The 72,089-nt window shown below is 32.9% G+C and overlaps 1 protein-coding gene across 1 annotated transcript; it reads right to left on the reverse strand.

The window, feature by feature from the left end:
* Positions 1-25,677: 25,677 nt before the first annotated feature.
* On the reverse strand, positions 25,678-51,426 carry LOC149548288 (proteasome subunit alpha type-1-B-like). Its single transcript, XM_089792350.1, has 2 exons — positions 50,785-51,426; positions 25,678-26,419 (listed from the first exon to the last, which is right to left on the reverse strand). The coding sequence occupies exons 1-2, from the start codon at positions 51,133-51,135 to the stop codon at positions 25,961-25,963; spliced, it is 810 nt and encodes a 269-aa protein (XP_089648476.1). The 5' UTR covers positions 51,136-51,426; the 3' UTR covers positions 25,678-25,960.
* Between the last annotated feature and the right edge of the window lie 20,663 nt (positions 51,427-72,089).

Raw genomic sequence — 72,089 nt, forward strand, 5'->3', positions numbered from 1 at the left:
TATTTGATTAATCTTCCACAGGTGGTGCTAAAGAAAATATCATGCTAATTGTTGATAATGTGACTGTCTATTTTTTATAGGAAACTACATAAATACACACACACACAACTACAGTTGCATTTATGTTGTTTGATGTGAACATGGGAACACCTGAATGGTGTAACAAAATTTGTCCTTTGATCTTCAATCTTCCTAATCAATACCTCTTGTAATGGTTATAATTGATGGGTGATTACGATGATAGTTTGAGCAATACATAAGGAGATAATCTTGACATGCTTGCTAACTAATATTTCATGTAGATACAAAAGAATTCCCTATCATAGGACTAGTAAGTATAACATTTAAACCAATTGCCTCCAATTATTATTGACTCCAATATCCAATCTACTGTTTTATAAAAAAAAAAATTGGGGTAAGTCTATTACTTTCATTTTTTTATTAATTGCTAAGAATTATTTATCTTTTTCATAGGGCGACATGCATACACCACAAGACATAGGCAGGGATGTACCTCACACACCTTCTGTATCAAAGGTAAACCTTAATTAGTGTAATTGTACAGATTATATAGAAACAAATGTCATGTTATTATGTTCTTTTCTTTATGGATTTGGACTTATTTTTATGGAATTTTATTGATATTGATGTCACAACCTGATAGTTATTGATAGGGAAAAGTGAAAATGAGAGCAAATCAAATGTGATCTAAAATTTAGGATTTTTAGATGACATCGCATGTAGCGTTGACCCCATATTCATGGCTCATAAGCTCATAAAAAAATATAGTGATGAAATTCTTAACCTTGTCCTCGACTAAAAAAAAAAATTGAGGAGACAGAGGCACTAAAATATGAATTGATACTTAGAGTCAATTATTTGCAAGTAAGCAGTAATTAATCTTAAGCAATAATAAAAGTTCAATACATGTTTATATTTTATAGTATCTTATGGATCATGATCTAAAATATTATGTATTCTTCTTATAGGATTTTATGACACCTGTGAGACCGCGTGGTCAATATGGTGAGGGTTGTAGCACACAACCTTCATGTAAATAATCCTTAAACCTTTAACCTTTTGGATGCTTCTAGCTACTATCCCATTTGATCTTTATCCATTGCAAATTTCTTTGCGAACAATGTATTCTTTAGCTCATGATGAAGTGTGGATGCTTCCTTCGGTCACCACTCTGATATTGCTAATTGTATTTTTGGAAACAAGGAACTTGCATACATCTTTGACTATACCAAGTACAACTAGTAAAACCTTGTTTTGCTATATTTTGTTATGTGCTAATCATTCATTTTTTTTTAAAGGTGGATTTTATACTCGTGGACCTATTTTGTGCACCAATAGATACACCTACAGTTGATAGAATAGCAAAGATCAGTACTAGTGAAGTTGAACCATTTCCTGGAGGAGCCTATGTGACTAGTACTAGTTCATTTGGAGGGACATGGTTGCTACACATGAAAACTATGTTTCCATTAAAATTACCAAAGCTTCTAGGTGCTTTAAAATTGTTATTAGTTATAGTGTAATTGAAGTTTACTTATACATGACTCATTTTGGATTGATAATCCCATGATGTTTTTGTAGGAAATGATGTTTTCTATGATACTCTTTTTGAAATTTCATTGAAGCTATTTGGACCCACCTTACGTAAAAGGTATGTAGTTTCATATCGTTGCTACAATATTTTTCTTTACTTCCATTTACTATACTATATTAAAGTTATTGATCTAACAATTTTATTTTTTCAAAAAAGGTGGAATGAATAGGGTCTGAAATTAAAAAATCAAGTCATTACATCTTTTGAGGACCTTTTTGGAAAAAATATTTTTGACAATGCCCTACTTCTTAAAAGAGCATCCAAACATATCAAGACTATGAGGGACCAATATAGAAGGGGTCTAAAGGATAACCCAAAGTGCGAGCATCCTCCTATGATTCCATCAATGGAGTGGAATGAAATAATAGAAGATGCAAAGAGAAAGCTACATGGGAAAGGAAATGAACTACAAGAGGGCAAAAGAAGGTATGTCATGATAGTATTAAGTAGAATGTAATCATGCACTAACTAGTGACCATTTTATTTATATAATCTAACATGTTTCAAACTTTTCATAGATTACCAGAAAAATCAAAAGCTATAGAAGTGAGACTACAAAAGGTTCACCAACAAAAACTTCATTCTAGTGGCTATATGAATCTTCACTCTCGACTTGTAAGTAGCAACAATAGAATCTCATATAATAAAAAATTTATATAATGTTGTAAACAATTTGGTTTAATCAAATCATACATGCAAAATTGATGATATTAAGCAAAATATACAAGGCACGAGATTTAATGTAGAGCCCACAAATGAATATAAAAAATTGCCTCGAAGGAAGGCTACAATGTCATGGTTCCACGCCTACGCCAAGAATCTGAAAGCAAAAGCCAAGAATCTAGTGCACCAGATGAGACAGAGGTAAATTGGTCAAATGAAAAGTAAATCAAATTGAATAGTTGACAAAAAAAAATTTTGGTGTTAGTTTCCAACATAAATTGATTGCATAACAATGCACATAACATTTCATTGCAACCTTAAAATCCTGTCACAGAACCTATGCATGATGAAGGCCATGATGTGCATCATAGTGGTGGAGGTATTAATTTTCTATTGGAGATTAATTGTGCAATTATGAATAGAATTTAACATCTTCAATTGCAATTTGATGTGTAACCTTTTTTTGAATATTTTAGAGCATGTTGAACATCATGGTGAACGAGTGGAGCATGTTCTAAGTGTTTAGCATGTTCAGGTGATGGCGGATCAAAATGTTATTATACATGATGTGGCATTGTCAGGTAAGAAAAATTCATGTTATATTCTACTCATTAATGAAATACTTGTCGCAGTTTTTTTTAAAAAAAGAATATGCCAATTTAACCCATTTACTTGTTATTCCAACAGAGCCCCCTTTCATGCAGCAATCTCATGCTCCTCAAAATAGGAGGAGGCATCATAATTTGATATTACATGTGCAACAACAGGAGGAGAACGAGGAAGATATTGACGCTCCTATCAACCTTTACTTTAAGAAAGCTAAGAAATTTTTTTTTTAAAAATAATTTTTAAAAAATGTTCTTTGATAAACTTTGTTGGATAATGAAAGAACGTTGTTTTAAACAATTATATATGAATGTTGCATATTAATATTGATTTTTATGTCATGTTAATAAATATTGTTATGTGTTAATGATGTCTTGATTAGTATTGCGTATTAATGAATTTTATATCATATTAATGAATGTTATGTGATTGTATTGATTGAATGTTATAGTTCATAAATGGATGAATGAATGAATGAATGAAGTATGAGAGAGGATTGATTCATCTTGCCATCCCTCAAGGAATTATCTTGATTTGTCTCTAAACTTCAATTCCATTCTTCAAATATTTTTCATCTTCCTCGTTGTTCTATGTGAAATATGAGATCATTGATTATCTCTTTCCCTTTCCTCGCAACTTTGAGTGTCAAAACATTTTCTACATTTTCTTAGAACTTTTGGATGATAGCTTTTGCATGTGAGCTTTGGTTTTATTTCATATGGATGCTCTATCGCAACATGGCATGGAAGTTTGTTGGGTATAATACATACCAAAAGAGGCTTGTAGAGAGGTAGAATTAAATGTTTTTCATTTACACATTTGTTTTATTATCATAAAAAGTGAAGGACTTGTATGTTTATTTCTCTATGAGTAAAGGTCTTATATGTTTATTCTTCTTTGAAACAATACAAAAACTTGGGTGTTGTATTATGTTTTTATCTTGTAGATATAGTGGAGAATTTGCTTACAAGCTTCCTATTGTCAATGTTATCATCACTACAATAGACCCATTCAAGGAGCCCACATTGAAGTAAGAAATAATTTTTCATCTTTACTAAACTGATTATTCAAGAGCTCTATAGCATTTTTGGTTGGGTTATTACATGATTATAGATGTAACAATGTAGATGTCGGGTGTATGAAAACTATTGGGAAGGGATCAAATGCACTCCAAGGCTCTCTTTATGGAGGAACCGGTTGCTTTCATAGAAGAAAAGGCCTGTATGGGTTGCCACTTGAGATTGATCAACAACACAGGAAATGAAGTGAAAGGCAAAGACAAGTAATATAAAATTTTTGGCATTAAATTGGTTTAGAGATTGAAGTTTAATATATGGCATGTTGTTTTACCAAATTTAAATATTTCACATGAAATAATGATATGTATTACTAAATTTCTTCTAGTATCTTAATGTTCATAATAGTATTGTATATTAACAGTAAATGTTTAATTATTTTTATATTTAAGTATAATCTTGATATCTTGGCTGATTTATTTTTTGTTATTGACTATTTGTTGTGTACTAACAACATTGTAAAACTGTGGGAGTCATTTGGAAAACTCCTTGGACCTAATTAAAAAAATAATAAATTATAATTTCAATCCTATTTGAAGCAAGCTTTCTAGAAGTTATTTTTATAGTTGTACACCGCTTTGTTTTCAGGTGCATGACAAATATAGTGTCCAGTATATGTTTGAGGCAATTATGATAAGGACTCCTCTTTTTTACTTTCTTTTATTTACTAAGACTTTATTGCACTCAATCCTATTTTAATTTATTATTTTTAAGAAGCATTAGCTGATAATGCATTATTATCTTTTATTAAATAGAATCTATTTATAGAAAATGAAACATGAGGAACAATCATGTTGACATGTGGTTGTAATAGTGATTCATAAAAGGCTTATAAAAGTTGTTTTATAAACCCTTTAAATATTCAATCAATAACATGCATGATGTTGCCTAAGCAGAGACTCCAGACTTTACATCATCTTGTTCATCTAAGGCATTGAGGAAAGCATTTGGAGATTCCCATGCCCTAGTTGAAGTAGGTCAAGCTATACTAATTGACATTCCATGCAATAGCCATACCCTTCCTTCCCTGGTTACAGAGGAAGCTTTGAAGGTTGTTAGTGCCAACTATGAAACCAAAATTACTTAGGGCAAAGTGGTAGAAGATGCATAACCTTGTCTTTTTTTCTTCAAAATAATTCCTACTAAAAGATCACCCATCATCTTATATTAACCTTATCAAATGTCCACTATCCATTTGAAATGTAAATTTTGTTTTTGAATTTGATTGTGTATGTTTTTTTAGCATCAATTTTTGGATCACACTTTGCAATCTATCATCAAGATAAGAGAAAGCAAGAATAAAAAAGTGAAATATGCAGACCGATCCTCTTTTTCTTTTTATTTCCCTTTGGTTGGGCTTGGTTTGTATATTTCACCTTTCAATGCATTCTCTCATCTTGATGATGGATCATGAAGTGTGATTTGAAACATTGATGCTAAAAAAACATACACAGTCAAATCCAAACACAAAAATTTACATATTACCTTATATATTAGATATTTGATGCAACCTGCAAAAATCTTCCATAGCATAGATGCTAACTCACTTTTGACTGGTTGTAGGTGATTTGACAATTTTTTTTCTTATTATCAGGCAGTTCGGTCAGGGTTAGTATCTTGATGAGTGGTTTTGGTCATTATGAGTATTATCAAAACTGCATTACAATTCCATCCATATTTTGATATTGTTAATGAGCCATAATATCAAAAATGCATAATAGTTTCATCCATATTTTCATTATATAATCAGATACATTTATATGCATAACAGTTTCAGCCAAACCTTGTCTTGATTTCTTTGTATATTTCTTCGACGCCCCACCTCACTCGAACCATCAAATAAGCACTAGAATTTGTCATTCGACATTTCATTTAATCATTAATGAGATTCATTTCGTACAAGCACATTGGTTACCTCAATCAATAGAAATGGTGTTTCTTCATTTAATGTTTCATATATTGCTATAGTTACAATGATTAGGCTTCATGACTCAAGATACACTATAGTGATCGCAGTATGGTTAAAAGAGATTTTGGGTACTATATCACTATAGAATATAGAAAAACCTTCTATTGCTATATAGAGAAGGTCTAATCTTGACATAGAAATGAGCAATGAGGAAAGTATATCTCTATGAGATATAGTGATCCCTTTTATCGCTATGCAAAGAAACTACAAAAACAATATAGTGATGAGCGACAAAGAAGGCTTATTGCTATAACATATAGAGATCATTAGCAAATGGAAAACAAATATAATCATTATAGTGATGACTGATAGAGATATCGTATTGTTATAAGTCATGGCGATGAGTGTTTTTGGTGATCGAAAAGGAGGAGATATCATTATAGAAAATAGTGAACTCTTCTATTGCTATACGAAGAAGGCCTAATATTGACATAGTGATGAGTGATAAGGAAAGTATATCGCTATAACATAAAGCAATCCCTTTTATCGCTATGCAAAGAAACTGTAAACACAAATTACAATGAGCGATAAAAGAGGCTTTTCACTATAACATATAGCGATCATTGGCAAATGGAAAACAAATATAATCACTACAACAATGAGCAATAGAGATATTGTGTCGCTATAAGTCATAACGATGAGTGTTTTTGGTGATTGAAAAGGAGGAGATATCACTATAGAATATAGCAAACTCTTCTATCGCTATACGAAGAAGGCCTAATCTTGATATAGTGATGAGCCATGAGAAAAGTATATTGCTATAATATATAGTGATCCCTTTTATCATTATGCAAAGAAACTACAAAAATAATATAGCGATGAGTGATAAAGGAGGCTTATTGCCATAACATATAATGATCATCGGCTAACATAAAATAAATATAATCATTACAACAATGAGTGATAGAGATGTTGTGTCACTATAATTCATGGTGATGAGTGTTTTTGGTGATTGAAAAGGAGGAGATATCACTATAGAATATAGTGAACTCTTCTATCACTATATAGAGAAGGCCTAATCTTAACATAGTGATGAGTAATGAGGAAAGTATATCGCTATGACCTATAGTGATCCCTTTTATCGCTATGCGAAGAAACTGCAAAAACAATATAGCAATGAGTGATAAAGGAGGCTTATCGCTATAACATATAATGACCGTCGGTAAATGGAAAAAATATATAATTAGTACAACGAGTGATAGAGATGTTGTATTGCTATAAGTCATGGTGATGAGTGTTTTTGGTGATCAAAAAGGAGGAGATATTGCTATAGAATATAGCAAACTCTTCTATTGAAAATAAGGAGATATTGCTATAAGTCATGGCGATGAGTGTTTTCGGTGATCGAAAAGGAGGAGATATCACTATACAATATAGAAAATTCTTCTATCAAAAAGGATGAGATATCGAAGTTTGTTAACAATTGGCTACCAAAGATATGTAATTGTTTTTATTTATGGTAACACATGATGTACATGCTTACAGGAAACCTCAGAAATAAAGATACTTAGTGTTTGGTAATCAAAAAATTGTCTAAGTATAGAATTTGGTTTACAAGAGTGTATTGTTTTGTTTATAACTTGTTGATGTCATATTATGACTAGCGAAGTTAGATGGAGATAGTATACATGTTGGTGATGACGTGTATAACCTCATAAGTTAGTACGGACTGTACAGAACAGAGATAATCATGTTTTACCAAAACAAAAGAGTAGAATTGAAGGAAAGGATTATTTTGTTTACAAAAAATTTCTTATCCAATTAGAGCTAACATCCTAGATGTTTACTCTAAGTTGGAAAAGTGGATTGTGGTCTTAGCCAACCCAGTAGAAATTTGTGTAAAGGCATGGTATTTATGTAAAGGACATTTTGCAATGAAGAAAGGGAAGTTGTGCTAATATTGTGATGTGCGAACTTACTGTGAAAGTGATATATGTGAAGTTTTGTATAAGCTAATTTTTGATCCGAGATCGAGTTGAAGATTAGAGATAAGTTAAGGAAGAAGATACAGTACTTATATTATAGAAGTATGATTACTTGTTTGGGAAGTGAGCCTTCTTGTAATTAGAAGTGCATGTTTGGGCAGTGAGCTCATCTTGCATTTACTGTACCACAACTCCTAACAAGGTTGGAATCTCCTAACAGGGATTCAAAGTCTCTTAACAGGGACTCCTTATACTAAATTTTCTCATTGACTCCTAACAGGGTCCATCCTCTAACAAGGAACTTATATATTAGCATATTATCTAGTGGGTATCATCCCCGCCAAATTTTTCCCTTGGCCAAGGTTGACCTAGTTAACAAAATATGGTGTTATGAGTTATCTTTATGCATTGTTACTGTTATTATTCAACATTATTTTATTACTTTGTTATGCATCATTTAAAGTAATAAATAATATCTAGTTGGCGACTAGAGTTTGTAGATTACTGATTCACACCCGCCCTCCGCTCCCCTCCCCCCCCCCTCTCAATAATCCCTATTTCTAACAATTGGTATTAGAATACAGTTACTTTGAAGAGGATTAATAGCTTCAGTAAGATCCCTATGGATATGGAACAATTGATGAAGAACCTTGAAGAAGATCTTGAAAAAAATGATCTCCTTACTGAAGAAAGAGATACACTAAAGGACAGATATGAAGACTCCAAAGTATGCATTGGTCAATTGAAGGAAAAGATTGAATATCTCAAATCCAAGCTTGAATCTACTGAATCTAGAACTAGTGATGATGATTATTCAAAGTTGAAGACAAAGTACAAAATTTTGAAGCATGAATTGAAGATTACGAATCTGAAGTTGACTTTGAGACATGCTCCTAGCAAAGTTGAATCTGATTTGAAGACTGAGAATGCATATCTTAGAGCACGTCTGGCAAAGAAAACATTTGAATTTGAAACATTGAAAGAAGATCATGAGGAACTTCATAAGTACAATACTATTGTGAAAGGTGAATTAACTTAGTGCAAGCAATAGCTTGAGAAGCTTTATTCTAGCAAAAAAACACTTGATGATTTAATGTCAATACAAAGACCTACTTATAATAAGACTAGTCTTGGTTATCTAATTAAAATTTTTGCAAAGAAACTTGAGATAAGATCATATTAGAAAGAAAAAGAAAAATCTGATGATAAGATTGAATACAATCAATCTTTTGATAAATCTAAAGAAGTTGAGCAAGACAAAGAAGTTGAAATTTTGAATGAACCAAAGAAAGTGGAATCTCCTAAGAAAACTAGGTACAAATTTAGAGGTAAGTGTTTTTTATGTAATGAAATATGTCATATGAAAAAAGATTGTACAAATAAGTCATTTAATCATGTTAAGGACTTTTATTGTCATAATTGTCATGGTATGGGTCATAAAGCAATTGGTTGTAGAAAACCTAAGTATGATAATGATAGAAAGAATAGTAGAATATCTAGAAATACCAACCTTACAAATAGAAGAAGATCTAATGAAAGGACATCGAGAGAAGGAAGATCTTATGAAAACAGAAAATAGATTGTGTGTTATAATTGTAACAACTTAGGACACATTGCTCGAAATTGTCATGCATCTAATGATCAATAGAATCATAGAAGCAAAGCATTAGTATGTCAGTTATGCAACAACTTCACACATAGAGTGAAGTACTATAAAATGGACAAAAACTTTGATAGAAGGAATAATGGAAGAAACTTCAAGAACAGAAGGAATGATGGAAAGAATGTCAAAAATAAAAAGAAAGGAACCATGAAAGGAACTATGGAACTAATAGAGACAATGCGGAACAAAGAAACATTATCAGTGAACTTCAAGAAGAACTTAATGAGGTATTTGTAAAAGGAGTAGACATCTTAAAAGAAAAACTAGATTATGATGAGATAGCAAAATCGAAGTTAGTTGTTGAGTTTGATTCGACTAAGTTGAATTAAGCTTGTTCACAACATCATAATTTGAGAACTTCATCCAAAAATCGAATTAGAGGTAGTGAAGTTGAGAAAAGGTGTATTCAGTTAAGTTTAGATGGTACTTAAGGTTACTTGTAATTTGGAGCTTATCTAAACAAGTTATGAAGGAATTCAGAGTTACTGGCATCACAAAAAAGGTTAGTTATGTAGCAGAAGATGAAAAGTATGTTTTTGCAAAGAATTTTGTATAGCGAAGTTTAGTAGAGTTTTTCCATGATGGAAAATAGCTATGGAAAATCTCTGGTGGCATTTGAAGATCAGATAAATGATCTTGAAGTAGTTATTTGATTACATAATGTAATTGATAGCTTTTTTGTGTTTACAGAGTATGTAATTAATGCAAATTCAAGTTGATGGAATAAATGGAGTACAAAATTGATTTTCACTTCATTGTAAATACATCCAAAGTGAAGTGCACTCAAAATCGACTTGTCAAGGAGATTTCAAAGCAAACACTATTTTTGGAAAGAGGTATTTTATCATTTTTGCCGCAAATTTGTTTGATAGAAGTTCATATTTGATAAAATCATGGATATGTCAGTAGAGCATAATGTTGAGAACGAGGATAGACCTAAGTTGAAGGTTGTTTTTGTAAAACTTATTGAAGGAAACTATAATGCCCTACCTGGAGATCCTTGGAAACAAGGATAAATACAAGCCTAGATTAAAAAAATTTAAAACAAGTATGAATGCACATGACAACAACATAGGAGGATCACAAAGATCATAACGGAAGACTAACCAAACATCCCAGCACCAACGGATCTCCAAATGCCACTACTGACCAAAATGACTTAATAATGGAAGATGCAAAACTGAGTTTGAAGAAAAAAATTTGAATTCAAAATGTGACACCAAAGATTGAAGAGCATCTACGAGGGTAGCCAAAACACTTCCTGAAAAGTTTGGGTTTTACCAAAAAGTGCCCATTGTCTGCCTAGACAATTTTTTGCAATTACTAGGCAATACTTTAAATCAGCACTGGGCGATACTTTCTAGTATTGTGTGACCTTTCACAAGAAGGGGTGTGACACTTTCAGGGTTTTGATGACACTCCTCAAGAGGGCATGTGATAATTTACCAGTATCATATGACTCTTTTTCAATGTGGGTGCAATACTTTCTAGTATCACACTACATAACTCTATTGGGCATGCAAGACAATATTGTATCACCCCATGCTAATGCATGGTCGCCCAGGAAGGCAAGAAATAAACTCTAAGGGAAAACTAAGGAGATAGATAGAGTTTAGAACCTCCACACTGGGGAGTACCAGATCCACAATTTGAGGCATAAACACTCAAACACAATATTGAAAGACAAAAATAGCATCTAACCACCTAACAAGCAAAAAAGGGAAAGTACAGAAGGAAATATTGCAGTGTACTGAAACAACATCGCAATAACAAAAATAACATCACAATGAACAGTACAACCAAACTAAGTATGTGGTTCCTCCCAGCCATCCCCACACGTAACATCCCAAGCTACTGACCAAATCATCGGTACTATCATAAAAGGACGTCACTACTAAAACATGCTACAACATAAGCATAAGAAAATCTACATGCTAAAAGTTAAGCATAAGATAATCCTATGAATATAGATAAAATCATCTATCATATGCTAATCATCAAAATAAGGAAATATGTCAATAAATAAAATCATCTAAACATGATATACAAGCATTCCAATGAAAGCATAAATCACAAGAAAGCATACTTTGGAACCTGAAGCACCAAGTGAAAACATCCAACAACGGTCGCACTAGGACAAAAAACCATCTCTGTACACTGGTCCCTAGCAATGGTATAGGTAGCTATGCCTCCTAGCCACGTGGAACCCCCAAGCCCACGCCCGTCGTGTTGATGGAGATAATGATCCAACCACAAACACACAAGAAAACATCCATGGCTAACACACAGGCTAGGCAGTATGATGATTGAAACCAAGACATAGACAATGCATATACCACAGGTCCTAGACAGACAATCAATGGGATAACAAGTAGGGGTTGACATAATGGAGAGTCGCTTGGCATCAGAAAGCCCAAGCTCGGATCGTGTGTCCTCAAACTTAACCAAGTGCTCACATATTGTGTCCTCAAACTTAATTAGGTGCTCACATATTTTATTATCTTAAGTTTTGTTACCACTTGGTATTTTATTTGGTTATCACTTAATTAAAGCTCCCTCTGCCAACCTATGGTGCCATGATCACCAGGCTGTGAGATAGAAGTCCCCTCCATATGCTATCCTACCCTACCCATGCTCATCCAACGATGAGTGCCCGTAGGCATGCAAATTCTCAACCCAACCCCAATGATCAAACTTTCGAAAGTACTACAAAAAATCAGGCCTCACAAGTCACCCGATAAATGTATGCACACATCTTTGTGTGTGGCGCACCACCATCAGAAAGATCATAACATAAGGACTAGATGAGAACACAAAGCAGAAAGTCACTCAATCGAAAATAAACTAGGGAGAACAGACGCGACATGTATCCCAATGAAACATAAAAGTGCAATAAAGGTTTGACCAACATCCAAACTGATAATCCAGATCCATGAACAAACTCATGCCAAGAAAACTCGAGAAAATAGGGCGACACGTAAAACGAGGTAAAAACTCTAAAAATTGAAAAACTTCAAAATTAAAACCCATTTGGCCTTTGGGTACAAAAACCCCAAAATCCAATAATATTTGAGTTTGGACACCATATGCAAAAATGACTAACATAACGGTGCGAAACCCCAAACCCTAATCCAAAAAACTAGGAAAATGTTCACATCTGACCAATCAGGAAAAACTAGAAAACAAAAATGGAGGGGAACACTAGTTCTTAGCCTCCTAACAAACTACTACCAGAAACAAAACCTTAAACGGAACTAAAATAGGAAAACAGGAAAGCTCTACCTAACAGCAAAAGGGGCAGAAACTGAAATCCACACAATAAACTAAAATGCTCGTTGAAGCTGGTAGAAATCATGGCAAACTAAGGCCTACCCAAGCCAGATCCAACAAGACCGACCTCACAAAGATCCCACACTCATAGCTTTAGAACGAACAAAAACGTGATCCCTTAGAAGAGGATTCTTAGAAAAGCTCTCAAATTTGTATTTTCGAAAAGTGAGAAGTGAATAATAAAATCCCTTTTTCAATACTTATTGACTTTTCGAGTGAATAGTCAATAAGGGAAAATAGCCAGTTAGACTAGCTAGACTTCGAATCAACCCAAACGAAAATAGGTTATTCCTCGTAATGGAAATTCACCTAAGGCAAAGTTGCCAGAAATTAAATCCAATAAGATTTAAAGCCTGAAAACCCAAAATCACATAAAATTACTTAACATGCTCACTGGTCTAATCACATAATGCAGATGAATTTGGATTTAATAATTACTGAAAGGTTTAATTTAAACAGTTAAATAAGGATATGTCAACCATACAAGGACAACATTGGTAAAATATGAATAGCTAAATCACTAACTCCATAGGCCACTACCAGGGATATAATTCCTGGACACTAAAACACACGATCAAGTGCAATTGCATATAATATCATAGCTAAAGCAATAATGCATTAAATACCTAATTAATCCATTTACACCACTCACATTCGCATCAAGCATAAAGAGACAAGAATGAAGTAAATAACCATTGCATATAAATCCATCACATAACCAAAAAATGTGACCAAATACTAGATAATCATATATCATCATAGATCTACTGTAATCTCAAAATGGCATCAACATGCAAATATGAAAAACTGAACAACATAGCAGTAAAGCATCTATGGTACTGAATCATTCGACCCTCAGGCCATCTCAAAGTATATAAAATAAAAGTATCAAGTATCTCTTGAATCACTACAGAAATCCTAATTTAGCCTTATCAATCAGTCTAAACAACATAGTATATCTTGAAGATGTAGGAAGTTGTCTTAACAATAATTTTGAGTTTATTGGTAGTGAATACATGAAAAAGGACATGGAATTAGTTTTTAACCATGACATGATAGTGAAGTTTGGATTTGAGCATATAAGGAAACTAGACCTATTCAAATATCATTTCTACCATGAATTGGACACAGATGAGTGGACATAGATCATATTAAGTAGAATAAATGATGGGAAACTATGGATGCAAGATAATGTAATTGATATTTCTGCCGACTTTATTCATGAGGTAACTGGTCGTAGTAAACAAAGTAGTGTACCTATAGGTGAAAAAACGGTCAAGAAGAAAGTTGAGAATTATATCAAAGTAGTGTATAATGGAAAGGCTATGGTGATCAACACCATCAAGCAAGATGATGTAAGATTTCTAAGTAGAATCATTGCCTACTCTGCATGTGCAAGCTCGAAGATTAATGAACTATCAGCCAAATTCATCTATGCAACATATAAGATATGTGTAGAGAAGGTACAAATAAATCATAGTGAAATTCTGAGAATGTAACTCTTAGAGAACCTAGAGAAGATCAAGAGGACTAAGAATAGTGTGCTTAGATTTCAATCATTGATCAATCACATATTCTTTCATGTACTTAAAAGATTTCCATATATATCAGTCATAGAGATAATGAGTAGTGACAGATGTACAATGGAGAAGATTACATAAATATGCAGAAGGCATCCTGCAGATAAGATATTGGACAATGGAAACTTGATAATGAAAACATTTTAGAATGAAATGAGACAGAGATTCAGAATTGCACCTGCAGTTGTACATAGATTCAAAGAAGACATTTGCATCATGGTTGATATAGATTATACTTATATTCAAGTAGTAGAACCTCAGGAAACATGTCTTGATCCCTTAGGTTATGAACTGAATGATGATACAATAGTTAGTTATATTAATTTATTATTGAAATCGGAGAAAGATAAAGCATAATACAAATTTGGAACTTATGATGAGATTACTCAGTCAACTCATTGAGAAACCTTGGAAAAGGCATCACACAAAAAGATAGAGTCTATTATAAAGAAAGCCTTATTAAAGCCTGGTATGACTGAGAGTGAGTCTAAGGCAATTAGGCAAACTATGAAACAAGGCATACTGAATGTGCAACCTTTGTCAGTATCTATTGCAAAGACATCTTCGAAGTAGAGCATTCCATATGTAGTAGTATTAGATGTGTAGCCTAGTGAGCTAAAGAGAAAATTTGAGAGATTGGTGGAAGTTGTGACCACTAAGACAAAAAAGGTAAAGCAACAAGCCACCGAACCAAGCAAAAGGCAAAAGATATTGTTGACAATTGTTGAGCCAGTAATGAAGAGGAAGAACAAGAGGTTAAGCAAGCAGAGAAGGTAATGTCATCAAAGAAATCAATAGGAAAAGCTCGACAACCCTAGAAGCCGGAGATAGAAAAGATTAACACAACTATTACTAATGAAGGTAACTTTGTTCAAATGAACAAATTTTATGATTTAAATAATAGTTTTGAGAAGGATCAAATTGATATCTCTACTGTGAGATACATCATAGAAAATAATCTGAAATTGAAGGATATTGAGGACTTAGTAAACCAGAAAGTCTATGGTAGACTTATTCAGAAGAAGGCTCCAGCAAGAGAAGAAGATCTAGAACTTCGAAAGTCCATGCTTAGAACTATTTGCAAGATTGATGACGAAGAAGAGATTAAGAGATTGTTGAATAATCTCGCACCTTATTTAAGAAATAAAGTAAGACCATTTCTATTTATGGTGGGTGAAAAAGATATATTAAGAAGTGAGACTGTGGCAACTATTAGTCAGATGTTGACAGAACCAAAGGCATCATCTCCTCCAGCACCTAGAACCTTAGAAGTGTCAATGACCAGTGACACTAAGCAAATAGATCAGACCAATGTTACCATTAACATTGATGATACTAATCCATTTGAAGGTTCTGAACTTAATGAACCAAATACTAAGGATATTGAAGACAAATTAAGGCAAATTGAAGAAGAAAAGAGGTTACTTGAAAAAGAGAATAAGAAAATAGAAGAGACCAAGAAAAAATTGCTTGAGGATGAGAAAAAAAGAAAGGAAGAGGAGAAAAAGATAAGAATAGCAGAAGAAGAAATAAGGAAGAAAACATAGGAAGAGAAGAAAGAAAATGAAAGAAAGAAAGCATAAAAAAAGGAAGAAGAAGACAGAAGAATGAAAGAAGCAGCCAAGAAGCAAAGAGAGGATGACACTAAACCTTCTAGTTCATCTACCCCACTTTCACTTGCCAGCTTAGCATCTAATGATGACGATCAAACTAATTTGATCTCATCCCTATCAAATTATTCAAAAGAATAGAATAGTAAAGAGCCTGCAGAAGACCCTGTTGGAGGTTATTGACAAATTGCACAGTACTTTGGTAGTACAACACATAGAATTAGATCCTGAATAGAGGGCACAAGCGGTGTTGAAATCATTTGATGAAGAATTTACTAACTAAATGTTGCAGAAGCAAAGGTACAGATTTCAGATGATGCTAACTTGTTTAGCACCATCTATCAGAACATTAAGAATGATTTGGTTAATCTTGATACTTGTATCAAGGAACTTCAAAAATGTTAACAGGATGGAAAAATATTGTACATTAAGTGTACTTTATCATACAAAATGACTAAGGACATTAACAATTAGATAGAAGAAAGGATGAGTGAGCTAAAGGCTCTATCCAGCCAGATCTAGCATCCATCATGCAAAGTTGATGATTTTGAATTACAAAAGGCTAGTATCCACAATGATATCAGGAAACCAGAACTTCGGAAGGAACAAATTTTGAAGAGAATATTGGATTTCAGATATTCTATTGCTCTGAAAGTATATTTTGTTGAGAAACAATTGGAGGAATGTGTCAAGGCCAAGGACACATATTCTAACATTTTGTATTCAGATTTGAATGCAGTTGAGATTGCATCATATGCTTTATGTGCAATTCTCACCTCTACTGAATCCACCAAGGGGACATGGACTAAGGATATGGATAATCTTAAGGAAAACTTTGATGATTACATGAAGATCCTATCAACTTAAGGAAGGACAACACTCTTGATAGTTTTGGATAGTTTTGAAAATTTGGACCTTTGTCATTGATGTCAAAGGGGGAGAGAAGTACACATGAAAATTGTTAAAATTGTTAAAGGTAGAAGTACATTTAAGGAAGATAAATATTGTAAAGTATATTGTACAGGGGAGCATATGTAAAGATGGACAAATGTACTAGATGCAATGTTATAATACTATTTATGTAGTTTTTGTTACTTAGCCAATTTTCCCTATTTTGTTGCCATCAATATCAAAGGAGGAGATTGTTGACAATTGGCTAATAGAAATATGTAATTGTTGTCGTTTATGGCAACACATGATGTACATGCTTACAAGAAACCTTAGAAATAGAGATACTAATGTTTGGTAATCTAGAAAATTGTGTAAGCATGGAATTTGGTTTATGGCAGTATATTGTTTTGTTTACAACTTCTTGTTGATATCATATTATGACTAGCGAAGTCAAATGGAGACAGTATACATGTTGGTGATGAAGTGTATAACCTCAGAAGTCGGTACAGACTGTACAAAATAGAGATAATCATGTTTTAGCAAAACAGAACAACAGAATTGAAGGAAAGGATTATTTTGTTTATAAAATAATTTCTTATTCAATTAGGGCTGACATCCTAGATGTTTAATCTAAGTTGGAAAAGTGGATTGTGGTCTTAGCCAACCCAACAACAATTTGTGTAAAGGCATGGTATTTATGCACAGGACATTTTGCGATGAAGAATGGTAAGTTGTGTGAATATTGTTATGTGCAAACTTAATGTGAAAGCAATATATGCGAAATTCTGTATAAGCTATTTTGTGATCTGAGATCAAGCTAAAGATCAGAGATCAGTTGAGGAAGAAGATACAGTACTTATATCATAGAAGTATGATTACTTGTTTGGGCAGTGAGCCTTCTTGTAATTAGAAGTGCATGTTTGGGTAGTGAACTCATCTTGCATTTACTGTACCACAACTCCTCATCGGGTTGGAATCTCCTAACAGGGATTCAAAGTCTCCTAACAGGGACTCCTTATACTGAATTTGATCATTGACTCCTAACAAAGTTCATCCTCTAACAAGGAACTTATATATCAGTATATTATCTAGTAGGTATCATCTCCACTAGGGTTTTCTCTTGGCCAAGGTTTCCCTAGTTAACAAAATATGGTGTTATGAGTTATCTTTGTACATTGTTACTATTACTATCCAGCATTACTTTATTGCATTGTTATGCATGGTTTAAAGTAAGAAATAATATCCAGTTGGCAACTAAAGTTTGTAGATTACTGATTCACCCCCAACTCCCCCCTCTTAGTAATCCCTATTTCTAACAAAGTCATGGCAATGAGTGTTTTCGATGATCGAAAAGGAGGAGATAGATATCGCTATAGAATATAAAGAACTATTCTATCAAAAAGGAGGAGATATCGCTATAAGTCATAGCGATGAGTGTTTTCAGTGATCGAAAAGGAGGAGATATCGCTATAGAATATAGCAAACTCTTCTATTGAATTGGAGGAGATATTGTTATAAGTCATGGCAATCAGTGTTTTCAATGATAAAAAAGGAGGAGATATCGTTATAGAATATAGTGTACTCTTCTATCAAAAAGGAGGAGATATTGCTATAGAATATAGTGAACTATTCTATCAAAAAGGAGGAGATATTGCTATAAGCCATAGCGATGAGTGTTTTCGATGATCGAAAAGGAGGAGATATTGCAATAGAATATAATAAACTTTGCTATCGAAAAGGAGGAGATATCGCTATAAGTCATGGCGATGAGTGTTTGCATTGGTTGAAATTTTGACCAATGGTCTCATTAACAAGGGAAGCCATTTTTGACCAAATGCATTGTCGAAATTCTGACACTAACAAGAATTGGTCAAAATATAGATGACAAAAATAGCGACAAAAAGGTTTGTTGAAAAATTGACCAATTTTCGTTGAAAAATGAGTCAAGATGTACTAATGTGAACATCAATAGGAATTCCCTATGAGGATCACAATGAATGTAGGCCGGTGATTTCCTTTAGCACTGACTCTTAGAGAATATGAATCGGTTCTTATCTTGCAAAGAGTTTCCAATAGTTAGTCTCATCGTGACTCGATGGCTTTTGAAGATACAATAAATTCTCCATGCCACCCACACAATTGAGGAAAGTCTGGCTATATTTGGCATTCCTGACTCCCAAGTATTTGAAAACAAATATCACCATGCAATCTTATGACATGGCAATCAGCTGACGCCATGCTTGACTCCATAGCTTGATGAATCTCAGTTCTACACAAAAGAGAAAATAGCTTGATATTGATTCCTCTATGTTCAAAATAGTATATCGTGTGAAAACGAACATTCCTCTACGTCCAAATGGAATTTTGTGAAAATGAACCCTCAAAGTCGCTCAAGAATGGGGTCCAGATGATGGTTGTAGCCCATACTATTACTTTGGTATTTTTCTTAGTGGTAGTCTACAAACATTTATAGTAATATGAACATTTGTAATTTTTTTAATATTTAAAAAATTACTATTTGATATAAGTACTACGTAAGATTGTTTTTAAGCATTTTTTAAAAATGTCTTCACATATTTGATTTTACGAGTACATTTGTTATTAATAAGATGTAACAATGTTACCGATCATTTGTTCATTGAATTATATAATATACTTATGATGATTTCTATTTAATATATTTATGAAATTTTTATTTTTAAAATAGAACTAAATAAAGTAAAACAAAAACATAGGATAAATTTGTTACATGCACATAACAAGAAAATTCTCATAGGAGGGAAATGACAAACATTTACCCATAATAACTATGGAATAGGTGTTTGCAAGGTTTAATTATAGGACGAAAGAAGTCGAAGGCATGGGAGATAGAAGAATGCCACAAGATGTTAAGTATTTCTAGTGACATGTCTGCAAGTACAAATACATTGCAAGCAGTTGGTGAAGAGAATGAGGCACCTTAAGCTGATAGCACATCCACAATTGGTCAAGGACAAAATGCAATAGTGTTTTTGAAATAAAAAGCGACCAAAACAAGGGAGTCGGCCCTTACAACCAAAAAGTTATCAACCAGCGCATTATCAACAAAACAAGCAGATAGCAGTCACAAACAATAGTGGACTACAACTATTAACCAAAACACAGCTAACTGAAACAGAAACTCTAGTACTAAGCAGACTAAGATCGTTCAAAACATGAACTGTTGGCCCAAACAAAACCAACCCAGTCCACAAACCTCACACTATCATTTACATCTATCAACATAATATTTGTACTAAAACCAAAAACTATAGTACCAAACCTACTATTAAAGTTCAATTTTTTAAAACTGTTGGCAAAAACAAGCCAACCCAAGTCCATGCATAAGCTGTAAACCAGCAAACCAGGTAGCATCATAAACCAATAAACTAGGGCTAAAAAAAACCCTATGAACCAGCACATTATATTTCATCTTTATCTTTTCCCTTCCTATCCAGAAGCACTCTAGCCCAATCCTTAGCAAGTAACTTATGCAGGAGCTTATTGTCCTCCATGTCCAACCTCGACTCATCCTTCTCCTGTGCCAGTAATTGGAGGGTGGTAGTAGTAGCATGGGTAACCTTCAAGGCAAATTTAGAGGAGTAAAACACATCCTCTAAAGATTTGACCCTTCTCTCGATTTGTGCATTCCTCTCATTCTGCTCCTCTTTCTCCTTGTTTCCTTTTTCAACATTCTTATGCGCCTCCTTAGTCTTTACAAATGGTTGGTTTTCATCTTGCAAAACCTGGGGGTTAGTAAAAACATTGATTGAGGAGATGGCAATGGGGGAGTTATCCACTTTATTGTTGTCTTCATAGAAGTAATAGGTTGCAAGGTAAAGCTAGCCAACACATGTCATCTTAGTGGTATTGACATTACCAGCAAACATCTAGGTGTTATCAACAAAATTTTCACATTTTTCTTTCTCCTCATTCCCCTTTTCTGTCTTGGAGTTAGAAAGTTTCTCCTCCTCCAGTTCTCTTTCATTATTTTCAGAGTTCTCCTCTTCCACCTCCTCAACCCTAAATCTATTAGCCTTTTGTTTGTATCTCACTTGTGTTTTGGCTAACCTTCCTGACCTTCTCCTACCATTTCCTCCCTCCTCTTCTAACTCCCTAATGTCCACCTCAACTAGCTTTTCAATTTGATTTTTTTACTACCCTTTTGTTCAACTACCGAATTTGGGTTTTTCTTTTTCTTATTATCCCTACTAAGGGAAGGGTGTGGTGTGTGAATTCTAGTTCCAGTGCTAGTACTCAGAGGGGAATTCTAATGGTGGCGTTGATTGTCAACGAGAACAACCTAGGGGGACAGAGGGCAAGATGACACTAGTAAAGTCGAAAGATCAAACCCTGGTGAATGATAGTGAAATTATTACCCTTACTTCTTTTCTCCCTCACATCACTTATCATGTCCTCAAGATAGTGTAACAGAAAGAATAGGATAGAAATAAAATCTCTAATTCTAAAATGGTTCAATATGGGGAAGTGATAATAATAGTAAACTCCAAACCTGCCTTTGAGCATGAGGTAGTTCATGATCACCAGGCAAACATCATCCCAAGAAGCCGATAGCTTATCCCTCCGGAAGCTTCCCCTGTAGCGAACAAATTCTTCATCTTCAGCAAAAAACCTATTCATACCGGCTTCATCCATCGTTTTTGTAACCTTCTTCCATTTTTTCCCCTTTCAGGGACAACACAGTGGCCATCGCAATAACATCTTCATTCACTTGAAATGTTATACCATTTACAGTAACTTTGTGGTCATTCCATCCATTCACAAACTGAAGAGAACAATTTTCATCATAACTCGCCATAGCCTACATATACAGAAGAAATCCCCCTTCTTTCGGCAGGAACCAGGTCGCCATTCTATCCTTAAAGTTTTCTATCTTTGTTGGCTCTAGTCAGTTCAAGTCTCCACCCATTTCTTCTTCGCTAACTTGTGTCCCCCCAACCTCAGTAATTTGCATCTGAACCTTCTTACCCTCAAGCTTGCTAACAGCAGAGACATTTTTCATCAATGGTAGCACTGCGATGTTGAAAAAAGCATCTCTAGGGCTTTTAATCATCCTATAAGCAATTTTTCGAGGTGCTTCGATATCCCATCCCTTTTCATTATGAGATTTGTGCGTACTTTGCATCATAACTCTAGCGTCCATGAAATCTCTAATAGTATTTGTAATGATATTATTTGTACTTTCAAAAAGAAAATATTTGAACTTTTGCATTATGTTACCATAATTGCGAAGTAACTCTTGCCTCAAATTGTGTCTATTTATTATCTGACCTATACTATAGTGTTTCGTCATCTTTCTTTTACACTTGTTATTAAAATTGGCAAGCTTCGCCTTCCGAAATATGATGTTAATCAAAATTTGTCTAGCCATGCTCAATTTTTGTTCCCCCCTCTCTTTGCATATCAGGGTCTTAATTTCCTCCTTTAGAATATCCATGCTTCCCCAGCACGTCATTTCCTTTAAATTAAACCCCATGACAGTGGCAGCATCTGCCACCATATTACCTTCCCTGTATATGTGTTGTAACTAGATTTTTTCCATCCCATTTAGGATATGTCTAACATCTGTGATGATATTTTGGATATTCCAACCTGGCTGAGAGATTCCTTTTGCCATATCAATTATTAATTTAGAATCACCTTCTATAGTTATTTTCTTAATTTGCATATCCCTAACCAATTGTAGGCCCCAAAGTAGAGCCATTGCTTCCGCCACGTTATTACTTCCTCCACCAACATTCCTAGAATAGACTAACAGTGCTTCACCATTTCAATTTCTCAACACTTCACCTGCAGCCCCAACACCCTTTCTTGCAACACCATTGAAATTTAACCTAAGTTGTGTTATTGGTTGCATTTTATATCTTGTTTGTTGCCTCCTTATTACCTTAGAGTTATCAAAATGATTAAAGTTCTAGTGGATACCCCGTCTTTCTGCTATTTGGCATTCTTTCCTTCCTGGTTCTTCCTTCAGTACCTTACATTTGATAATCTTTATATTTTCTTTTAGCAGATTCTCCATAGTTCTCATAACTACCTCCACAGGCCTTTCCTCTTCTAGGAAAATTCTATTATTTCTTTCCTTCCATATGTGCTAGCAAATGTATGATGGGACAATTCTCCATAGGAATACCAGCCTAGGGTGATAAAAGGGACAATCCCGATTATCCACAAATTGACTCATATTTTCCTTCATCAACCAACATAGTTCAAATTTCTTCCACACCAGTGACCAAATCTTTAGGGCATATGGACATTCTAGGAAGAGGTGAGAGATACTCTCCTCCTTTTCCTTACAGAGATAGCATCTATTTGTGATAATAATAATAATAAACCCCTTTTTTTAGGTTGTCCAACGATAGAATCTTACCATGTTGAATAGTCCACCAAAAGACATTGATTTTAGGCAAAAGATTACTAATTCAAACTTTATGCCATGTTGTGGGACATGGGTCCTTACAAAAGAGAAGTTTGTAAGCAGATTTGACAGTATAATGGCCACTAGATGTTATCTCCCATACCACTTTATCCTCTTGTATTAACATTGGGACTCTTTGAGTTTCTATCAACTCCTCTAGTTCTTTAAATAGTTGAATATCCTCCTAGGAGTAAGTATCTTTTCGCAATTTCTTCCACTTCCTTCTAGGGTCAATATAATCCAATTATCCTCCCAAACTCTGATGTTTTGCCTACTACCCATAACCCACCTCACTCCTCCCCTCAGTAAAGTTCTACTTTTAACAATATTCATCCATATTTTGGATCCTCCAAGGAGGTCATTATTGAAGAAATTATGAGTGAATGAAGAGTTGGAGTATTTAGCTATCATTATATTGCTCCAATCTTTTTTGTTTTCTCCCAGCATCCATCCAATTTTAGCAAGAAGGGCTTTATTCAAATCTCTAAGTCTTCTCACTCCCAATCCCCCCCTCCTTTGGTTTGCAAACATCCTCCCAATTGACTAGATTCAATTTGTTATTTTCCTTCGTTCCTGACCAAAGAAAATTCCTCGGTATTCTCTCATTTCTATCTGCCATGTTTTGGTTTATTTTTAAAAAGTATAGAAAGTAAATTGGGATGCCCTGCAGAGCTGCTGAGAGTAGCTACAACTTTCCAACATTACTAAGAACTTTCCCTTTCCATCTTGCCATTTTTTTTTGTATTCTTTCAACAGTGGTATTCCAAAAGTCATTTGTTACCTCCTTCGTGGTTAAAAGTAAACCCAGATAAGTATACAGGAGATTAGTCGATTGACAATGCACTCATGTTGAATGCCTTGTGAAAATCAATTAAAATGTTAAAGAGATAATAAGAGAGGTGAGTAGGATAAATTGTTTTATCCAAAGCACACAAGAGAGTGAGAAACAAGTGTTCAATCAAACTATGCTAAGACACCATGTGGCATGTGAGGTGCTGGAACATTGCGACAATCTAGAGCGAGAAATAATATATGAAGAGTCAAGTCACTAGCCAACCTTTGCATTCAACCGATGTGTTTGTTTGAGAGGTATAGTAAAATGCATGAGGTACAAATAAATTGCGAAGTAACAAATATACACTGCTACGGAAAAAAGAAGCTCACCTACGAGAACTTAACACTGTGAATCAAGTAGAGACTACAACACCAAAGGAGTCATTTCTTTCATTGTTTTCGTTTTAGAGGTATAGTAAAATGCATTAGAGGTACAAATAAATTGCAAAGTAACAAATATACACTACTACAGAAAAAAGAAGCTCACCTACAGGAACTTACACTGTGAATCAAGTAGAGACTACAACACCAAAGGAGTCATTCCTTTCATGTACCTCTTAATATGCATTAACACTAAAAATAACTCTACATCTAATGTCAATACCTATTAAAATGGTTTTGAAATATATATATATATATATATCGACGTAACTATTGCACCCCCTTTAGGTGCAAATGCTAAGTATAAGGATTAGAATTCATGTGTTTGTGTATGTATGTACTATATCAAAAGAAATTGTGTGTCTGTGCATGTAGAATATTAAATAAAATAACTCTTTGAGTATATAATATAAGGCAAGACTGATGTTTTTCAATCTGTATCTTATGCTAGTTTAAACGTAGATTGAATGAAACAATGTATTACTTGATTGTGCATCTAAAATGTAGAAAAACGTCAAATCTTTAAAACGCAGATTGCCGTCACTAAGAGACAAATTGTTGTGATCACAATGAAAATCAATGGCGAACAGCAAATGCTTGTCAATGCACTGATTATATGATTGACCATCGAGCAACTTTAACAAGTCAAAAACAAAAGAATCAAATGGTCGACAGTTATTTCTAAATCTCATTGCGTAAACAACTACAAACTTAAATGTCATAAACATCAATTGGTAAAAAAATTGAAGCTCTTAGTTTCTTCTAGCATTTTGCATGGTTGCAAACAGTATCCATTTTGTGTTCCAGGCTATTTTGATTGACCTAGCAGTATATGATACTCCTTTTGAAATCAAACATTTATATTATGTTTTTTAACATATTAAAGTGAACTATATACGATGAATCTATGAAAAGATGGCACCGCAGCTCTGTGGCTAAGATATCATACTAAACAATTGCTAGCACTAAAATTGAGCTCTCTAGTGCATTGACTCTGTTATTCCATCATGATTCAGTGCATTGAAGGTTATGAACCCCCCAAACCAATCTCAACATTGATAAACTTCATCATAGATCTATCAGAAAGAGTTTCTTATCACGCATAGCATAAATAAATAAATATCTCTTTGGTAGGTCACATCTTCAGAATATGCAGTAAAAAACAGAAATCTGAAAATTCAAGAGAATAACCCCATAATATAGGAGGAAAAACAATATTAGATGTAAAAAGACGGCTGTATCAACAACAGAAACCAGTCACAAAATCATGTAGCTGAGCCTTCAAGAACTTTGATTGTTTTGGAGACACCTGCCTCACGTTCTCAAAAGCAGAACATCAACCAAAATACTCATCCTAAGACTAGGTCTCCATAGGAGTTACACCGTGCTCTGTATCATCTTGTGTAGGACCTGGTTCGCCTTCAACTGGAGCTGCATCAGTTGAAGTTTCATCAGTCTTATCCTCTAAAGAATTAATAATGTCCTGGACCGTTTTCTGATCAAGAACAGAGAATGCCTCCCCAATTCCCACAATAGCAACATTACAGTTAGCACCATTAAGTTTGCCTTCTTGCAAACATTCCTTGACTGACATTATACCATGCCGAATAAGTTCATCACGCGAGCAGTCTGGGAACGTCTCAAATTTTCTTTCCAAGTAAGTTTTGCCTGCTTGGGAGCGAGCACCAATGGCAAATGCTTGATATTCAAAATAATTTCCAGAAGGGCAGTTCTGGTAAAGATGAGGTCCTGTTTCATCTAATCCAGCAACAAGCAGACCCACACCATACGGCCGCTTCCAAGATCGCTGAGTGCATACCTGCCAAGAAATGTAACATAATCAAAACTTGGTTTTGCTAAATTTGTAAGTTACCAGGATGGGATTGTAGTTCAGTGCATTAGGAATACCAATGATGCCCAATGCCCGATAAAGAGCCCATATTGAATGGCCATAAAAAATAAGTAGACTACTAAATGTTCTGAGTAATAACCTTGTTAAAGTTGCCAATAATTCCAATATAAAAGAAAATATAAGTTGTAAACAATCCTTTGCACTTGGTAGCACTTTAAATATCACCACGCATGAACATGGGGGAACCAAAATTGGGAGCCAAGAATGTAAAAGTGAAGAATAAACTTGGCAAAGAGAGCTAAAATATTCCCCTTTAAATACTAGTTGATTGCTCATTTTACATTTCATTAGATTTGGACTTATTTTGCCTTATACTGATCTTGGTCTTCTTCCTCCACAAGTAAACCCATAGACCACTAAAACAATTATAAATCCCTAGGCATTAAGATATAAATCTCAGCACGTGTGTAGAATTCCATTAAAGGCAATAGTTTACTTTTTTTCAAGGGTTGAAGACAAGTTTTGGGAGGAAACCATTAGGGATAATGCCCAAAGAAAATGGGGAAAATGCCATTGCTAGTTCTCCTGGTTAAGTGACAACAAATGGATGTTCCCTGGGCCTATCCTCTCCACTCTCCCCATTTTCTTTGGACATTATCCTTTTCTGTTTATTAAAATGATCCTCTAGTGCTTATCCAGATATATGTCTTAAAAAGACAGAAACTTGGAGAGCAAGTGTTGGTTTTGCAACAACACCAGAGAAAGTTCATGCAGCCTCCCTTAATGTCATTTGCTTTGGTGCCTTGCACAGCTAGTCCAGCCTTAACATGTTTTTTTTTTTTTCTTGGATCTACTATTTTCTACATTTAATTTTATCCTATTGTACAGGTAGCACCGTTACTGTTTCTTGCATTGTACTATCCTTTATTACCTTGTCAAAATTGACTGTCACCTTATCAAAGGATACCATATATCATAGTAATTCAGGATTATGTTTATTGTATATAACTGCATGGCTGAGGAAGCTCACAGGGAGCGTTCAGCTCCCTGTGGATGTGCATCTTGCATTATACTAACCTGTATTACCTTATCAAAATTGAATGTCACCTTATCAAAGGAAACCATATATCATATAACTCAGGATTATGTTTATATTATATAACTTTGTGGCTGAGGGAAGCTCACAGGAAGTGTTACAGCTCCCTCTGGATGCGCATCCACAGGGAGCTGTAAGACTTCCTGTGAGCTTCCCCCTGCCTCTGCCTCCAAATGCATCTGCTTCCGCATCCAGGTAGTAGGCAAGAGAATCTGGTAACTTGAATACATAATGACAATAAAAATTCTCAGCCATCAGAGCTAAGGGTCCCTTCCCCAGCTTCAGCAGTGCCCAACTCACAAGCAGAGCATCCTAAGATTCTACAATCCAACCAGTTTGCACCCCGGAGCTACACCCTCTCTTCCTGGGCTCTTTATGAAAAATCTCCAGCCACAAGAGATTTCGTGAAGAGGGCCCAGTAGTTGAGCATCCTAACTTCGCACTTCTCAAAATCCTACATGAAAATTCCAAATTACTCTCAATATTTTAAAGTAGCTTACTTGGCAGGTCCACTGCTCATAACTAAGGTTTCACTGACACATCATCAATAATGATGCCACATCACCGTGCTTTTTGCCAAGGTGCCCAAAACAATGCAAAAAAAAAAGTGAGTTACTATCGTGCAAAAGGGACACCCATACTTGTGCAGCTGATGTGGCATCACATGATTGGTTGTTTTATTACAAGGGAACATTTCATTCAAATATCTGTAGTCATCGTAGAAATAACTACTGACCGTGGATGCATTGTTGTGGAAAAATTGGACATTAAATCAACGAGTGTAGGCATTAAATCAGTATGGATATTAAATCAACAACTCATCACAACCATTGGAATGCGTTCAGGTTCTGGGATCTTTCCCCTACAAGACCCAGAAAACTTAGAAGTGAGAATCAAAGAGCCTATACTTGAAGAGACCAAGCCTGTGCATGACGAGGGATCCTCCACAAAAAATCAGGGAGGAGCCCAAAAAGGGTACCCAAAAAACACCTAATTGTGCAACACCTGTATTTGCTTTAAATGTGACTAGAACAAAAATTTATACAATGATCATAGGTTCTTGTTTTGTGCAGACATGTAGGGTACATTAAAAACTTAGCTCTGGAAAATCACTCATTTCAAACAACTCATAACATTTTTGCAGAGGCAAAAATTCTATTCATAAAAAGAAAATTGAGGGAATCAATCAATATTGGTAAACATGATAACATAATTAATAGAAATAAAAACATAGATTGAAATGATGCTCAGAGACCCGGTATCCTTGGGCTTAGAAAATGTATGTAAGCTTGAAAAACTTAACCATTGATGGTTAACATTCAATGTATTAAATTATTACTAATACCTGAAAAAGATGGTGATCAAATTATTATATCAACCACTTGCTTGTAGATTCTGATCTATTGTTGTGTGTAATCATATACAGACGTGCAACCTGTAATTTCATCCTTCTCTAATGATGGGCCAGATTTTGTAGCCCAAATGGCATTGAAGTTCCCTTTCTATGTCATTTTCTCCTTTAAAATGCTATTATGGATTGTAGAAAACGAGAAACATATAACTCGTTATTAATTAAACAGTTGCTAAGAGGAACTGAAAATTTGAAAAATACGATGCAGAAAGTTAGATTCCTCGAGTCAATCTTATTTATTAATAATAGGTTTCAATAAATGACTGGAAACTAGTTATTACCATCTTCTCCACTGACACTGTTAGGTTTACATTTAATATCTAACAGGCATACTATCATAAGTAGGAATCTGATAATACACTTAGGTTAGCTAACCTAGATATAATATTACTGCCATGTTTTGACATCAATAATGTTCTCCTTTAACTTTGCATTATGCTCATGAATTTTTACAAGAGCCAAGGAGGGTGCCAAGGCTCTCTTGGCAGGCTTGACCAGATTTCAATACAGGTGCTAACCACAAATATTTGTAAGCACACAGTGAAGCTGTGGCTTGAACTGCATCTGCAACACAGTCCATGGTTCATTATTTGGGTTATTGACACTTAAGGAATATCAGGGTTATTGACACTTAAGGAATATCAGGAATGAATTCTGCACCATCAGATGAAGCCCCAGAACATTCTTCTAGACAAGAAATTTCAAGCCAAAGTAGACAAAGCATGCACTCGCCTACTCAACAATTTGGGGGATTTGGCACTTGAGTGGACAATGACCATTTGATTGGAATTAATGAGAGGGAAACACGCTGCAAATTCAATGTGGTCAGGCCAGATTAATTTTGAGCAATCAGTATTAAGAATGCAAAATGCAGGAACATGGATGTACAATTTGGTGAATGCCAAGCTGAAAGATGAGTGAAAAACTAAGGCAGAGATGAAGTGGACAGCATTGAGGACAGTGTTATTGTGCATTGGCCAAGACAAAATTGTGATATTGCTATCAGGATTTAACTGTGTGATTTTGAGTCAAACTCATTGACCAATGTTTCATGAGTAGTGATTCAACTTGAATCCATCTCTCATGAGAATAAATGTAACACTTAGCACTCATTGGATCTACATGATGCTCACAGGAGTGAACCACTGGGACTTCCCAGGAGGTCACCCATCCCAGTACTACTCCAGCCTGAGCGCGCTTAACTACGGAGTTTCCTTCATGGTTAAACCCAAAGCTTGCAAACCCATCTTCAAAACCTTCACCAAGTGTTGTGCCTTATGAACCATTCATTAGAAAGCCCCTTAAGCTCATCAATTGATAAGTAGGAGATAATTTCCACAGGAAGTCAAATTGTGATATTGCTATCAGGATTTAACTGTGTGATTTTGAGTCAAACTCATTGACCCATGTTTCATGAGTAGTGATTCAACATGAATCCATCTCTCATGAGAATAAATGGAACACTTAGCACTCATTGAATCTAGGTGATGCTCACAGGGATGAAGCATCGGGACTTCCCAGGAGGTCACCCATCCCAGTACTACTCCAGCTTGAGCCCGCTTAACTACGGAGTTTACTCCATGGTTAAACCCAAAGCTTGCAAACCCATTTGCAAAACCTTCACCAAGTGTTGTGCCTTATGAACCATTCATTAGAAAGCCCCTTATGCTCATCAATTGATAAGTAGGAGATAATTTCCACAACAAGTCAAATTGTGATATTGCTATCAGGATTTAACTGTGTGATTTTGAGTCAAACTCATTGACCCATGTTTCATGAGTAGTGATTCAACATGAATCCATCTATCATGAGAATAAATGGAACACTTAGCACTCATTGGATCTAGGCGATGCTCACAGGGGTGAAGCACCAGGACTTCCCAAAATTACCAAATTTAAGTGATTTTTGCGGAATTGATGAAATTCTTTTAATTTGCTTCGAGCAGGTTAATATTTTCTACAGAATCTAAGAATCTTCTAATTTTATGAGCTATGCCAAAGTTTTTGCCAGGCCAACCAATCCAAGTCAAAAATGAGTATGCCAAGTTTTGCCAAATCAAAGTTTTTGAACCATGATTTGTCCTAAATGATAACAATGACAATGATGGCTTTTAAGTAAGTTTTTCTTTTTCCTTTTTTCTTTTTTTTTTTTGTGGAGGGGGACATATTTTAGGTGCAAGCATATATATATATATATATATATATATATATATATATATATATATATATATATATATATATATATATAGCCTAAAATTAAAAGAAATTGCATTTCAATAACCACGTAATATTCATGTTATACATAGTACAGGCAAAGCAATTCTCTAAGATTATAGACATCAAAATTAAAATCTTTAATTCCCTTTGTGTGGACACTTAAGGCGCTTAAAAGTAAACCATGTTTTTTTTTTTAAGCATGATGCCAATACTACTGCTTTTCACAAAGAAATACAGCAGGTAATAGAAAAAGACAAAACCACCCAACAGTCGTACAAGTCCCCAAAACTTTTACTTTTTAACTAAAAGCGAATAACAGCATACAAACTTAAAAGAGCAGCAGCACTAAATAATAACCATTGTACTAGTGTCTCCTGAAGAGAAGGTGGGGGAGACAGGTTTCAAGGACAAGGGAAACAAGGGCCTAAGTTTGAGGAGGTGTGGAATGTTGGAAAATACATATAATACTTGGAAAATTGGTTTTAAGATGTAAAGTTTAGACTAACAAACATTAAATACATGACAATGATTGCACTGAAACAAACATTAACAATGCTGGGTAGAATTTCATAACTTTGGGAGAAAACAAAGAATGACTATAAGAATTGCAAATTAAACTTTCGGATAATAAGTAAAATTTAAACTTAAAATTAATAAAAACAAGACAGTTATCATGTTAACAATTGTGCGAATTTGCGGCAAAGAGAGCCGCCAATTTGTTCAAGGGCAATGCCCCTTGCAAGGGTCTAGAGGTAGAGCCCCCAACAGGGCCAAAGGGCAATGCCCCTCCTAGGGTCCAAGGGAAAGCACAAATAAGGCCACAGAAATCTTCTTTATAAATGTCATTTCCACAATTTTATCACCTCTTTTTGTTTTCAATAGGAGTTTCTAACTAGAGACCACGAGAGAGACCTAGCCAAAGCACGATCAGAGAACTCTTGGGAATCTCAAGAACATTATTGGGATCTCCTACCATCTGCGACATCTTGTTGGCATCCCAATAGTGATGGCAGTGTAGTGGGGTGTAATGTGCCCTTTTTGAAATAAGATTTATTAATAAAGAATGATAACAAAATCAAAATATAGAAGAATAAAAATATTTAAAAAATCATAATTGAAATTTAGTTAAATTTAATGAATGGTCAGAAGGCATGAACTAAAAAGTTGGGACTCCCTCAAATGTGAGATGGAGAAGAGAACTCCATTTGAAGGGAGATATGGAGGAAGTAAGAGAAAAGGGAGCATAAGAGAAAAGGGAACATAGGAGTCAAGGAAGAATGAATGGAAGAGGAAAGGAATGGAATTAGGTTGACTCTCTCAAAGGAAGGCAATAATGAAGGGTTGTGACTCCCTCAAAGGGTAGCAGTTATATAAGGTTGTAACTCTCTCAAAGGATAGCAACGATGAAGGGTTATGACTATTTCAAAGGGTAGTAATTATAAAAGGTTGTGACTCTCTCAAAGGAAGGCAATGATGAAAGGTTGCCACTCTCTCAAAGGACAGCAACGATGAAGGATTGACTGTTTCAAAGGGTGGTAATAATGAAAGGTCACGATTCTCTCAAAGGATAGCAATTATGAAAGGTTGCAGAAGTAATCAATGGGGTTTCTTATCAGCTTTGGTTGTGTTGTGTTTTTCTATTGTGGAATGTGTGAGTTCCTATTTGCTATGGTTTTTAAACTAAAATTTTCATGTAGGGGGGAATATGTATAATGACCCGACCAAAATTGATGTAATATATTTCTACTCCTATGCTTCATGAAGCAGCATTATAACAAACCAATGGCATTAAGGTATGTTCAAAGTTCAAACAATCTTCGATTTCATAAAATGTTAATTGCAATATCTGTGATCTATATCCAACTTCTTAAGATTCCAGCTCGAACACGATAAGCTAGAGACCAGAAATCCATTTCATTTGTCAGAATTGATGTGCAATCAATTCAACAGTAAGACTTGGACTTTCCACCAACAGTGTATCCACATTAGAAGGCAAAAATATACAGACAATCGGTGATCTGAGAAATGAACAGTGCTTCTGTAAATGAATTGTATGTCAGGTCTGTGACCAATCAAGGGAATTATCTCCATGTATGTGGACAGATATATGTCATGTGTTATAATATTCTAATGATTAAAAAGTCATCTCTGTTTATGACCACTGGCTCTGATCGATTGCAACCAATGAATTTACGTGTTGTCAAAGCTAAGTCCCAAGTCTATGTGACCAAGTCATGTATGGGAAGTACTCACAAATGTGATTAGGTGGATATTGGACCCACTTTGTATGAAATTCTCATAATATTTTGTTTGGTTCAATAGTGACTCTATTCGCCACAATCACACAAGGCTGGTGACTGTTGCCAAAGCTAGTTGTCTTGCTCAAGGATACTGATCATTAGTGGCAACCATGCTTGATAATATTCCCTTGTAGGTGCTAGAGCGTAAACAAATATGCGATTATTCCCAAGCTTCTACCTCCCCTCTTTAGAAGCATCAAATAGTGCAGCAAATGGATGCAGCAATAGTATTGATCAATGGTTGTTGTTGTTAGGAATAAGGTGTCTCAACCTTGTATAATTCCTATTCTTATTATTTGTTTTGTAAAATGTATTTCTTGCAAATAATGTTGATGTGTCGACATCTTGAATTGTGTGTAAGGAGATTATGACTAAAACGGTTATGACGGATTCCTATGACACGTAAGAGCTATGTTAGGAAGATTCAATGACAGGTGAAGACATGTGGCAACTAAGATATTTGAGTACTGTACACTCTACCCCAATAGTGGGTTCCTATTTTCTCAGAGAATGGTAAAACCCTAATACGGTTTACCTTTTGGGAGTAGCCCTAAAGTGAAGCGCATGTTATAAGCATGAGATGCGGAAAAGGTGTATTGTTGGTACTGCGAGTAGCTACTGGAGTCTTCTGTTGTTGATGTTGAACTTGCATTGCAAGTGTATTGTAACCTTGTGTTGAAGATAATACATTGTGCAGGTTCTGAAGGGGTGGGGTTGTTTTGCCGAAAGGTTTTTCCCCACCGGCAAATCCTTCTATTATGTGTTCATTTCTCTGTCTATTTTCTGTATGCATGGTCGGCTGCAATATTGTTGCTTACATGATATTGAATCTATAAGTGTAGAAGATTTTAATAGGATTTGCATCATACTTTCCTTATGAGATTAGTGTAGGAAGCTGTTTCCGCACCTAAGTTTCCTTACAGTTGTATGTAATCTGATACAGATCCGTGATTGTCCAAAATTGTTGGTTAATGTTAATCGCCATTGTATATTTGCCGAGTCAAATGCTTGAAATGCTCAGTTAATCCCTTCACACACTGAATTGGATTTGACATCAAATACCTTGGATTTGAAGTCTAATTCATTCGTTATTCTTTTCCCCTTCCTTGAATGCTGAGTCCTATTTCCTTTATACACTAGGAAGAGATGTGCCCATTTGTGTGGCCTTCATTTATGTTTGATTAATATTTTAATATAATATTTTTTTATTTAAGATTAGTATCATATTCATTATCAACATATATGTGTGTGTGTGTAAAATTTAATAGTGACATATTTATTAATTATCATTTATATATTTATTTATTATTAACCATCACCAACTAATATACTAATGCTCATTCAAGTATTATTTATAGTCATATTATATGTTTAATATTATTCCATTTAATAATAAAAATGTTATATATAATATTATTAATAGCATCTTTTAATTATGTATTATAATGTGTTATTATTTATTTAATAATTACTATTATATTATATAGTTACAATATTATTAGTCAATGTAATTGTAGTTATAATTATTATCACTAAATATATTTTTACTTATTAGTCCCTGCCTATTTATAGGCAGGGAACTAATGTTCCTGGTTGTTGCTACAATTAGTTTAATTAGTTTTTATATGACCGAAATAAGCAAATTTCTAAAGATCAAAACTTAGTTTATTTTTTAATTAATTTTCAAGCAATAATTTTTAATTGATGATTGGCTAATAGCCATTTTGCAAGGAGAAAATTAAATGTTTGGTACAGAAAATTACAAAAATTTAAACTGTCGAATTCTCCAGAAGGTCCCAAAAGCATAACGTCTGAAACTGGCCCCCATCTGCTCTTGCCAACTCTTACACGAGCATAATTAATTTGAGCTTATCTTACCCAGCTGTCGCATTTGCCATGCATCTTGAAATCTAGTTTTTCGTGTAGAAAGAAACAACATTTACCATTTCACAGATGCGGAAGTATTTTGAACAGGTAAAATTTTGCATACCCTCTTCATGTAAGCTTTCCTCTTTTCTTCATCTGGAAGCTCTGATTGTTCTATTTTTTTTACAGGCCAGCAGCCATATGAAAATATCTTTACATCATTCATTTGTTAATAGTCGCTCTTGGCTGTGTATTTATGCAGATGTAGCTCATTTCATAGCTGTGTGGGTGATATCCATGTGACCTTGATGATGGTTTTTGGCTTAAAACAGGCTTCCCTTCACCAGAAGCCATAACTTTCCTCTTGCATTTCATTTAGTTTCTGTCTTTTACAAATGCTATGGCCTCTGAACTTTATATATGTTACTTGAAATTTTATTTTTAGATTTTTAAAGTTACTCGAAATTTTATTTTTAGATTTTGCATGTTCCATGACCCATACGCCACGTACCTCCTTAGAGGTTTCTATTGCATGAAGTTTTGTTAATCTTTCTGGATTTGGATATATTTGTTCTGTGACTTGGTTAGTTTGCATTTCCTTTTACGTTTTCATCATCTGCAGATGCTTTCCAACTGTTTCTTTGACAAAACCCTCCAATGTCCAACTGTTAACATGTATGCATTTCCTATCACAGAAACAAAAGTTGGGGAAAAATCGTAAATAGCCAAAAGTTGCAGTAATCCACCCAACATTGGAGTGGCCTACTTAGCACATAAACCCATATCTGCTCTCCCTGTCGTCTGTTCTCACTAACCCATAAATGATTGCCTCTTTCATTTTATTTCAAATCTGCAACTTCATCATAATTCTACTTATAGCATGATCCTTTTAATTCAATGCTATTGCTGTAATTTTCTCCATCCAAAATCTCATATATGGCTTTTATTCCATACTCACATGTTCTTTATATATTTCTGCTCAAAATCTGCTTTTGTTCATCTGATATTACGTTGAAAACTTACCAAGTAACCCATCTCAAAATCCTTTAACTTTAATCATCGTCTTTACAGTGCAAGTGTTGTCCTTTAAACCTTATCGCATCCCCTTACTGATAAAGATTTCTGTCCTCGAGTATTTTAATTTCTACCTATTAAAAGTGCTCCTTTCTCTATTGCTGCTTTTAGTATATGTACAGACTAGACAATATTGTTCCTAAACATTAATCTTTTGATCTCCATACTCGATGACTTTAAATTTGGCGAATTGTAAATATAATTGATGTTTCTCTATCTTTAATTGTTGCAGAATATTATTTAACTTGAATGCTTAAATATAAATATTTCTTCAGACATAGTCAAAGACCTTTGTCTTCCATTACAATTTTTCGAGTGCAAATTTGAACAGGGCATCACTATAATTTGCAGCTTCAATTAAAGGAAAATTCTGGACATTTTCAACTACTTCTGAAATTGAAAAACTTGATGTACAGCACATCAATTGGAGTACTTCCTTATTATTATTTCAGCTCTAGTCATTGCATTATTTCAGCTGACATACTCCTTAGTACCTTACAATATGCACTCTGCCTTAAAAAAAATTGATCCTTCAGTAATAGCAAGACTATATTTAACCTTTTATTATCATTTCAATGTTCGTAACTCATTTGACAAATTGACTGATTCACTTGGGAGGAATCTCGTATCAACAGCAGATAAGTTCAGAATTTTAATAAATATTTGTGTAAACTATACCATGAATAGCCTCAAATCTGCTACAGCTCCATGTGATAACAGGGCAGTTACAATAGCAGTTCTGATTAATTTAGCGCCCAATAGCTTGATAATTGTCTCATAATGTCAGAGGCATAGTAAACAGATAAACAAAGGCAGTGCTCTGTTTTCATTATTTGCATATAATGCAGGTATAATAGGCATCTACAAAGACATGATCACAAAGAACTGTTATAAAAAAAATTTGCACTTCCAGTTAAATTGTACACAACACACTATAATTAATAATAGCTTAATATTTCTACGCATAATAAGAAACATTTCTCCAAATTTAAATTGAAATCACAAAATGAAATCACATATATTTTGCAATTAAGTAAATATAATAATTTATCTTTTCCTTCTTCTCATCACAATAGGCAGGGACTTTAGCTCCCACAGAGCTCTTGTTTAATCTTATATTTTAAATCTTATTATCATTAAATTCCATTCTAGAAAGGGGGCATTACAATATGACCCCAGCATTTCATTCCCATCATGTGCTGAAATCAGCTAAAATTCAAGGGTAACTTTCAACGGTGGTGATAGTTTCCTATGATGTTAGAGATCGAATGGAAATGATCAACAAAAGTGACTATGATTGGGAAAATAGCTAGCATTCCCTACCAAGTTTGAAAAGAGAAGAATGTAGATATCATTGCTTGTGTAAATAATTGTTAGGAGAGCAGCCAGCTATAAAGATCTCTAGTAAATAGTTGTTAGGAGAGTAGCTAGCTATAGAGATTCTCTAATTGCTAAAGTGTAGTCAGCCGGTGATGAGTTCGCTAGAAGTGAAAGTGGGATAAGATATTGTATGTAGGTGATCATCTACAACAAAATCTAGATAGCAATAAGTAGACTTAAAAGTATGCATAGGCATAAGATTATAATTCCAATTAATGTAATGTCTCTATGTTTATACTAAAGGGGGTGTTAGGAATTAGTGTTCACATGGATACTAGTGTGTGTTAGGGTGAATAAGGTAAAGTTGTAGTAACAACTTATGTAACTATTATAGGTAAAGAAGATAATTATTTCTTAATTGATTGTGATTTATTTGTTTCAATTTGTATCATGAATCGTTAAAACTTAAAACAACTCATCTGTACAAAAGGAGTTATTATCAAAGCTCTCCTATAATATAGGAGATTCAATTCTTGTACATTTGCATATGTATTATTTTAAAATGATGAGTTAAAACCAAATTTGCATTTTCTTTGCATAATTTCTCAATAGGCTACTACAACTACCCACCCTAACCCATACTCAATTAGCCTTTTTCAAAATATCTCTCTTGTTCGATCCCCTCTACTCTACGCAAGGGGCCTAACAAATGTTTCCCTTCTTAGTACACAAAGAAGATATCCTCCAACTAGAGACAATTCAGTTGTTTGGTCAATACATATATGGGAGCTCTATCTAATGCCCATTGTGGCTATATAGTATATTACTATATGGCTATCAAGTTAGTCAAAGACCAGTAAATATGAAAGCATTGAAAAGTGCAATGGCATACTTTCATCTCTTGTGGTGCCTACAATGCCAGATTTTGAACTTTCAATGAGCAAATTCAACGAAACCCAATAGAAGCACATCAAAAACTCATCAATTATCCTTATCAAATCAACACTACCATTGCACCATGTTGTCTTAACTAAGGCCACTCCTTTACTAGTGGCATGTTATTATCAGTGCTTATAAGGATCCTTCTATGACCTAGAGCCAATCCACTTACAGACATTCACACTGATCACAACTCAATTTCACTACTTTTAGTTCTTTGCAATGTGCTATTCCAAGTTCACAAGTTTTGTTAGCGAAGTAAGGTTATTAGGCCCCCTACTCTAGTTGGAAGGCTTAACAACCCCTTTCTTCTTGTTGCACAGAGTAGTACCTTCCAACCAGAGTTAATTTCGTTGTTTGGTCAATACTTATATGGAAGATCTAATCTGCTCCCACTGTGGATATATGGTATATGTCTATTGCATTAGTCAAAGACCACTCAATATGAAAAGTGCAATGGCCTATCTTTGTCAACTACAACAACCATTTTGAATTTTCACCAAACAGATTGAAGGAAACCCTATATTAGCACCATAGTTGGAAGACTCACCAAGCCCCAAAAAATGGGAAAAATTCAGCCAATTTTATATTTAAAAAAAACCAAGAAACCTTAAAAATAGCTTAAATTCAATTAACAATACTTGTTTTTTACAAAACTCAATGAGAACATGCATCCAATGAGTTAATTAATGAGAACACAAAAGAAACAACCAAAATTTAGATATATATAAATGCAAAGTGGGTGCAAAATCAGATTCTCATGCGGATTGTTGATGGCGGGAAGCAAACTAGTAAATAGTTTCTATAGAACTAAAAGTTAATGACTGTAGTTAGTTTCTATAAAACTAGAAGTAAATACATCACTATAGTTAATTTCTTTAAAACTAGAAGTAAATACATTATGGTAAAATGGTCCGAGCGTGAGTTTGAGCAATTTTGGCTTGCTACAAAGTAATGCTTGTCTTGGGTGTGAGCAAGTGGTTGGGCTAAGTCTGTCAGGACTCAGAAATATAGAATTGAAACCAAGTGACTTGTGAGATAATGAGATTGAATCATTTAGAAAATCATTGTTCCAGCTTCAATTTGAACAGCTAGGACAGGTTGTGGGAGACAATACTATTGAAGGCATGTTGAATCGTGAAATTTGGCTAAGAGAAGATTTGTTTGAAAACCACCAAAATGTACAATTTGCATTTCAACTCATATGAAGCTGAAACCTATCTCAAACATCCTGACAATATTTATACAAATATGACTTAAAGTATAAGTCTTATACTTAAATGTTATATTTGTATAAATCCTCCTGCCCCTGAAATGCAAAAATGACTAAACAAAGCTGCAAATGCAAACTGGTTTCAAAAAATGACATTTTTGGGTGTTTGACCTCTGATTTCACTTCACGGGTGAGTGTTATCCCAAACTCTACGAGTTTTGCCCTTACTAAGTTAGAACAACTCATCGAGTACTATGATTAGCACATCAAACACCCATCGACCTTCCTCATCAAACCATCATTACTCACTTAAACATTGCAATCAGCAAAAGGAATGATAAATCCTTACCACCTAAATATCAGGGTGTGCACAAGAACATTCTTATTCAATTTATAATTGCATAAATGAAATTCAGCAAACCCTATGATTTAACCTTTCATTGGTAGTGATGACAAGAATAGATATTAGAGTGTAAAGTAAAAACAAAATACACAAAGCCCCTGCCAAAATCATCTAACTGGGCCACAAACTTGGACCAAGAAAGAACCAATCCCAGACCTAAAGGTAATACCAAGTGAATGTTAACGTACCTTTTGAGGCCCTTGACACCAAATGAGTCTCATTCCAAAATATACATTTTATTATCTCTAATATCACTATGGATATATAATTGAGGTTAATATTAATGGTGCAACGATCCTTGGCATTAGTCTTTGCTTGGTTGATTTATCCTTTGATAACAACAAAATTGAGAGTATTTCATAGTAATATAATACGGCCAGAATAGTCATATGATTAAAGATGTACAAATGTTTAACCATGAAAACTACTAGTTCCTAGTGTAAATGTAGCATGCACAAATAAAGAAGTCCAAGCACAAGTCCTATTAAAATTTCAGTAAAAAGATAACAAAAGGAGATTTCTAATGAATGGTTCATAAGGCACAACACTTGGTGAAGGTTTTGCAAATGGGGTTGCAAGCTTTGGGTTTAACTGTGGAGGAAACTCCGTAGTTAAGCGCGCTCAGGCTGGAGTAGTACTGGGATGGGTGACCTCCCGGGAAGTCCCGGTGCTTCACCCCTGTGAGCATCACCTAGATCCAATGAGTGCTAAGTGTTCCATTTATTCTCATGAGAGATGGATTCATGTTGAATCACTACTCATGAAACATGGGTCATCGAGTTTGACTCAAAAATCACACAGTTAAATCCTGATATTCACATCACAATTTGACTAGCTGTGGAAATCATCTCCTACTTATCAATTGATGAGCTTAAGGGGCTTTCTAATGAATGGTTCATAAGGCACAACACTTGGTGAAGGTTTTGCAAATGGGGTTGCAAGCTTTGGGTTTAACTGTGGAGGAAACTCCGTAGTTAAGCGCGCTCAGGCTGGAGTAGTACTGGGATGGGTGACCTCCCGGGAAGTCCCAGTGCTTCACCCCTGTGAGCATCACCTAGATCCAATGAGTGCTAAGTGTTCCATTTATTCTCATGAGAGATGGATTCATGTTGAATCACTACTCATGAAACATGGGTCATCGAGTTTGACTCAAAAATCACACAGTTAAATCCTGATATTCACATCACAATTTGACTAGCTGTGGAAATCATCTCCTACTTATCAAAAGGAGATTTACCAACTAAAAATAATAATGAGACTTAGCTTTGAGGAGTAGCATAAGGTTCGAAGATAGCTAGCATCTAGTAACCTTATGATTTATGTAGATTCACTTAATATCATTTGGAGTATTAGAAAAGGCCTGGTTGCAAACTAGAAACTGGCAGCATACTAATTAAATCCAGATAATCATCCAGAAGTTCAAGTTTATATCATTTTGTCACTTGTAAACATGAAGCCACAAGGAAAGTGGCACAAACTTGAATATGCAGAACAAAATCAGAAATGTGGTTAGAGATGATAAAGCCTCCTTCAACAATTCCTTAGACACTTACTAGAAGCTCTATGAAAATTTAGATAAAATTTTGCGATACAAGTGAGGACATAAAAATTTAACTGTTTTCCAAAATACACAAGACATTCCCCTACTCCTTGAATAAGTATCCTATTTATCAAAGAAATTAAGTGATCCTTCGTCTAGTGGATGGTTTGAATTATGTCCTGATCTACTCTCGTTTGTGCACATTAGAGTTTTGGCATGATGCGAGTACTCTTAGAATTTTGATATGTTCATTGAAGCTGATTTCCTATTCAAGTATCTTGATCAGAATTTTTGTGGTACTTCTAGTTCTAGGCATTTTCTTTTCAATTTCCAAGATTTCCCATCCCTCCCTATAGAAAACTCAATCAAACATAAATGATGCAATTCATTGCATACTGTTACAAACACTCAAGAACATGCCCTTTGTTGGTTCCCAAAACCACAGATTGGAAATCCAAGAGCTTGACAATTCTCCAACAAGATTCCAAAATCAGTTCTGGCCAATGAACGAAAATCACCTTGATTCCCCTAAAATTTAGGTTACACTACACCTGTTAAAAAGTAAAGTCCACCAAGATAACTAAGAGAGGGGGGGTGAATCAGTTATCAGATCAATATAACTCTTGTCAACCTTGTTTACCATGAACATGTGAACAATATAATCAGCAACCATAAGAAGAAACACACACAATAACACCAAATATGTTAGCTAGGGAAACCCTTGATCAAAGAGAAAACCCCAGTGGGGATGGTACCCACAAAATGATGTACTAATATAAAAGTTCCTTGTAAGAGGATGGACTCTCTTAGGAGCCAATGAAATACATTCAGTACATATCAGCCCCTGTTAGGAGATTCCAACCCTGTTAGGAATTGTAGAAGACAAATGGACCCACTGTCCAAATAGCTTTAGGGGCAAGACCACCGAAAGTCACTATCCAACTGGTCTTTGTATTATTCCTTTCAAAATAATAGAAATGAAATTGATTCTCGCAACTCGAACTCTTTCTCTAGCCTCTTGTGTCAATACCGCACCAAATACCTTCTTAGATCTCAATACTAGATCTTCAAATTCGCATCACACTGATCCTTTTGATTGCTTACATGCATTTACCAACTTCACATATCACTTGCACAATTCGCACGTGCACACACTTATTCATACTCTTTCACACTTACTCTTTATCAGAAGGAAAATAACCTTCCTATTTACCATATCCTAAAAATAATTATTTGACTCGGCCTCGAGGCTTTCTCAATTAATTATAATAGGACCTCATTAAGATATTACAATTCATTACATCTTTTCACAATTACAAAACACTGTCGACTCACAGTAATTACAACTTCTCACACATGCAACCTCAGACCTCATGCACTCGCTAACATCATCATCAGGCTATCTACTGTCACTATCTAACTTTGCTCATCACGATGCTATCCTTGTTAAGAGGTACAATCCAAACACCAGAAACCGCTTCTCAAATACTCTATCTGCACATTGTCCTCTATCAATCATGAATAACTCTCATATGTCTTCGACTTTCTGCACGGGCACTTGTCCAGACCATCTGGGCACAATGTAGAACATATCCTCAACTGCGTTTGACCTCATCATCAATACATAGTCCATACAACCTTGTTCTTTGTCTGCTACTCTGTCAGTCTTTACAGAAACAATACTATGTTGACATCAATGACAAACACAATCATAAATGCAACATGTCAATCATGCTAACAATCTCCCCAACTGTTCTAGCAATGCTTAGGCTACTCCCCCAAAGGAATACCATCAGCATTCAGCTAACAACACCTAGGCAAGTAACCCTCACCTTAAACGTTGACTACTTGGTTCAAGACTTTTCTATAGTGAATTTAAGCTTTGTGAGTTCTATGGTTGGCAAAATCCTTGAACTCGATCAACAAAAAGTTGAATGTTGAATGATTGAATTGAATGAATGTTTTGTATAATATTATCAATAATTGATTTGATGTTTGCAAAAAGGAAGAATATAGATTTCTGACTTCAAATATAGATCCAATAACTACAACTCAATGACTTTAAAAGACTAGTGCCTTTGCTTATTTGGGCAACAGTGTACAGTTCTGCAAATTCATGAGCCCTGAATCAAACTTAGATTTGCTGAGAATGATCCTTTTAACAATATGTATATTCAGATTTCTTGAGTAAGATTTCTTTTATGATTACTGCAGGTCCAGTCCTCTATGCTCGAACTTGTGTGATTGTATAATCTCTGCTATGTATTTGTGGGAAGGAGAATGTTTGGAGATCACTCTGCTGTGAATTTTGTGTCCTCCAATCTACATTCACAACCCGTAGATATATCCTTCTAGAGGATATGTCACTCAAGGGACATGACCCTTAGTTAGCATTAAAACATTATTATCCCTAAATCGGTGACTTCAGAAATTCTATTTAGTATTAACAAAACTTAATATTAGTTCAGTTAAATATAAAACAACAATGTCTATTTGGAATTGCCGGCTCATATAGGAAATGTATAAAATGTATTACTTGCCATTCATAGGATATATCAACCATGCTAAGAAGGTACGATCTGTACTTATCAGACCTGTAGAATTATTCAGGTTATATTCTTAACAAACAAAGTCAACTATAATGAAGATTTTCATGTACAACTTTCTAAAGTTCTATGCACTTATACTGTGAACAATATAATAATCAAGATGCAACAAATCAAATATATATGCAATCTTAAATTACTCCATATTGAACTTTAACTCCTACGGTAGGGAGACAAATTGGACACTGCTACCAAAACAATTCAATATTTCACTATATCTATGATGGTCACATTTAAGATGCTAAATGACCATATCCACTTATCTGACATTTAAATTGTTTACGGATTTTAAAGATGATCATAAAAGACAAATGACCTACAGTTTAAATCTCTTTGCCTTTTAAATAAACAAAATAGGGCCTTTTATTTTTTATTAAAATAAAATATATCAATTCATATTACAAAGCCAAGCTTTAAGCTTCTTATTCCCCCTTACAAATATTCTTCTTCTAATAGCTTATTTGAATGTGTCTTGTTATTTATTTTTCACTTCTTATATCTTTTCATTTTAGTAGAAAAGGTATGTCCCTGCTAATGTTTGCAAACTTCAAAAAGTTCACACCATTTCATTAAAGCTCATTTCTTTTATTGTAATGGCAACCTTAAGAGAAACTTCTAATAACCTTAATTGATGATATGAAAACTTAATTATTTTATTTTAATATTTTATCGATGCCATTATGTCTGCTGCTATTATTTATTTCCTTGATAAAAACCTTCAAAACTGAAAACTCCTGAAGGCATCAAACATTAATATTTCCTCTAAGCATCTTCTCGTTCATCCGATGCTGGATGTGATTTAGCTCTGATCATCTGCAATTCCCAACTGTATCTAATGCTACTATTTATCACTGATGCTTGACTCATCTCATAACGTGACTCTCCTATTGGGTTACCGCCGTTGATAATAATATTTGCTAATGTGGATATTTCTATTTTCCAAGGCACCCGACTTTTGAAGCAATCCTTTCAATATCTTTGACATTTGATGTCCCACATATTTAATTTGCATATGACTGCATATTTCAATATCCTTTCAATATCTTTGACATTTGATGTCCCACATATTTAATTTGCATATGACTGCATATATTATCTGGAGTGCCTTGTTATATTCGCTGCCTTCACAAAGACTGATTGCTTGATCATGATGGCATCATTCCATGTTCATCAGAGATCGCTGGGTGCGTAGATTCACCTATGATGTGGAGTCTCATGACTTTTGTCTTTCTTTGTTCTATGTATTATTCGGGTGTCTATGTTTTTGGCAATTCTTTTGCGGTTTGTAATTCTGATACAATATCATCCCTGAGTTTGGCACTTCATGGTGAGGACACGACTGCAGCTTTGGATTTCAACATCGTCAAAATTTCTTTACTCAACGTATGCACTGTTATTTGTCTTTTCCTTTATCAAGCTTCCTTTACATAATTTTGGGGTATTGAATAGTCATACTTGGAGCAAAGCCTTGTGTCATATGGAACAGGTTTCATTGAATTTGATGCATATTACCGCTGACCTGTGCTTTTATACTCCAGCGTTTAATGATGGTTGCCAAGTCCTGTTTGTGTGATGGTTTCTGAGGAGACTCAACGATGATGTGTGTTAGACGGCAATGGCCTTCATATGCTGGATACGATGTCCACCTTCTCAAACATGCTGTATAAATATCCATTCAGTTATTCTCTCGTTATGACCAACTTCTGGAGAACTGCAATAATCTATACTTTCCTCTGTTCCAGAATCAAGAATTTTAACCAGATTCAGATACATGGATTGAGTAAAGAAAAATGGAGTGAATGATGACATAGCTTTGCATATGGTCAGAAGGATATGGTAAAGAGTTGAAAGTGCCATTTTGCAATCCTTTTCCAATTGTTTTACCGTTCCTTTTCGTAATCTGAATCATGCTCTCAAACATTCTGCAATACATCAGCCTGTGTTGGATGTAACTTCAGAACTTCAAAGATCTTTCCCAATGATTGCAATGGAAGCATCGACAGTCTCCATGAAAGGCTTTGCTTTATCCACTAATGTAATAGCATCCATACTTCCAAGTCAAGCTGCTTTAGTAGATAACCGTGATTATAATCTCCTCATATAATCTGCCAAAGCTCATCTTGTATCCCTGCTCCAATGTGCTTCAAAATATGCATTCAAGATTTGCACTTTTATATTTCTGCACTTAATTTACTTCGAACTATAATGCATTGATATCAATGAACTTTCCTATCATGAATCTTCATTATTTCACAAATGGAGGCTCTAAATTTTGCAAAAATTTTGGGTTCCATCACCCTTGTTCTTACTGGTCCTAATGCAAACTCCACTATAAGAAGTTATCCTAATTTGGCAAAAGGAAGAAATTTGAAGCTATTTATAAAAGAAAGATTGACTGAAATGAAGGTTGATTCTGATTTTGGCAATTGTCCTACTTTAGGCTACTCTCAAAAGCAGGGCATTGCTTGTTCTTATTGTCATTACTTTGCTGCTCAGCTTTCTGACCAGGCAAAAAAGCAGTTTAAAATCTGTACCAGGATTTATGCAAGGCAAGATTTGCTTGCTTAAGCATGTACAAATGACCTTGCACAGGATCAGCAGCAGGTGGATTTTTGCTGAGCTCTACTTGACCCTTTAGCTAATGCCAATTAGAAAGCTCTGCTATACCCAGCAAAAGCACTGTAAAAACTCATTCGTGTGGACCACCAAAAATTTGCCAGAATACCAGTAAATGAATTTCTGGCTTTACAAGTAGTTTTCTGTCAGATTTTTATTCATAAAATCAGATATCTTTTGATGGCCAATTGACTAGTCAATATGTAAGCTACGATTGTTGGAGTAATACCTTGATCTAATTGATGATGAATTTAGGCGAATGTCAAGGGGTTTATCTCTTATTCTTCTAGCTAATGGAAGATACGAACTTTTCGGAATAAGGGACTAAAGGCATGGTTTTACATCTACAATGATTAGGTATCACAAGAGGAAGAATCTAAGCAAGAAAAATCACTATTATATAATTTATTTTATGCTTTCAAATAATCCACCATCTCGAACGAAAAATATCAGGTGTTGTGCAATTGTTGTCTACAGATTGCCATCTGCGATAAGTTAACATTCAAATAATATGCAATCTGATACATCTTCAATTTCTACAGCACAGCTTGCACAGTTGTTGTCACAGAATCTTTCAATTGATTGGAGACATTGAGATATAATTAGTGGATACCTGATAAGGATGGTAACCATGAAAACCCAAATTAGATCAACTATCTCTCTATGGGCACAAATCATATATCTCAATTTTCTATTTTGCAGCTAAAATATAATATCTTAAAATAGCTTCAACTAGCTCAAAAAAGGTGTATCGTCAGAGATGTATCAGAACCAATTGAAGATTTCCTTGTAGGAGTCTAATGCCAGATACTGATCGCAAATTTTTCAAGTTTCTGTCAAACAAAGTGTGTAATGCAAGGGATGTGAGTATGTTGGGTTTCAATTTGAGGTGGTCAATCAGGCAAGAATATCCTGATTGCTAAGTGTTCACCTCGGTGAGCGTCACCTAGATCGAACGAATGTTTAAGTGTTCCACTTATTCTCATGAGAGAGATTCATGTGTAAATCAGTACTTGTGAAACATGGGTCAACGAGTTTGACTCAATAATTGCACAGTTAAATCCTGATTGCAATATCACAATTTGACTTGCTGTGGAAAATCTTTCCTTCTTATCAAGAATATTTCCTGGCAAATTTTTCAAGTTTATGTCAAACGAAGTGGTAACGCAAGGGAAGTGAGTATGTTGCATTTTAATTTGAGGTGGTTGTTCAGGCAAGAATATTTCCTGGCAATAATTTTCAAAATGAGATGCACAAGGAAAACCAAATTACATGAATACATACTTCTCATTATCTGCCAACATGCAAGTTCCAGAGTATTTGCCAGCCAAAAATCAATCCACCCTTTGGCTATCTGAAACATTGTTGTGCCCATTCTTGTGACTTTTATAAGTTTATAACAATTGAAACAATTGGAATAAACATGATTGATGAACCTTTAAAAATATATATATAGAGAAAAACATTGACATGTAAATAAGGTCCTCGCACCAGATCTCCTCAATCCCATTTTCTGTCACAGTGGTAGTGTTTAACAATTTAAGTAATAGGAAAAATACATGATTACACCCTTAGTGACAAGGTTAAGAAGTATTGCCATAATGACCCTGGCTCAAGCTCCACGTCATGTTTAAATGGCTGCATTAATTTGGGCAGCACCCACATAACCATGTGTGAAAGCCAAATTTGTGAGAACAGAACCACAAGCCATTTTTTTCTAATTTATTTTTTATTGGATTAAGAATAATAACTGAAAATAATAAATATACAAATTAGCCAATAAAAACAGAATAGCAGCAAAGAAAGGCTATCAATGTTCCTCTAAACAGTTCACTTGTCTAACAACATGCGAGCAGAAGCAAAGAAGACTATTGCCACTACCCAGAGAGGTGGTAATAGATCAAACTCAAGTGGACTAGAAAGGGCACACAGCTAACAAGTAGCAAGAAGAGTCTAAAATACACAACATAATAGAAAATAAACAGTCTTCAAAACTGAAATACATTTACATTGTGCATTAAACCCTGATGTCTTTGTGCATTTCCTGCTTTCATTAATTGTTCTAATCTCGTCCTTGTCAGAAAGAAATTCTTTTATTTTTATATGGAACCTTCAAATATCTGATTAGATCTGAAGATCACCTCCCCTGCAGAGTGTAAGGCACGTGACCTGTTATAGAAGCAGATAACCTTATCCTCAAGTTGCCATGCTGAGCATTTGGTAAGATTTCGGCTTGAAGCTGAGACTTCAAGCAATTCACCCACTGGTAGTCATCACTGGTAGCACTATTTTCGTTCACATATGAAGCTATGTTCAATACTTGGATGTGAAAGTTAGAGCAGATACTAAGAGTTTCGATCTCAAGCAGCAAGAAAGCATGGGACAAGAGCTGGATAGCATGTTCTGAGCTTTCGAGGTCCCTAAAACAGCAGATTTCCATATCCACAGAAAATGAAATAGGGTGGGTATGATTGCAAAAAGCATAATGATTTAGCGTGAGGGCAGAGCTAGGAATAATGTTTGTCAGTTCCAATCTTATCGCATGAAGGGCAGGAAGGAGGATAGTGGAGGAATTTAAGACAAGATCCCTATGACTGCAAGTCAGTCTTTGCCTTCCAAATTTACAAATTGAGTTTACTCCGTATACATCTACTGAAGTTACAATTCCAAAATAAGCTAGGCTGGCTTAAAAGGGGCAAGCAAGACACAAGCTGCTTGTGGAGGATTTAAAAAGTTAAAATTTTGGCGATGTTTCCACTGGGCCACCTCCAGTCCTCCTGAAAGTTTCAATGGCAGCTAGAAGACACGAGCATAGTGAGATTTGGGGGCACAATTTTCGGCAATTCCAGCACCATGGCTTTGTCTTAATAATTAAGATCCCAAAACAAAAAAGTATGCAGCATTGGGGGTGTTTGGTTAACTGATGGGGTGAGTGCTAGAAAATATCTATTTAAAAAAACTGAAATTGAGACTTTTAACATAATGTAACTTAAAGATAGTCCAAGAGAGTTGGTTTTTAAGCATAGTAACAGCACAAGAATGGATCAAATCGCCCTGATTTATTCGACAGCGCACATTAGAATGCTCCCTTTTTCAAGAAAAGGATCACATTGTTGACACACTCTTTCTAACGCTTACAAGCTTAAAACTTAAATGTGAAGAAAAATCAACATGCTTTAGAACATTTACTAGGAAAAACACATGCTTTGGAACATTTTCTGGAAAAAAAAATCCAAGTCGTTTATCCCACTTCCGCGTTTTAATTTTTTAAGAACGTGGCTACAATATCAAAGCTGGGTTCGATTCCCCCTCATCTCGTTAGGCGGCATATAACATGTAGCAGGGAGATTGTAAGGACGCCACCCATATTCGAAACAACATCTATCTCAATAAAGCAGTCCATAATCGTTGGAAAAATGTCGGAAATTTGTGGAGAGAAATGATTCCATGACTTCAATCCAATATTATCACATACGTAAACTTAACCGTATCGCACACTAAGTGTTCTATTAACTTACGCAAGATTCACCCACAAAAAAAGAAACTTAAAACCCTAAAGATTAACGGAAATCGGCACTCTCAAACTTTGAGATCGAAAACTTAGGGCATTCTTAAATATTGTAGCCAATTCAGCAAATTGTGAAAAACGGGCCCGAAGAAGAACATGATAAACAGAATGAAAACGTAATTCTCAGCTTAAACCGAACACAACCAAAATTGAAGGATTCTAACCTGAGCCTTGTCTGCTAGCTGCACCACCAATCTTCCCACAGGAAGTGGCGACTCGTAAAGAAAGCTATAATTAATGCATTCGGACCTCATGTAACGAGACAAAACACGTCCATCAGCAGTAAGCCCTGCAATGGCCACTCCAATATGATCATCTACCTTGAAAATCTTCTTCTGATAAGAAGAAAATTCAGAATTAGTCTTCCCCACACTCGCTAAAACCACATGTGTTTTGGATCTCAATCCAACTGCAGCGCTGCCCTGCTTGACTGCTTCCATTGCATATTCTACTTGGAACAACCTCCCCGCAGGACTCCATGTGGTCACATCTGTATCATACTGATTCCTAAACATCTTTGTAATGATTTACTTCAAATTCTGTTTTTCTCGTCAGTGATTCTAACCGTTTCCTATGGACTTATTTATACCTAACCTGGTTCGTTTCGTTTTCGATTTTGAGAGGTTAGGCCTAGTCTGTGAAATTTTAAGACTTGGAAAACACCTAAAACTGGTTCTTGTCAATGCCCCAATCAGAGAAGTACGAACAGCATGACTGAGAGGTTTATGGGGAAATTCTGTAAAACGTAGACAAGACACGAAATGCAAGAAATTTTATGGGTTGTTGTGGGTAACCACGGCGTGGTTAAGTAGCCCTCAAGAAAAGTGGAAACCATAATCAAAACATATTTTCCTTCTAGGATGGTGAGGTTTTTTTTTTTTGAAAGTTTGAAAGTTCCTTCTTCTCATAAAGGTTGCTTTCTCACAAAACGGGGACCATCATTGTAGTTATTCCTCTCTATAAAAGTGGGGATGTCTACAACTCTTCTAACTATCGCACCATCATGGCAAACCCCCTATTAAGCAAGCTCTACGAGAGTATGGTAAAGCAAAGAATTAGCGGATGGGCAAAAAAAAAAGAAAAAAGAGTTACGGGACAGGCAGGTTGCAGACCAAAATATTCCACCATTGATCATTGCATTACCCTAAGGTTGATCATCGAAAAAATGTAAGATAATCAAGGGGAAGAGGCTTTTTGCTACTTTGTTGACTTTAAGAAAGCTTTTGACACTGTCCCTAGGGATAAGCTATGGAATAAGATGGAAGAATTAGAGGTCCCAACAGAGTATAGAGCCATTGTCAAAGCGAAAATCAGAACCAAAGTGGGCATGTCTGAATGTTTTGGCAACGACATAGGGGTCAAGCAGGGATACCCCTTATCTCCTACCTTGTTTGGCCTCTATATTGACAAGTTGGAGGAATGGCTAAACAAAGCCAATGGAGAGGGAATTTAGGTGGTTAATATGTGATCATATTGTTTCTTTATGCTAATGACCTTATTATCATTGCTAAAACAACACAAGGGCTTAGGGAACATTTGAAGAACTTATAAACCTTTTGCACAGAGGTAGGGATGGAGGTCAACACTTCTAAGAACAAGATCATGGTTTTTTCCTTGAGGAAAAGAAAACAACAATGCACTTTCATATTTAATGACAAAGCACTAGAAATTGTAGAAGAATACAAGTGTATGGGAATAGATTTCCATTATTGGCTAAGTTGGGAAATATGCAAATCAAAAAGGATACAAGGGGGATGGAAGACATTTATCTTCTTCAAAACAAGTGTAGGATAATGGAGTTATGGGACTGAAATATTAAGAAAACACTCTTTGGGTTGTTGGTGATACCAGTTATTTTTTATGGTAGCGAGGTATGGGGGAGAAGTGTATCAAACCATAAATGGTGACAAATTGAAAGAATTTATAAACACTTCATCACAACTAATCTCAAAATCAAATCAACAGTTCCATACGAGATTATTTTAGCGAAGGCGGGGATGTTCCTGATGGAGGCCTCAGCAATTGTTAGACTATTGAGCTATCTAAAAAAAGTGAGTAAAATGAATGCACATCGCTAGCTTAGTAGGGTGGTTGACAAAGAACTAGCTTGTCGAAAGAAGACATGGGAGAAACAAAACGATAAACAATTCAACAAGTGGAACATTGACTACCAAGAGTGCCCAGAAAATAATTTTGAAATTAAAAAATGGGTGATAGTAAAAATTAGATTTGCCATGTGGGCAAACCAATTAGGTAGAAAAAAAGCCTATCATGTCAAAGAATTTAATCCCACATGCGCACATGACAACAAAGAGTATTTACAAGCTGAGATCAAAGGAAAGGCCAAAATCCTAATCGCTCAACTAAGATCTGATTCATAATGTCTAGGATGTGAAACTGGTAGATGGAAGGTCCCTAAGAAAAGTGAGAGGACATAATTTGTAGATTTTGCAACAAGGGTGTGGTGGAAACAGAGTGGCACTATATGAAGGATTATATAGCATGCGAGGACATTCGCAACCAGTACAAAGAAACTTTAAAAGTGAACAACAATAAAGACCTTTTCGAAGGACTAAGACTCCTCAAGGGGGCCATTTTACTTATGTAGATTCACAACAAAAGAGACAATATGGAGAAACCACATCAGACTAACTAGGAATTTTGTGGGTCCCTTAGGCTTATGGCCTCATGGACGTCATTAAAAATCTTTCATTTATTCATTCATTCAATCGACACATAAGTTAGATTAGAGGAATATCTCAATAAACAAGGAGTCATAGTGTCTAAGTTCTTGCCCATGTATAATTAGGTTGTAGTCAAAGTGCTAATTATTGTTAAGCAAATGTTAAATGTCAAATTAAATGAGCAAGTTGTCAACATAATATTAATTATAAGTTTATCAATAGACAATACTATGATGTAGAACTCCTATAAGAAATTAAAAGAAACCACAAACATTTGAAAGTAGTTTTTGTTGTCAATTCATTAGTCTTTATACATTAAAATTATCACATAATATTTTAAAACAAATCACAATTCTAAAAGAAGAGGCAAATATTCATTTGTCAAAACATAGTCAGATTTTGGAATAAAGAAAAATAATAACTTAGATTAATAATTATAAAGCAGACAATCCAACTATAGAGATGAAGCTCCAAATTATGCAATATTTATTAGTATCTTGTAAGAAACATGAATTAAATGATGATCATGTATCATATAAGCATAGTGTTAGCAAAGACTCACATTGATGTAATCTTGTATTGATTAGAAAAAATAGTCCCAAATCCAATTAAATGCATTTTGTCTCCTACTTTTACCATGGATTTCGTATTTGTTGAAGACTAGTCTCATCACCTATGATTTACAATCTACTCAATTTCAGTTAGGTCTATTTTCAAAAACATTTGTTAATTTGTCTAAACAAGGGGCGCAAGCACCAAAGTTCCCATCATATATATAGTTGTTAAAGTGTTGTGGAATGGAAAAATGAAGAATCAAAATAAAGGTCCAAAATAAATCATTTGGAGATGTGAGAAAAAAGTTAAATAGTTATTAATTGTACAAATGAAATAGATAAGAACGTAGCTATAAGTGACTCTAAAAAATAAGTTTTAAAATGGTAAAATTTAATTATTTTAAGAACTTACTAGGTACACAATTTTTTGAAATACTTGATAAGGTACATTTAATTAAGTTTACAACTTTAACAAGTGGGACGTAGTGTTATGTACTTTCCTTGTAGTTTTTATCCTAATTAGAAATTATGATTTAAATTTAAAAAATACATATATTATATTGAAATTAGAAAATTATAATTAGTATGGAGTGGCATGTACTTGATGTTATCATTTTTATGCTAATTAAAAATTAGAAGTGAAATAATAAATTCAATACTTTTAGTAAACATTATGTCTTTATAGTAAATTGGAAAGAAAATGTAAATTCATACTATATCTATGAACAATATACAATTCTTTTAATACATTAAATATTTATTTATTTTTTTGCTCGGTATACATTAAATATATATTAGTTAAAGTAGAAATAAGAATTTACAAATTCGAATATACATAATTTGGCATAATACAAAATAAGTATCTTAGGTACAAAATAGTTTCAATATTTTATTAGGATATACATAATTATGGATAAAATATATATTAAAAAATAGTTTACTAAATTCATTTATGACATTGATGTAATTTAATATTTATTAAACCGGTCCTTGTTCTAGATTTAACCTTGTATAATTTATACATTCTTGCATTTTTAAATTTAAAAAATTGATCAAAATGTTGAATTAATATTTTTTAATTAATATCAGATAAAGTATAGGTATAATATGACTGATTGAAAAGTAATATATTACTAATTTCTATACAAATTAGTGAGTTCAAAATGGTAGCTTGAATTTTGAAGCATATATTACCAAGTGTATAGTAATTCTGATTATATTTTTAAAAATAAGATTCAAATTCTTTCAATTAAAAACATTAAAAACATTTAAAATTTAATGTCACTCTTAAATATTAATACTATTAAAAATTATTTAAAATCTTAATATTCAAATTATTACATTATTAAATATTTATATATAACAAATAAATTATAGTGACTATATGATTACTTTAAAAATTATCAATTTAAATATAAATTACAATTAATTTTATAATTAAAATTAAATAGTTGTTAATCAATTCAATCTTTCATTTGCTTCTCTATTATTCAATTTGTTAATGTTAGTAATTGTAGTAGTTTATATATGATGGTTATATATAATTGAATTTTCACATTTAATTGATTAAATTTTTTACATTGTACAATTACTTTTATATTTTAAACATAAATATTTACAATGTAGAAAGAAAGTGTGTTGTATTTTAATATGAAAATTATATAGAATTATAAGAGAGTGACATGTAAAATAATTTGTTAGAAGAATTTAAAAATGTGTTTCAAATTAAGTACAAATTTTTTTAAAAAATAAATGGAGAAAATAGTGGCGATAAGACTGAAAATTATATTTTACAAAAATCATATCTCACCACATTTCGTAAGACCCCAATTTGTCCAACCAATTAAAATATAGAAAATTAATATGTAAAAATTGAAAAGTTAAAAATTTGTCATATAACTTTTAAAAATATAATAGCTATATAAAAACTCAAATAAAATGAATTATAAGTGGTAGATTAGAAGTCATTTATTAACTCCCTGATGTCAAGAATTCATAAAATGTCACAATAGTACTTGGCCTACCTAATAATACAAAACTTCATAATCTAGATAAACATATTTAAAGCACTCGTATCAAAAAAAAAAAAATCTCAATTCAAATCATAAATTAAAAAACTTTACATTAAATATGTAATTTGTCATGTGTCGCATAGTGGCTTAGTACTTGCCTTTAAGTTATGCAATTAATTAAAATTAAAATCTAATACTAATAATAGTAAAGTTTCATGCTAAATATATTGAAATTTTAATTTAATAAAATAATAGAACATACAACTAATTATATTCTTAACTTAAAACCTAATCACCTAAGAACTCTACATAATTTATATATTAAAAAGTAAGCAACCTTTTGAATAATAAATATAAAGAAAAAGGTCAATGAAATTTTGACCAATTAATTTTAGATGTAAAATGTGATTCTTTAACACCAATATAAACAAGCGTTACATATTGGCTTGTATTTGCCGAAAATTGTAATAGTTTAAGATTAAAAATTTAATAATAATAAAAATTTAATAGTGAGCTATAATGATGTTAATTTAATATAATTTAATCAATATTTTTTAAGATTAAAAAAAACTATCTTCATACATATTAAAATATTTGAAGAATAATAATTTCTTAAAAAAATTATAATTAAAAGTAAATTATCAGATAAGTGTAATGTTAGAATTCATTTATTCTCTTTAAATTATTAAGATTAAAAACAATCGTCATTCAAACTACATCTATCAAATAAGAGACGCATTGCATCAAAGTTCCTGCCAATAGTTAGGAAAGAAGGAAATTAGAGAGTTAAATATATGAAGAGAGAGTTAAAAGAGATATATTTGTTGTGATAGAAAAGAAGGAAAATGGGGATTTAAATATATGAAGATAGATTGAAAAGAGAGATAATTATAATAGAGATTTATAGATAGAAAGGAAGGATACGAAGGATATGAAGAAATTTAAAAAAGAGAGAATGGCATGTTATTATAGGGACACCAGATAGAGATAATTGGAAGAGAATTTAAAAAAAAAGATTAAGGATTATGTTATTTTAAGAAATATTCAAATAACAATTATAAAATTGAGTTACATCAATAAAGTATTTATTTTTACCTTTTCTAATATAAATTCAAATATTAAATTTTAAAAAATAAATTGTTGACTACTTGATCCAAACCAACAAAAGAGTTAGTAAGTTTGAAAAACAATATTAGTTTTACAAATTTTAAAATGTAAAAAAAAATTAAAGCAAGATTGAAAAAAATAGCTAGTTAAACATAATGTGAAAAAAGTTAGCATTTTACGGTTGACAAAAGTAAGGGACAATGTAAAACTAATAAATATATTTAAAATAGAAAATGTAAAACATTAAAAACTAAATTTAAATATTTTTGCAACAAAATTTATAAATATTTTTAGTAAAAATTTATCAAATAATTATATTTTTAAAATATATTATTCGTATTTATTATTTTAATTATAATTTAGAATAAAAAATTAATTTTTAAATTAGAATAAAATAATTTTAAATTATTGTGAAGAAAAAATTAAATAAATGCATTTTTCAAAAAATGATATGATAATTAGTTTTTAAGTCAAATTTTAAATAAAATTAAATTCACAAGATGTTAAAAATAATAGATTGATATATTTAAAATCTTTGGTAAGAAAAATGATTTAGTTATTATTGTTGATTAGACATGCATTTATGTCTTAGGTACTGAGGTGGAAGATAAAATAATTACTTTTTGGAAACTTTAATCAATTTGTCACAATTTTGAAAAAGATAAAGCTATAAGCAATGCATTGCATCATTGTTGTTGGAAAAAATGTGTGAATTTTTGTTAAGAAAAATTGATTTTTCTCCTTACCAAAAATAGTATGGACCAATCGAATGAGCACAAAATATCATTTATAAAATAAGGAAAAATGAAAAATAGATATACACATTGTAAGTTGCATATAAACTTTTAAATTCTTTGATTTGATTGGTCAAGTTAATGTCATATTAGATCTAACATGAATGCATAAGTATTCCCGTCCATGGTAGGAATTAATAATAGTTTCTAACATAAAAATACTTTTGAATTTATAGTATGAAACTATTATAGCTAAAATAATTATTTGATAAGTTTTAATGAGTTTGATATAAGTCTTATGTGTTTCACATTTTATATATTTCATCCTTAAATATAAGGTAGTGGTTCCTAGAAATCTGCTCCTATAAGACTCAAATAATAGGAGTCAATCAAACTAAAGTAAAATATTTTTCATTATTTTAGAAATTAAGATTTGACATACAAACATTAGGAAAAATCAGAAGATTAACTTAATTATAAAAATACTTACATTTCATTGGTTGAAGTAAGAAGAATTAATCACTCATTATGCACAAGTGATTGCAATAGTATGTGCCTCCAACAAATACAATAAATAAGTAAATAAAGAATCGAACAATTATGAAATTAACTTTAAACATGTTTTATGTATTTAAATATTACAAAATAATCAAATAATTTTTCAATATGCTTGATATACAACAATCATCAAGGATTTAAATGTTACATCTGAAAGAGATGAAGATGGTAGCTCAAAATTGAATTCAAATTAGCTTTGTTCATAAATATTATTTTTTTGACCAAAGTGTAGACAATGTTTAAGTTATATTTTGATTAACTCAAAATTCAGTATAGTTTGATATAGAAATATATCTTTTTAGATTAAAATAACATATCCATCTAAGAAGTTGTATATATAAAAGTTAATGTTGTTATAAACTCACTATTATGTTTAAACCAATGAAATTAGAAGCTTTGTTTTTTGCAAACATACAGTGATAAAATTACTATTATGTCTAAACCAATGAAATTAGAAGCTTTATTTTTGCAAACAAATAGCGATAAAATTAAAATAATGTATATAATGATATCTCTGCCTAATCTCCATCAGATTTTGCTCATAAATTCACACCATCCTTTGACCCTTCCATAATCATTAGTTACATGATAGACTATTATATGGACGTAGTAGATTATTTTTATCAGATTTTATTGATATTTTTGAAATGGATGAGATAGCATGACAATTGTTACAGATTCATTAATGAGAAGATTAATGATACTGTGATCTTTTGTAACTTTTGAAACAATTTTTTTTTAGTTAAAATTATTTTTTCATTACCTTTTTTATTCATAACCAATAGCATTCTCAATAAATGGTACTATTTAAATTTTTAAAAAATGTTAAAATTATAGAACTTTGTAATATATATATATATATATATATATATATATATATATATATATATATATATATATATATATATATATATATATATATATATATATATATATATATATTACAAAAATTTATGAATTTGATTGGTGTAAGAACTAATATTTTGGCATCTCATGATTCCAATAGTTACCTGCCTTTGGCAGGAACTAATAAATAAGCAACATCTACCATAAAATACCAATAGAAACAAATTAATTAAAACTATAGTTGCAAGTTTACAACATCGCCTCTAAAATTGTTTTTGAAAATTCATACCACCTCTAAAATCATATTGTCTCTAAATTGGTTATTAATAAAATAGAGAATTAATAAGCAAAAACAAGTATATGCATTTGAAATCATATTGCCTCAAAAATGTTTGTTGATTAAAAATAATAATTAATGAGCAACGAAAAACATGTATTATTAATAATTAGAAGATTCTAGAAATAGTGTTAATTGAAAGACTATAGAGGAATATTTAAAATATTTTTCTAAATCTTGTGGTGAATTTGTTATCTTATTTTATCATTTGTCTAAAGGGATAAGTTTTAGAAAAAAAGGTACTTTGATCATCCACAAATTTTAATAATAAATAAGACAAAACATATAATTGTATGCATTTGTTAAAAAATGTTTATTTAAAAATGAACCAATATATTTTCATTCTTATTGGTGAATGCTTTGACTTTTAAAAAGATGACTAATTAATTGCGAAGGTTGATACTTTGATATTTAATTGATTTGAACAATTACATTAGTATTCTGTCAAATATAAATAATGTCAAAACTCATAATAATAATAAAAATTATATTTTATCATTTGTCTCAAGGGATAAGTTTTAGACAAAAGGAGTAGTTTTATCTATTGGCAATATGGCTAAGTAGGACAAGTTAGAGTTGTCATTTATGGCAACATACATCTCATGAATAGAAGGCACAATGTACAGATAAAGGTTTCGCAGTTAGATACAAAAAATTATCTAAGTATCAGATAGTTTTACTGGCAGTACAAAGACAGTTTTGGTATGTGCAGTCTATAGAGGCATTCTGGGCATGTGCACACTTGGATACAAACAAAACATAGTGCCATGATGACGTGTGTAAGAGCGTAGTATAGTACAAACAATATGACATTAGATATAACAGTTTCACCAATAAAGATAATGAACAGAGCATATTAGTAATTTGGTATTTACAGGTTAAGGAATTATTTTTGTGACAAAATAATTACTTAACTAATTAGGGATGACATCCTAGATGTTAACCCTAAGTTAACAAGAATCAATTTTGTATTACATCAAGCATGTGAATATTTGAAGGCCGATAGGGGAAGTTTTATTAAAAAGAAAGGTATAAGTAATAGATCAAATAATGCGAAGAAGTGTGGCGATATATGTAATATGTGAATGTGTTGAATATGATATGTGAACTTATGTGAAGGCTATGTGAGCTATATATGATGCAAATTATCATGTATGATCAGAGATATGTGAAGTACAACAAACAATAGTAAAGAGGTTTTTGTATCTATCTCTTTTGTATATAAGAACAATTTTTTTGTATAATTGCATGTTTGGGCAATGGGTTCATCTTGCATAAATTTTGTAATACCAACTCCTAATAGGGTTGGAGAAACTCCTAACACGATTGAGGCTTTTGATAAGGCCTGGTCTTCTAATAAGAACCGAGACAATATGTGTAATTCATAAACTCCTAACAGGGTCAATATCCTTAACCAAATTCTTTTATTTGGTGGATCATTTATGTGTACCATCCCCACTAGGGTTTTCCCTTGGCCAAGGTTTCCCTAGTTAACAAAATATGGTGTTATGAGTTCTTCTCATGTATGGTTATATTTACTATTCAACATTGTTGGTTTACTTTCAGATGCATGTTATAAAGTAATTAACAATATTTACTTTGGGCTAAAGTTTGTAGAATATTGATTCACCCCCCCTCCTCTCCCCCCCCTCAGTATTACCTATTTCCAACAATTAGCATCAAGGTATAGTTACTTAGAAGAGGCTTAACAACTTGAGTAAGATCCTTGTGGATATGGAACAGTTAAAGAGGAATCTTGAAAAAGCCCTTGAGCATACTAATCTTCTTACTAAAGAAAGAGACAACTAAAAAGAAAGGTACGAAGATGCAAAAGATTATCTTGGGAAATTGAAATATAAGATTGATCATATCAAATCTAGAAAATAACTTAGAGAGCAGACAAATGATAGTAATGAGGTAGTGACCTTAAAGAAAGACAATAATTTTGAAACATGAGTTGAAATTGTTGAACTAAAACTAAGTCTGAAGAAGGATGATATCAAGGCTAAACCAGATCTGAAACCTTAGAATGCAGATCTAAGATCCCATCTCACACAAGTGACATCTAAACTAGATTCTATCAAAATAGAGCATGCAAAACTTGAGAAATACAATACTATTGTGAAAGGAGAATTGACCTAGGCTAAGCAAAAATTAGACAAGCTATATTCTAGTAGTGAGAAAATTTTGGTGAATAACTGTTCTATCAGAGATCTTATTATGATAAGATAGGTCTTGGATATTTCACTAGACAAAAATCAGTAAAGAAATGTGAAGCTAGAAAAGAATCAGATCCAGTTGTTGAAACCCCTAAACCTAAGAAGAATGATCAAAATGAAATTGAGCCAAGTAAATTTGATGAAGTACCTAAAGAAGTTGAGCAACAAGGTCAACTTGAGAAATGTGATGAACCCAAACAAAAAAATCAAGTTGAACCACCTAAAGAGGTAAGATACAAATTCAAAGGTAGATGTTTTATATGTAATGAAGTTGGTCATATGGAGAGAGTTTGTACAGGAAAGTCTTTCAAACCTATTGGTAATTTTTATTGTTATAATTGTCATGGCTTTGGACATAAAGCAGTTGATTGTAGGAAACCTAAGTTTTATAATAATAACAACAATAGTAGAATGTTTAGGGATACTAATCCTACAGATAATGAAAGAAGGAGATCCTCAAGTAGATCTAATGAAGCAGAAAGAGCTAATGGAACAAGGAAAAATATTGTGTGTCACAAGTGTAACAACTTTGGACACATTGCTAGAAATTACAGAGCACCAATTAATTAGAATGGACCTAATAAGAGAAGGAGTACACCTATATCTCAGTTATGCAATAATTTTGGTCACATTGCAAGATTTTGCAAAATGGATATGAGGAACATTAACAGGAATCCAAACTTTAGAAGGAACAACAACATAAATGATAGAAGAAATGATAGTAGCAATATTAGTCATAAAGATGCACTCAAAGAGCATGTTGAAGAATTCAAGGAGGTATTTATGAAGGTAGAAGATCCATCAAGTTCACATGTGGTATTAGAAGAATAGTATTTTGATGCACCTGATGAGAGATTGAAGTCGATCATTATGTGTGATTCATCTTATTTAAATTAAGCACTTTCCCATTAAAGACAGAGTACCAGAAAGATAGAACAGAGGTTAGAGATTGAGTTAGAAGTTGCAAAGTTAGCAAAAGGAAGAATAGATCATAAGGAAGCTTTGGTTAAGAGCACGAGTCAATTAGAGTTTGCATGAAGATGTGTGAATGAAAACAAGTTTACTGATATTTAGGAATAGCTTTTTGTAGATTGAGTAGTTGCACAATCAATATGAAGTTCAATTTGAAAGGATTTAAAGGATGCAAACAAGATTGCATGGACCATTCAATTGTTGAAGAATTAAGGAGCATTTGAGAGTGATTTGAAAGCAAATTGAAGGTGAATCGGAGTATTTTCAAAGGTGAAGTAAAGGAAGCCCTAGTTACGTGCAAATCAGGTATTCTTCTAGTTTATAGCTAAAATTTTGAAGCTTTTTTTTAAACCAAAGTGATGGTGAACCCTATTGTGAGTGATGTTAATGATAGGTCGTGATACAAATTCAAGAAACAACCATTTGTATCCTTGGAAGATGATTGTTTGGGAGCATTTTTGCAAGTTCCACTGAATATATTACATGTGGAGGATGTAAGGGCATACATTCACTACAAATTTGAGACTATTGGTGACAATGTCATTCATAAGGACTTGGATGTAGTATGTAACAATGATTTTTCTTTGAAGCAAGGTTTTCAACACCTAGAAGAGTTGAACATTATTAGACACATGTTTTATATGGATTTTGATAAACATGAATGGACCTGAATCATCTTGAGAAGAACCCACAAGGGAATGTTTTGGATAGAAGACATTCCTGTTATGATTGACAATGACATAATCCATAGGCTTATTAGATTAAGAAATGAAAGGAGAAATCTAGTGAATGGAAAGAATGTAAAGAAAATGGTTGAAACCAATTTGATGACTAAGTCAGATGGGAGAAATATGAGAATTGAGGATGAAATAAGAATCATCAGCAAAATTATAGGGTAGAAGGTGAATCATAGTTCAAGGCTAAATTTCATACCTATTGGATTCATCCATGCAACATATCTGATGACAGAAAAGAAAGAGATAATTAATATGTGTGAAATTGTGAATCAATAATTGCTTGACAATATTGAGAAGTTAAAAAGGACAAAGAATGTAGTGTTTAGATTTGAATCACTGATAACTCACCTATCATTTCAAGTTATCATAAAGTTCCTAAGTATGTCAGACTATGAATGGAATGGAAACAAGTGCACAATGAACCTAATTACTTATTATTACATAAGACATCCAAAGGAAAGAACTATCGAGGACATAACAAAGATGATGAAGAGTTTCTTGTCAGAAATGAAAAGGAGATTCAAAATTCCTCCTTCATTGGTAGAGAAGTACAAAGATGGCATGTTTCATGGTTGAAACTAATGTCACCTGCATAGAAGTGGTAGAACTTGGAGTTAAGTTCATAGACCTATGGGCTATGAAATGAGAAAAGAACTAATAGAAAGTTATTTGAAGATCGTTCTAAAGTTTGATAAAGATAAGGAATGCCCTAGATGGGGTACTTTTGAAGAAAAGATCAAAGAAGTTCATAGTGAATTGTATAGAAAATACATTAAGAAGAAGGTAGACAAAAAGATAGAAGTAATTATGAAAGAATCTAGTATGACCAGAGAGGAGTTCAATAAAGTTAAAGGTATTGCCTTGGAAATGAAGGTGAGCAGACAAACAAATGTATTGGAAGCTACACCTCTTGTAGTGGTAGTACCTAAAAAAGGTGTTACTATACCAGGGCCATTTAGTCAGATCCTTACTACCCCTTATGCCACAGTTGCACAAGTACAACCCATTGTTGTACAACCTACTCAATCGAGGAAAGATGAAGAAGTTACCATTGTTTAAGAAAAGTCAGTGACAATGAAATCCATAAGACTTTCCAAGGTCAAGACATAACCTACCGAGTCTTCATCAAGGAAAAGAGTCAAGCAACAGTCTAGTGGACTAGGAAAGAGAAGAAAAGCATTGCAAATAATTGAGTCTGAGTTTGATGATGAATAAGAGGAAACATAGGACAAACCTACTAAAAAGTAGTTGCAGAGGGAAGAACGTCAACTAGGAAGAAGGCTTGGAAACCCAAGGTAGAGAACCTAAATGTTCAAATCATTGATAGTGATAACTTCATTCAGTTGAACAAGTATTATAGCTTGTAAAGTAATATGGATATACTACAATTAGAAAATGCAATAGTTAGAAACATGATTTTGAAGAGAAAATGATTCAAGGACATTCATAAGAGTATTCCACAAGATTTGTATAATAGGCTTCTAAATAGGAGAAGAAGAGTTGTTGATGAAGATAAAAGAATCAAAAAAAATATAATAAAGAAGTTAATAATAATGAAGACATGAGTAAAATAATGAAGGGTATTGAGCCCTTGCTAAGGAACAAAAGAAGAGTCATTCTTTTAATGGGAGGAAATTATGAAGAAGTGAATAAAGAAACAGAGGAAGCCATTGTTAAATACATGACTTTTGTACCCAATATTGTAGAGAGAAGCCCAAAGTTAGGGGAGAAATCCCTATTACCATTGAATAGAGTACACCTAAACTAGCAACAATGAAAGTCAAGGACACCAATATGCCAAACTCATCTTCACATATCTCAATTGGTACTGAATCCATGCAAATGAATAGTACTCAAATAATTGTTGATGTCAAAGAAAATCCTTTTAAGGACTATGAAACAAACATTGTTGGCAATATAATTGGATATTCTAGTACTGATGAGGAAGAAGATGTAGAAGAAGAGAGAAGAAAGAAAGAGGAAGAGGAGAATAAAAGAAAAGAGAAGAAGAATAAGAGGAAAGAGGAAGGAAGAAGAAGAGAGAGTGAAGAAAAGGAAAAGAAAAGAGTACAAGATGAAAAGAAGAAGAAAGGAAGAAAAGACAAAAAGAAAAAAGAGGAAGAAGAGGAGAAAAGAAAAATAGAAGAGGATAAAAGAAAAGAAGATGAGCATAAAGTAAAGCAAAAGAGGAGAATAGAAAAGAAGAAGAAGAGAAAAGAAGAAAAGAAAAGGAAACCGAGGAGAAAATGAAGTGTGGTTGGAGAATTGTGATGCAAGAGTCTTCATTCAAACCATAGCTTAAGCATGTGACTATAGCGATGGATAAGTTAATCTTTTAGCATGATGTAGATATATTGCTAACTACTCCTATGAAAGATAAATCACTCTTGATCTCTATACTATTAGTGGCATCAGATGATGATGATGACCAAAAAGGTCTCATATCTTCTTTGAGCAAGTTATTAGAAAGGAACAAGACAATGAAAACTCTAGAAAGAACCTTGAGAGAAGTCTTGGAAAGAATGTAGAACACAGTCACTTCAAAGGTGAAAAAGGCCAAATTTGCAATGAAAGGCAAAGGAAATGGTGAAACTCTTTGATGCAGAGTTTACCACTCTATTAGACATTGCATCAATCTAGGCACAAACAAAGCATGATGCACAAATGTTTGATACAGTCTGCACAAATGTGCACAATGATCTACATACATTAGATGTTTGTATAAAGGAGTTGAGGAGCTATTTGGAAGAAGGAAATAAGTTATATATACAATGTGTTATGTCCTATAACTATTTAGAAGATATTAATGATGAATTTTTAGTATGGATGAATGAGCTCCAAGCACTAATAGATAGATTGAAGTAGCTCGATGCAAACATTGAGGATGTTGAGGTTGGGATATCAAAATTTCATGATGCTATCAAGGTCATGGAACTAAACAAGGAAAGGGTAACCAAAAGATTCTCTATATTTAGAGAACATCTATCACTGAAGTTCACTATGCTACAAAAGCAATTGGAAGAATGTCTTGCTGCTAAGACTTCTTATGAGAAATTCATGTATACTGACTTGAATGCAATTAAGGTAGCATCCTATGCATTGTGTGAACTTTTGTGCACCATAGAGGTCATGAGGGACACTTGGAAGAAAAATATTGAGAGGCTAAAGACTAATTTTATAGATTGCATATCAAGAATCTCAAGTTAAGCAAGAAAAGGTAACTCAAATTTTTGACTTGTAAATAAGTGTTGACACCTTTGTCATTGATGTCAAAGGGGGAGAGAAGTATAGGAAAATTTTATTACATGTTTCAGAAGAGTATATAGAAAGGGGAGGCTTATATATTGTAATAGGAGTTATAAGGATAGATGGTTATAAATTTGATGATCAAAGATTTTGCATTTTGAAGTTTTTGAAAATTTTAAGGTCATTTTGAAGAATTTTTTTGTACAACATTGTGGGACTTAGCCAATTTTCCCATATATTGTCATCAATACCAAAGGGAGAGATTGTTGGCAATATAGATAATGAAAACAAGTTAGATTTGTCATTTATGACAACATACATCTCAAGAATGGAAGGCACAATGTACAAATAAAGGTCTCATAGTTAGATATAGAAAATTGTGTAAGTATCAAATAGTTTTACTGGCAGTACAGAGATAGTTTTGGTATGTGTCATCTACGAAGGCATTTTGGACATATACACACTTGGATATAGATAGAACATAGTGCCATGATGACGTGTGTAAGAGTGTAGTATCGCACAAATAATACAACATCAGATATAATAGTTTCACTAGTAAAGGTAGTGAACAAAGCAAAACAAAGCACATCAGTAATTTGGTATTTACGAGTTAAGGAATTATTTTTGTAGCAAAATAATTACTTAACTAATTAGGGAAGACATCCTACATGTTAACATTAAGTTAGTAAGAATTAATTTTGTATTATGTCAACCGTGTGAATACTTGAAGGCTGACAAGGCAAGTTTTGTAAAAAGGAAAGGTATAAGTAATAGATTGAATCATGCAAAGAAATGTGGAAATATATGTAACATGTGAATGTGTTGAATATGATATGTGAACTTATGTGAAGGCTATGCGAGGTATATATGATGCAAATTCTCATGTATGATCAGAGATATGCAAAGTACAATAGATAGTAGTAAAGAGGTTTTTGTATCTATCTCTTTTGTACATAAGAACTACATTGTATAATTGCATGCTTGGGCAGTGGGTTCATCTTACATACATTTTGTAATACCAACTCCTAACAGGGTTGGAAAAACTCCTAACAAGGCTGAAGCAACTCCTAATAGGGTTGAGGTTTTTGACATGGCCTAGTCGTCTAATAAGGACTGAGACATTATATGTAATTCATAAACTCCTAACATGGTCAATATCCTTAAACTGAATTCTTTTGTTTAGTGGATCATTTGTGGGTACCATACCTACCAAGGTTTTCCCTTGGCTAGGATTTCCCTAGTTATGTAGTGCCCACCCATAGTTTGTTTTTCCATTATATTTACCAAACTCTTTTATGCCCATTTCATGGATGTGTTAGCTTCAAGGATATTATTTCATAACTTGGACTAGCGATACATCAACAATGATTACTTAGTTGACTATATTTCACGTGTTATTTAATGATTATGGGTACTAGTGCATTAATGATGCTTTAATAATTTGTAGTTAATAAATGTGATTTATTTCATAACAATGTTAGATGATGCTTTAATGATGATTACTTTATATTTGTAACAATGCATTATTTTATCTGAGCATTTGATGTTTGACTTATAATTATTATGTTACTTACTCCATACTTATATGTGTATAGTGCACGTGTTTGTTTTATCTTTCTGTTTCTCATGTTTGATGCGGTTAAGGGAGGGAGTCATAGTCACCTGCTAGTCAAAATCTACATGATGTACCACTCCTTGCCATTTTTTGTTTAGCTTAGATATATTTATATATATATATATATATATATATATGTACATGTTCAGATTTTATACAGGATTGCAGGTACCAGGCATCAACTGCCCTGAATTGCCAGAATGAGTGTGCCCTATCACAATAACTCAATGGTAAGAATGGGGAGATAATATTCAGGTCCAATCCTAGCCATAGCCTAAATATTGGTCTTGCAAGGAGGACTCGTAATTGACTTTTCACCCTTTTTAAAACTTGCAAGTTTATCTTTGTTTGTGTTGTTTGATTTTGAGCTTTGGTCTATTTTGGTAATGTTGCTTTTACGTGAATTTTGCTATGTGATTTATTTGATAAATGATTGAATTATAATATGTCAATTAATCATATAATATTGAGAATTATTAAATATTATTTGATTAAAAAGAAAATATTAAAGTATGAGAGCATTTAATTAATTAAAAAACTAATTAAATATGTATTTTAATTTAAAAGTATTAATCTAAATTTAAAAAATTGGTTAAAGAGAAATTAGAATATGATGATATTTATTTAATTATTAATTAATTATTGATCAATTAAATATCTACTTCAGTTTAAAAGATTTAATATTGCTTTATTGTAATTATTTATTTAATAATAATTAAATTAGAGTTGCATTTAAACAATGAGCTTTGATTATTATTATTGATTTAAATAATAAACTATGCTTTAATTAGTGCTTGTACTAATTAATAAATTGGAGGAAAATAACATATAAAAGAATGAAATTTAAAGATAAAGTTATAGTTTTAATTGTGGCGTAGTTATATTTATTTTATTTAATGATAATTATTTACGAGTTTTATTTTAATAATAAAATCTAAATAATATTATTAATTAAATTAATACATATATTATTAAAAATGCTTTGAAAATTAATTAAAGAGAGAAAGTTAATTATTTAAATTAATATATTTTATAATTAAATATCTAAAAAAGTTGTGCATGAAAAGGTAAAAAGGTAAAAAAGTAATAAACAATAATTGATTAGTAAATTCTCTCTCGTGATTGCACAATTAGAGCCCCAATTTAGGGGAAAACTCTTTATTAGAGATTTAAAACTCATTTTGCAATTACATGGGTTTTAGAGAGAAAAATTCAAAATTGGATCAAAAGAATTATTGAAAGTTTCAAAGGGTTTGGATTTGCATGCATTCATAGATTGTTTCAGATTTTAGTTATGGTTTTGAGGTAGAGTTTGAGAACCCATTGTAGAATTCTATTTAAAGATCTGTCTATTCTATGTCTTCTTGGGTGTTTGCATATTGTTTATAAATTTATCGTATTGATTGTTGAATAAGAAATTATGTTGTAGATTTTGAAAAAGAAAACTTATTAATCAAGTAAACTTGACTAAGGAAAATTACAGAAAAACTATAAAAATTTATTATGATTATATTCTTTTGAAACCTTTTCTAATATAGGAAAAATTTGATTATGGAAAATTATAAGAAAACAATCAATTGAACAGTTAAGATTTCAACTTTAAATTTGTTATTAGAACTATGTGATTATCATGAATTTTCTAAATATAGATGAATAATCTTCTTACTTCTAAAATAATTTAATGACAATATTTATTTGAAAAACAAAAGATTAATTGAGAGGAAAGAACGTATACATGTATGTGAAAAAAAATATGCTAAAAATAGAAACTAAGTATAGTATAGTTACATGCATGTGAAAACAAATATGCTAAAAATAGAAAGCTAAGTATAGTATGGTTACATGCATATGAAAACAAATATGCTAAAAATAGAAAGTTGAGTATAGTATGGTTACATGCATGTGAAAACAAATATGCTAAAAAATAGAAAACTAAGTATAGTATGGTTGCATGATTTAAGAGATCAAAGACATGCAAAAATACTAATTGCATGTTTATTTTTATTTTATAAAAATATAATTTAATTTTCAAGTTTATTTATTTAAAAAAAATTTAAAAAATTATTTATTTCTAAAATTAAATAAATATTATTCCTTTGGATTAAGTGAATGCTAGCATTAGTGATTATTTAAGTCTAATTAAACTCTTAGTTGCAAATAAATGATTTTATAATTATTAATGTGAGAGGGAAGTTAATAAATATTTATTTATAATTTTATTATATTTTAAAAGAAGAAGTTATAGAGTTCACTTTGTAATCATTTAGTTAATAATTATTTGACTTTATGAGAGAAATTATAAATAATTAAATTAAATTAATAATTTTATCTTTAATTGCATTATAAATTAAAGGAAAAGTAAATGTTAATATTGGACTTAAATAGAAGTCAAATTAATATTTTAGAAATGAAATTGATATTAATATTTAATTTAATAATATACATTTATGTTATTAATTAATTAATTTATAATTTAAGATTATTTAAATTAATAACATCATAATATTGTATGATATGCTATATGCACCAAAAGATTGGATATTTAAATATATTAGCATAACAATTTATATTAACATGTATATTCTTACTTTATTTTTAAACACATTCTTATGACCCAAATTAAACAAGAGAAATTGGTGGAATTAAATCATGTGGCTGAAAACTATGTGTTTTCTAATATTCTATTTATAGTCTTGTGATGTTTATTTTTTTGATGGTTTTTCTTTGTGGGTTGTTTGGTTAGCCAAGTTAGGATGTGAACTAGAGGCATTTTTGAATTTTTTTTAATGATTATTTGACTAGATGTCATGATGAACTTTATGATTTGAATTGAGATTTATGTTTAATGAGCTTTATGCTATTGAACATTTATGAGAACTTGGGTTTTGAGAACCAATATTATTTTTGGGTTGTCTGTTAAGGAACCAAATTCGATCAATATTACTTTTGTAGTATGTGACACTATTGTGGTTTGTGATTTTGGGAAGGTAGTCTAGGTTCATGTCTATGGGAGTGACTTGCAATGGGGTTCAGGGCCCAAAGTGGCTACCAGAGTAACTCATTGTAAGTTGTGTAACAAGGGATAACATAGTAATTAAAATATCTTGCCTAGCCCTTTTCGTTTAGATACATTAAAAAGATAAGTTAGAGATTTTTTATCGTCTCTACCTTGAGTGCTTTTATAGACTAAGGATGAGATGAAGATGATACTTTGAGAGGTATGACTAGTTTTCTTGTCTTCACGAGAGGATATCCAAGTTCTGCATAGAGTCACTAGGGGGCCAGGTTCTTGAGAGACAGCCAGGGTAACCTTAGAGTTGGCTCATGTGATGACACTCCATAGTATGTACCCTAAGTCTCCTTCATGGTTTTTTTTTACTATCTGCCTCTAGTGGTGTACTTTTTGAATATTACTTTTGATGGTGCATTTATTGTGCATTGTTATTCATTAATTGAATGTCATTTATTTTTTATAGTTGACTTTTATTAATGAATGATCAGTTATTCATTAGTGGTGTTTTTATTGTTGGAGTTAGTGATTGGTAGTTTACTTTATTGATGACAGTTTTTATCTATTGGTCATTGTGCTTCTGACACTTGACATTGATTTCAAGGTTGTATATTTTTGGTCTTGGTATCTGTATGTTGACTTGGTATAAGATGTTAGTATTGGAATAAGTGTCTTTTCAATTTTGATTATCTCTTCTTCTTGAGTAGTTTGTGTTACCCTCGAGGTAGTTTTGGCTATTGGGATTCCTTGCATAGGATTATTTTATGATTTGAGTATCTATGTGTTGATCGTATATTATCTCTTCTGCATGGTGGAAGTAGGAGCCTGATTAGGTGAC

Source organism: Cupressus sempervirens, chromosome 7, assembly GCF_028749045.1.
Source record: "Cupressus sempervirens isolate cs-2001-9-10 chromosome 7, ASM2874904v1, whole genome shotgun sequence".
Lineage (NCBI taxonomy): Eukaryota > Viridiplantae > Streptophyta > Pinopsida > Cupressales > Cupressaceae > Cupressus > Cupressus sempervirens.

Excerpts from the sequence above, each read along its gene's own strand:
- LOC149548288 (XM_089792350.1), bottom strand. The coding sequence starts at position 51,135 with ATGTTTAGGAATCAGTATGATACAGATGTGACCACATGGAGTCCTGCG. Across the intron at positions 26,420-50,784 it reads AGCTAGCAGACAAGGCTCAG|GTATGCACTCAGCGATCTTG; the intron begins GTTAGAATCCTT and ends ATTTCTTGGCAG.